At 47.2% G+C, this 58,119-nt stretch overlaps 2 protein-coding genes and 1 non-coding gene across 3 annotated transcripts; all 3 read left to right on the top strand.

The window, feature by feature from the left end:
• Positions 1-3,301: 3,301 nt before the first annotated feature.
• LOC120705315 lies at positions 3,302-3,440 on the top strand. The gene has a single exon (XR_005687902.1). It is a non-coding gene; the product is annotated as a small nucleolar RNA Z247 (small nucleolar RNA).
• Positions 3,441-7,287: 3,847 nt separating this feature from the next.
• Positions 7,288-9,204, top strand: LOC120701978 (L-type lectin-domain containing receptor kinase SIT2-like). The gene is made up of 2 exons (XM_039985763.1): positions 7,288-7,300; positions 7,383-9,204. Exons 1-2 carry the CDS (start codon positions 7,288-7,290, stop codon positions 9,122-9,124), a joined length of 1,755 nt encoding a protein of 584 aa, XP_039841697.1. The 3' UTR covers positions 9,125-9,204.
• Positions 9,205-31,620: 22,416 nt separating this feature from the next.
• LOC120701979 lies at positions 31,621-32,313 on the top strand. Its single transcript, XM_039985764.1, has one exon. It carries the CDS (start codon positions 31,621-31,623, stop codon positions 32,311-32,313), a length of 693 nt encoding a protein of 230 aa, XP_039841698.1.
• Positions 32,314-58,119: the final 25,806 nt, after the last annotated feature.

Below are 58,119 nucleotides of genomic sequence, written 5' to 3' on the forward strand. Positions count from 1 at the left end.
GAAGAAAGAATGATGAGCGGGAGCACTTGCGAAGGCTAGAGGAACGGCTCATGTCACATGATCAAAGACTGGAGGAAGAGGTTCAACGCCAAGTGGCGATAGCAATGAGCCAGCAACAGCAAGCGCAAACAGTGCCTCCAGAGCCTAATGTCGCAGCCGATCATCTGTCTCAGCGGAAAAGCAGTTGCGCTTCCACAGACATCGCCGTCGTCAAGCCAACGGGGCTCCAGGCCGCAGTTGAAGCGACGGCCCCGCAGCGATTTCCAGTGGATGAGATCACTCAGCGGACACCTTGTGACCTGCAGACTATCATTAAGAACTTAATATTCTCTATTGCGTACGGTACCGCCATGCCAACCCAACCAGGCGACGTGTATCACGGGCAGCAAATTCCGCCAGGATACACAAGAGTTGGCATGGAGCAGGTGTGCTAGGGTTGGGAGATGCTCAATCTTGATATTCCTGGAGGCAATGGGGAGAGGACACTAGCAGAAACCATTCATGGCTACATCCTATGGGATAAGCGCTACATTGTCCTAAAGTCGGATGATCAAACACCAAGACCGGCATCTCAGCATGCCTCTCCAAGGCCGGCATCTCCGCAAAACTCCCCAAGGGCAGCACTGTCTTGGCAAGGTTCACCGGCACATTCTCCATCACCATAATCTCATGCACCGATGAACACTCAAACGTCACCATCGCCACCGTCGCCACCCCCTCCGCCGCCGGCAAAGAAGGTAGCTGCACTGGCTAAGGAGCCTCCAAAGAAGAAAGAAAAGGAGAAGAAAACCAAGGATGCTCCTATTAAACCCTGGGACATGAGCCTTGAAGAATGCAATCGGATAACTCAAGAAAGAGTTAAAGAGCACTTCAAGCCGAAGCCGAAGCTGGAGCCTGAGAAAGTGATAAATCCAATAGATTTGAAATTTTTTAAGGGAATGTGGGAAGCAAATAAGAGAAAATTCATTCCGAGAGATCCCCCTTCAGACTACGAATGCACAATTATCAAAACTACTGAGAAAAAGAAGAGACAATCAAAGTCGTCGTCGTCCGACGTTCCACAGCTTGGAGCCCAAAAGAAACAATCAATAGAGCCTCTCGTAGTAGGACAGACGATGCAACAACAAGACTTTGTTACATTTTTGAAAGAATCAAACCTGACAGCGGCTCAGATTGCAGGGGGGAGAAGATATTCCAAAGGCCGATGTGGTCATCAAATGGACGTATGAGCTGGGCAAATCTCTTGTACCCCCCGAAGTAGTGTCCGTGCTTCCAACGCAAATGTATAAGCTGCACCAGCACTACATGCGTGCGATGACCTATTGCATCTTCATGCAGGGCGCAAAGATTAAAGATGACGATTTCTTACGGGGGGAGGCCATTATATGGATAAACTGGGAAGAAATTTACCAACTATTCCATCAGGAGGACCTCGACATCTCTATAGTCGGCTTGTGGGTTCTGTAAGTATTTTACTCTCCTTAAGTATTTTTTTTGCATGATCTCAACATACTGATCCCTTGATTTATTCGGTATCATGTAGAATGGAGATACAAACTTGCAGGAGAAAGGGATACTCTCACCTCGGCTTCATCGACCCAATTACTTGTAATTGGAGGATTCTACGCAACACTTCCAATGAGCTATTCCAAAACTTGTTCAAGTACATAAGCGTTCATCACAACAAGCAAATGATATTGTTTCCTTAAAACTTTGCGTGAGTGATTCCTTCCGTCTAACTCTTTCTATTCTGTAATCGAATTGTTTAAACCTTAACTACCAAGAACTGCCTCCGTATAATCTTGCAGTGAACACTGGGTCCTAATTGTCATAATTCCCGAGAAGAGCCTACTCGTGGTTATGGACTCATTGAGGAGAAATCCAGAACAATACGAAAATCTTCTTAACATGATGAAAAAGTAATTCTACCACTACTCCATCGATGACCGATAATTTGAATCACTTTGTTACTTGACTATAATTGTACTAATCATGCACAGGATTTGGAAACAATTCGCTAAAAATCATAACAAGGGTGCGCCAGCCATGTGGCGTTGGCAGCACCTTTTATCCTGGTTGGTGTTATCAACCGGGACAAAAGGTAGCCTTTTGTCCTAGTTGCCAGACCCGGGACAAAAGGACCCCCCCACTTTTGTCCCGGCCTGGCGTTCCCGGTTGGGAAACCGGGACAAGAAGGGTTTCCCAACCGGGACAAATTAGCGCTTCTGTAGTAGTGGAACAAACATCCATACCTCTGATGAAGATCACCATCAGCTTCCTCCTCCTTGGAGTCGTCCAAACCCTTGCTGCGCTCGTCGCCGGAGCCGGCGATGACTAGTTCATCTACTCTAGCTTCACCAGCGCCAACCTCACCATGGACGACACGGCCACTGTCGGGCCGGCCGGGCTCCTGGAGCTGACCAACGGCACACTCCAGCTCAAAGGCCACGCCTTCCACCTGACGCCGCTCCGCTTCAGGGAGAGCGGTGGCACTGGCGCGGTGAGGTCGTTCTCCACCTCATTCGTATTTGGCATCCTCTATGCTTACCCAGACATGAGTGCCCATGGTGTTGAGATATATCCCACCGATATCTCCTAGTTGTTAGGATAGTTGTCGTACATCTTCCCTTGTAAGTTAAGTCATGTACTTATCTTGTAAGTTAAGTCATGTATCTTCTTCTTGTACAAGTTGTATGCGCCACGCTAGGGGCTTTTCCTAGCCTATATTAACACGAAACCGAGAGTCTGAGAGGGCATCTCGTTTCTCCCAATTCCACATGGTAATCAGAGCGAGGTTCTTTTTCAACCTGATCCATGGCGAGTTATTCCTCCTCCGTGCTTGCTGCTTCTCCCTCTCTCAGTTATCCCGTGACCGAGAAGCTTACCCGCAACAATCACACGCTGTGGAAGGCTCATGTTCAATCTGCACTCAAGGGCGCACAAGTCGCGCACTTCCTCAACTCGGTGACACCCATTCCTCTGAAGACTGTCGCCAAGACTGCTGAGAAGCCCGAAGAATAGGTGCCCAACCCCGACTACGATGTCTGGGTTGCGAAGGACCAGCAGATTATCAACTATCTGCTCTCCTCGCTGTCGCGGGACATCCTCGCGCAAAGTGGCGGCGCTTACCGCGGCCGCCGCCGTTTGGGAGACCATTGAAGGGATGTTTGCATCTCAATCTCGCGCCCGGGTCATCAACACCCGGTTGGCCTTGGCCAATGCGCAGAAGGGCTCCTCCTCCATTGCTGAGTACTTCACCAAGATTAAGACCCTGGCAGATGACATGGCATCTGCTGGGAAGCTCCTTGATGATGAAGAGATCGCTTTGTACATCCTCGCTGGACTCGACGTCGAGTACAACCCCGTGGTGTCGGCGGTTGAGGCGTGGACGGAGCCAATAACTCTTGGTGAGTTGTTCACACAACTTTCATCCTTTGAACAACGTTGTGCGCTCCTCTCCGATCATGGCTCAGGCTCCTCCACCAATCTGGCGTCTCGTGGTGGTCGTGGCGCCGGCAACAACAATCGTGGCCACGGCCGTGGTGGCCATGGCCGCGGTCGCGGTTCTGGTGGACGCGGCTCAGATGGATCTGAGTGCCCTACATGCCAACTGTGTGGCAAGGAGGGCCACACGGTGTTGCGCTGCTACAAGCGCTTTGATGCTTCGTTCCAGGGGCCGTTCGACGCCAAATCTGCATCTGCAGCGACTACTTCTTCCTACGGGATTGACACGAACTGGTACTCCGACTCCGGTTCTACCGACCACATCACGGGCGACTTGGAGAAGTTGTCCATGAGGGACAAACATCATGGTGGTGATCAAATTCACACCGCCAATGGTTCAGGTATGGAGATAGATCAAATGGGTCGCAGCTTTGTTCGCACCCCAAACACAGATCTTGTTCTCAAGAATGTTCTTTATGTTCCTCAAGCAAGCAAGAATCTTGTTTCTGTTCACAAGCTTGCTCATGACAATGATGCCTTCTTTGAATTTCATCCATCTTATTTTCTTATTAAGGATCGAACAACGAAGAAGGTTCTGCTTAGAGGACGGTGCGAGGGGGGCCTTTATCCTTTGAAGTCGTTTCCAAATAAACAAGCTCATGGTGTCACCAAGCTTCCTGCATCTCGGTGGCATTCACATTTAGGTCATCCCTCTGCGATCATTGTTCACCAAGTGCTGAACAAAAATAAACTTCCATTTATTCCTGAGTCAAATAAAGAGTATGTCTGTGATGCATGCCAAAAAAGGCAAAAGTCATCAGCTCCCCTACCCGAAATCCACTAGTGTGTCTAAGGCTCCTCTAGAACTAGTCTTTTCGGATGTATGGGGACCGGCTCCCACCTCTGTTGGCAAGAATATTTTTTATGTCAGTTTCATTGATGATTATAGCAAATTTACTTGGATTTATTTGCTTCGCCACAAATCTGAAGTGTTTCAGTGATTTCATGATTTCCAAAAACTTGTTGAGCGAATGTTTGATCGCAAAATTGTGGCCATGCAAACTGATTGGGGAGGGGAGTATCAAAAACTCAATTCTTTTTTCAAACGCATTGGCATTTCACACCATGTCTCTTGCCCATATGCACATCAACAAAATTGCTCAGCTGAGCGAAAGCATCGACATATTGTCGAGGTTGGTCTCTCCCTCCTTTCTCATGCCTCCATGCCTCTCAAATTTTGGGATGAGGCATTCATCACGGCCACCTATCTCATAAACCGGCTCCCTTCCAAAGTAATGAACAATGAAACTCCTCTTGAGCGCCTACATCATCATCCACCTGACTACTCTGTCTTGCGCACGTTTGGCTATGCATGTTGGCCAAACTTATGACCATACAACTCTCGGAAATTTCAATTCCGATCCAAACAGTGTGTGTTTCTTGGTTATAGTAACTTGCACAAAGGTTTCAAATGTTTGGATGTCAAGGAAGGTCGTGTTTATATTTCTCGAGATGTAGTTTTTGATGAGACAGTTTTTCCGTTCGCCTCTATGTATCCTAATGCCGGTGCTCGCCTTCGCTCGGAGATTCTCCTTCTTCCTAAAGATCTTACTAATCCAGGGTGCAACAACTGTGATTCCGATTTGATCTTATCTTCTGTTCCTAATGATGGCTGTGAGTCTACAGGTTCAATGGAAAATTCTGCAGGGCCAGCTGATACTTTTTCTGGTGCCAATCTGAGTCTGGATCACCGTTATTTTATGCTCCCAGGAAACGACAATGGCGCTAAACCCGGAACGGATCCACCTGCCACCCCTGCACGTGCGTTATCTCCGGGATCGGCGCCTAATCCTGTCGGTGCTGCGGCGGATTCGGTGGCGCCCGCGATGAACACTCCGGCTGCGCCGTCTGGTGGGCTGTCAGACACTCCTGCACCGGCTTCACCCACCTCCTCTCTGGGTGCGCCATCTGGCCCACCTCTGCATGGTGATGGGCCGTCTTAGTCCGCAGACACCGCATCAGCTGATTCACCAGCCCGATCCTCCTCGGATCAGGCGCCTGGTGATTCTGTGCCCGGATCTTCTGCGGCTATGGCTCCTGCATCACCCCCTGCATCCCCTCCTGCGCCACAGCGACCTACTATGCGTCTTTCGCAAGGTATACGCAAGCCCAAGACTTATACTGATGGCACTATTCCATATGCACATCTTGCTGCTGTTTCTGAGGAACCATCTAGTCTTAAAGATGCTTTGGCTAATCCGAATTGGGAATTAGCTATGGATGCTGAGTTTGATGCCCTTCTTAAGAATAAAACTTGGCATCTTGTTCCACATGCCAAAGGGAGAAATATTATCGATTGCAAGTGGGTTTACAAAGTTAAAAAGAAGGCTGATGGTTCCATTGATCGTTACAAGGCTCGCCTTGTTGCGAAAGGCTTCAAGCAGCGCTATGGCATTGATTATGAGGACACCTTTAGTCCTGTTGTCAAGGCAGCCACCATTCATTTGGTGCTTTCTATTGCTGTGTCCAGGGGGTGGTATCTTCGGCATCTGGACGTTCAAAATGCATTCTTACATGGTTTTCTTGAAGAAGATGTTTATATGCGTCAGCCACCTGGGTATAAAGATAAGAATCTCCAACATTATGTTTGCAAACTTGACAAGTCTCTTTATGGACTTAAACAAGCTCCACATGCATGGTATTCTCGGTTAAGTTCTAAGTTGTAGTCTATGGGATTCGTACCTTCTACTGCTGATACATCATTATTTTATTTCAGTAAAGGCCAGCACACCATTTTTATGTTGGTTTATGTGGATGATATTATTGTGGCTAGTTCCTCTAGTGACATTGCAGCTGCACTCCTTCGTCAGCTGGAACAGGAGTTTGACATTAAAGATTTAGGCGATCTCCATTATTTTCTTGGCATTGAGGTAAAGCGGTCACATGGTGAATTGTTGTTAACTCAGGAACGTTATGCCACTGGTATTCTTGAAAAAGTGGGCATGGAATTGTGCAAACCTATCAACTCACCTCTCTCTACAACAGAGAAGTTGTCGGTTCGCGAAGGGGATTTACTTGGGCCAGAAGATTCTACACGGTATAGGAGTGTTGTTGGAGCACTCCAATATCTTACATTAACGCGGCCTGATCTCTCTTTTTCTATCAATAAGGTTTGCCAATTTCTCCATTCGCCAACAACCTTGCACTGGGCAGCGGTCAAACGGATTATCAGATATGTTAAGGAACCATTGGTCTTGGTTTGAAAATTGGCCGATCCAAGTCTATGTTAGTTAGCGCCTTCTCGGACGCTGATTGGGCAGGATGCCCTGATGATAGTCGCTCCACGGGAGGGTTTGCAATTTTTCTTGGTAGCAATCTCATATCATGGAGTGCACGAAAACAAGCAACTGTGTCCCGGTCAAGTACAGAAGCTGAATATAAGGCCATGGCAAATGCAACAGCAGAAATAATGTGGGTTCATAAATTACTTGATGAATTGGGATTTCACATCCTAAAGCTGCCTGTCTCTGGTGTGATAATATTGGAGCCAAATATTTGTCAGAGAATCCTGTGTTTCATGCTCGGACAAAGCATATTGAAATTGACTATCACTTTGTCAAGGAGCAAGTTAATTTGAAGCAATTAGATGTTCGATTCATTAGTACTGCTGATCAAGTAGCTGATGGTTTCACCAAAGCTCTTTCTGTTCGGCAGCTAAACTTGTTTAGGAACAATCTCAACCTTCAGGAACGGCTGTGATTGAGGGGGGTGTTGAGATATATCCCGCCGGTATCTCCTAGTTGTTAGGATAGTTGTCGTACATCTTCCCTTGTAAGTTAAGTCATGTACTTGTCTTGTAAGTTAAGTCATGTATCTTCTTCTTGTACAAGTTGTATGTGCCACACTAGGGGCTTTTCCTAGCCTATATTAACACGAAGCCGAGAGCCTGAGAGGGCATCTCGTTTCACCCAATTCCACACATGGCATCATCTTCGTCGTGTCCCCAACCACGGATTTCTCCACTACGCTGGCGAGCCAGTACCTGGGCCTCGTCAATGTCACCAGCAATGGCAACAAGCGCAACCGGATATTCGCCGTCGAGCTGGACACCTTGCAGCAGGACGAGTTCCGTGACATCAACGACAACCACGTCGGCGTGGACATCAACAGCCTCATTTCTCTGGACTCCAGCGATGCCAGCTACTACGATGATGAAGGAAGCTTTAAGAATCTCTCATTAATAAGCCACGAGGAGATGCGAGTGTGGGTCGACTACGACGCAGCTAGCATCCGGATCAACGTGACCTTAGCTCCTCTCAGCTTGGCCAAACCTGCCAAGCTGCTGATCTCGGCCGTCTACAACCTGTCTTCGGTGCTGACCGACATGGCGTATGTCGGTTTCTCATCAGCCACAGGCTCATTCAACTCGAGGCACTACGTGCTGGGCTGGAGCTTCGCCATGGACGTTCCTGCTCCGGCTATCGACATTACCAAGCTGCCGAAGTTGCCCCGTGAGGGCCCAAAGGCTCGGTCCAAGGTTTTGGAGATCGTCTTCCCAATAGCATCTGCAGCGGTCGTCTTTTGCCTCGGCACTGCCATCATTTTATTGATGCGTAGAAGAACGAAGTACTCTGAGCTACGGGAAGATTGGGAGGTTGAGTTTGGGCCACACCGGTTCCCCTACAAGGATCTGCATCGTACCACTGAAGGATTCAGAAACAAGAACTTGCTTGGCGTTGGAGGGTTTGGGAGAGTCTACGAAGGTGTGCTTCCTATTTCTGATCTTGACATTGCTGTGAAGAAGGTGTCACATAACTTGAGCCAGGGCATGAAGGAATTCATCGCTGAGGTTGCGAGTCTAGGTCGTCTCCAGCATCGCAATCTGGTGCGTTTACTTGGCTATTGCCGAAGAAAAGGTGAACTCCTTCTGGTGTATGAGTACATGTCTAATGGAAGTCTTGACAAGTACCTGTATGATCAAGACAAAAGACCAACTCTGAGTTGGCCTCAAAGGTTTAAGATCATCAAGGACATCGCATCTGGCCTACTCTACCTCCATGAGGAATGGGAGAAAGTAGTCATCCATCGAGATATCAAATCAAGTAACGTGCTCCTCGACAGTGGGATGAATGGACGGCTAGGCGATTTCGGCCTAGCAAGGTTGTACAACCATGGCACAGACCCTCAAAGCACTCATGTGGTTGGTACAATAGGTTACCTGGCCCCAGAGCTTGCACGCACAAGCATGGCAACCCCTCTGACAGACGTCTTCGCCTTTGGTACATTCATCCTTGAGGTCACTTGTGGGAGAAGGCCTATTTTCCAAGATGCAATTGGCAGCCAGATTATGCTGGTTGATTGGGTGCTGGAGCATTGGCGTGGAGGAACGCTTGCTTACACAGTTGATGCAAACCTCCATGGTGATTTCATTGTCAGTGAGGCGTGTCTGGTGCTCGAGTTGGGGCTCATGTGCTCGCATCCTTTTGTGAATGCAAGGCCCAGCATGCGGCAAGTGGAACAGTTCCTGAGTAAGGAGGTACCACTGCCAGAGCTGAGGCCTACCAACATGAGCTTCCACATGCTGGCACTAACGACGCAGAACCAAGGATTTGACTCATATGTACAATCATATCCATCGTCTTCTATGGCAAGCATCAGTACAACTTCTCTAGCCCCTTAGTAGGAAGATGGCTTGCGTGTTACCTTTTGTGCTTGTCCCACAAAATAGTTATGTATAAAACAATTTTGTTTCCCGGTTAATATATCGCTCTGTTTGGAAGAGATTGCTCACCAAGCAGCTTAGCTTGCGCAGCTACAGAAACAGAATGATTGGCTGCAGCTGCAGCAAGCTGAACTGAACAACTGTATATAGTTACTGCCCATGCAACAAGCAGCAAGTGGTAATTAACGGCACACCATAAAACATTTGGTCACAAAATTAGCAATGTATTTGAGTTTTCTCATATGGTGAGAAAAGATTGTTGACAAATTGATTCCAGCATATAAGTAGTTTAATATCAGGACTACACAATTAACATTCAAAGGATAAGGAATAAATAAGTAGTATTTGTTCATGTAGGCTTACACCACGCCTAATCCAGAGGAACACTAAAATCCACGAAAGTAATTAACAATGAGAAAAGATCATGTTACATACCAGTGTGAACATGAAAATAAAACACTTTACTACCTCTTACAAAACATCTAGGTGTAGAGAGTGAAAACTTTAAGACAACTGTATTCTTGATTTATTTGGTGAGCCAAAACATCAAGGCAGATACTTGTAACAGCAATGTGAAATCAAGGAAGTATGACGACTATCGTCAAAGTTGTGCACCCTCCATCTTCAATTCTGAGTGTGACCTGACATCGACTGTACTGGGGACTAATCAACCCTCCATAGTCAATGAAGTTTTATGTTGGTTGATGGCTCACATCAAATATCCTGTTCACAAGGCAACCATGAATTATTGACAAGTACGTATCTCTGAAGTGAATGGGACTTCAACCTTCCTTAATTTGACTTATTTGATAGGCTATAATTATCAAAAATAATAATAATCATAGATGTGCACAAAATAATGCTCCATTTGGTGAGTCTATACGTTTTTTCCCCTATAATCATCATTCTACTAAAATAATCTAGATCAATCATGATCCATTATGTGTAACAACTTTTGTAATTTTAAAAAATGAAAGTTAGAAAATAGAAATACTACTAGCGTCAGGTCAGCGGTTGCTGCGCGGTGAGGTGAGGTCGGGCCGGCGGCAGCGCTGCACGGCGAGGGGAGGTTGACCGGCGGCAGCGCTGCGCGGCAAGGCAAGGTCGGGCTGGCACGCAGTGGCGGAGCCACCAGTACGGCGAACCGTACCTGCTACCTTTGCCACACTTATTACTTGTAAAATATATCTATCCAATCTTCACTTACAAATGCTTGATATTTTCATACAATTGCGACTCACAAGCTGATTAGTAGTAGATTTGATTAGTAGTATATTTATGCATAATTGATGCCAATGTCTGTGTTTTATTGCATTGTATAACATCTTGTCACATATATGTGTTTCTTGAAACAAATTAGTAGTAGTAGATTTGCCATAGATAGATTTTGATTCTGGCTCCGCCACTGGGCTGGCGGCGGCGCTGCGCGGCGAGTTAGGTCGGGCTAGCAGCGGCGCTGCACAGCGAGGCGAGGTCGACCGCTAGCGGTGCTGTGCGGTGAGGTAAGGTCGGGCTGGCGGCGTCGCTAGGCAAGGTCGGGTCGATAGCGGCACGGCAGGACAGGTCGCGGCGGGGTGGGGCCCGTCGCGGCACAGCGCAGGTTGGGCCGGTGGCGGCACAGCAAGGTCAGGGCCGTGGAGGGAACCACCAGAATGAAGATTGGGGAGTAGAGGGCGGCGAGGCCGTCGTGCTGGGGGAGGGCCATGCGCCGTCGTCCGGAGGGAGGAGAAGCGGCGTGGCTGGAGCGCGCCATTGCATGGAAGGAGAAGACGCGAGCGCGGAGCGGAGGAAAAGGGAAGACACAAGTAGGGGCCCTCTATACCCACCCGTGGGAGAAGGGGCCGGGAGGGTGTATTTAGGGGATCTCCCTATTTCGTAAGTAGAGGTTGGAGTAGGGGCTTGGCCTAAGTTGCTCTTAGGCCACCATGAATGTGCCCCTGGCGTGTTGCCACATGCCTACGAGCCTGTCTTGAATGGCCATCATGTCGCCGGCATCCCATCCGCCGTATGGCACTTGAATGCCCTAGCCTGCTCTGCACTCGAGTCCACCCCGGCTCCAGCGTTTGATGGATGGGACGCAACCAAGCTTTTGCGGCGGAGCAAGGAGAGCGTAGGGGAGGCGTGCGCACAGGCGTCCACCGCCCTGTCAGCGCAGCTCTGCGTTGGAGTAATGGTGGCTGGGCGGGTGTACCAGGGATGGTGGACACGGCCGGGTGACATGAATGTCAAAGTGCGCCTGAGTCCTGACGACATTCGCGTACGAAGGCGTCGGGGCATTGGTCGGGCTGGGTGGGCGTAGCTGGCACGAAGTCCACCTCATCAGGGAGAGGCCGGCCGAATTAGGGGGGAGGTGGCGGCGAATCTAGGCACAGATCCGCCCATCGAGAGCCTTGCTGGTCGTAGGGACGGGGGGGCACAAACGTGGCGCAGGAGCTTGGGCGGGATCGGCGATGGGGGCCGCATCACCACCCGCTGCGCGGGGCTCGTCCTTTCCTTCCTACCAGAGATAGGGTGAAGGTATGCGTGCAAAGTTCTATTTACCGATGCCGATGTCATTTGAACTATATATCTGTTAGCAATCGATAGCTAGGAAGGAGAATGGGGATAGGCTAGAAGAATTTGGGGATCGGGAAGAACAGAGGTCGGATTACGAGTTCAAGTGTTTACAGATTGTTCATCGATAATTCCTCTCTCAGGTCCTCACGTTACATATAACTCACGCCGGCGGTGGAACCACACACGCTAGCTACTCCAATCTGGGCCATAGACACGCTGGTTGGGCTTGGTGGGCCGAGACGACCTGCGAGGCCCATTTGCTGGTGGTGATCGCCTGCTAACACCCCCCCTTTCTTGAGCTGCTGGTTGTCCTCAAACAGCTGCCGCAGGATACTGCTGACGTAAAGCCTCCATGTCCTCCCGTGTAGCTAGAGAAACAGGCATGTGAGACCACTTAATCAACACTTGCTGGATCTGGGCATTACCTTTAGTGACACAGCGATGCTGGATGATCTTCTCAGGCACACTCCACCGAAATGTATGATCAGGAATGTCTGTAGTAACTTCATGGTGCTGACCGACCAGTTTCTTCAGCTGGGAAACGTGGAAAACCGGATGCACCATAGAAGAGGATGGCAGCTTCAATTCATATGCTACTGCTCCCATCTTAGACAGAATCTGGTAGGGACCAAAAAATTTGAAAGCCAATTTCTGGTTTGAACGTGGTGCTAAGGATGATTGAGGATACGGCTGTGCTTTCAAGAACACCCACTCCCCAACTTAAAATGAGCGTTCAGAGCGCTTCTTATCAGCCTGACGCTTCATTTTATCCTTGGCTCGCAACAGGTGTTGCCGAACCAGATCTAACATCACTTGCCGCTCTTGCATCCACTCAGAAAGGACCACAGGAACATAAACATCCTCCACTGAAATGCCAAAGTGATGTGGCTCATGACCATATAGTACTGAGAACGTAGTCTTTGCAGTAGCAGAATGAACACTGGTATTATACCAAAATTCGGCCAGTGCCAGCCAGTTTCTCCATGTTGCTGGACATGCATGAACAAAGCAATGCAAGAAGGTCTCCAAACATTGATTGACGCGCTCTGTTTGCTCATCCGTCTGTGGGTGATAAGCTGTGCTCAAATTCAAAGTCACATCAGCTAATTGAAAGAGAGCTTTCCAGAACTTACTGGTGAACACTTTGTCTCTGTCAGAGACAATGGTTGCAGGGAGACCATGTAAACGATATATTTGGTTGTGGAACAACTTAGCAACAATGACAGCAGTAAATGGGTGTTTGAGAGCTAAAAAATGAGCGTACTTGGAGAACAGATCCACCACAACCAGAATACAGTTAACCCCAGCTGATATGGGTAACCCTTCGATAAAGTTCATAGAGATAATCTGCCAAGACTGTTGTGGAATAGGCAAGGGTTTCAATAAGCCTGGTAATTTAGACCTGTCAGGTTTAGACAGCTGATGCACCAGACATGATTGCACAAACACAAGGACTGCTTTCTTCATTCCATGCCATGCAAACAATTGCTTAAGCCGAGCATAAGTGACTGGAAATCCAGAATGACCCCCCACAGCTGTGTTATGAAATGCAGACATGAGCCTTTGTTGCAAATCATGATCTGAGCCAACCCAGATTCTCCCCTGATACCTCAAGAGACCATCCTTAAGAGTAAAAGAGGGTACAACATCTTTCTGAATAGCCAATTTGGATAGAAGCCCTTTTGCAAACTCATCAGAAGCATAAGACGATACTACCTGTTCCAGCCATTGAGGTGTAACTGAAGAAATGAGAGCACATTCAATGTCTTCTACAGCTCTTCTGGACAAGGCATCAGCTGCACGATTATCAACTCCTTGCTTGTATATAATCTTATATTGAAGGCCCAGCAATTTAGTAAAGACTTTCTGCTGCCATGGTGTGTGTAATCGCTGCTCAGAAAGCTGAACTAGGCTCTTCTGGTCTGTGAAGATGTGAAACTCCCCAAACTGCAAATAATGCTTCCACTGATCTATAGCAGTAAGTATAGCCATGTATTCTTTCTCATATGTTGAAAGGCCTTGAGACCGTGGCCCCAATGGTTTCCTGAGATAGGCTAATGGATGCCCATTTTGCATTAAAACAGCTCCAATACCAGAGCCACTTGCATCAGTTTCAATGGCAAAAGGGGTTGAAAAATCTGGTAAGGCAAGAACAGGAGCTGAGCTTAGAGCCTGTTGCAAGGCTTGGAATGCCACTTGGTTTGGCAATTACTCCAAAATGCTTAACAAACCCCTCAATTCCTTGACATTAGCTGGTATGGGCCACCGTAAGATAGCTTGCACTTTACTGGGATCAGTGGACACCCCTTCTTGACTGATTACATGCCCTAAGTATGACACCTACCGCTTTGCAAATATGCATTTTGATAGCTTGACTTGCCAATGGTCTCTAGCCAGCAATTGCAGCACCAGCTTAACATGTTCTAGGTGCTCTTCATAGGACTTGCTATACATCAGTATATCATCAAAAAACACTAACACACACTTCCTGAGTAAAGGAGACAGTGTGGTATTCATCGCTTTCTGAAAAGTTGCAGGTGCCCCAGATAGTCCAAAAAGCATCACTCAAAATTCATAATGCCCAGTGTGTGTTTGAAAGGCAGTCTTATGAGCATCCTCAGGCTTTAATCTAACTTGGTGATAGCCAGCTGTCAGGTCCAGACTTGTAAACCAACTAGCCTTGCCCAATTCATCCAAGAAATCATCAATGAGAGGCACTGGATATTTGCATTTCAGAGTTATAGCATTCAAATGTCTAAAGTCAACACAAAATCTCCATGATTTGTCCTTTTTCTTGACCAGCAAAACAGAAGAAGAAAATGGACTTGTTCTATATTGTATAATCCCTTCCTGTAACATGGTAATAATCTGTCTGTCAATCTCATCCTTGACAGCTGGTGGGTATCGATAGGGTCTCACTACCACAGGAGAAGCCCCTTCTACCAAGGGTATGCTCTGATCACAAGCTCTCTCAGGAGGCAGACCAGAGGGTGGATCAAAAACAGCACCAAATTCATCCAACAACTGGGCTAACTCAGGTGGAACATTTAGCTTAAGAGCTGCTGCATCAGAAACTAACAGGGCAAACAACTCCACCATAGACCCAACAGGAAGTTCAGGAAGAATACCTTGAAGTAAGGAAGAAGACCCTTGATAAGGTATGGAGATCCATTTCTGCATCCAATGAATGTGCATAGGACTATACTTCTCAAGCCAATTCATGCCCACAATCATATCATAATGGCTGAGGCAAGATTCTAATATCTGACTGAAATGAACAGCCCTGTATGGTCCAGTCAGCATTGAGCGGTCTGTAACACCCTAGTTTAAATTCCAGCATTTAATAATAAATTTAATTGGCTTTATTTAATTTTCTAAGGTTTATTGTGTTAGACTTGCATTTAATCTAAAATTTTGTTCCTTAAGTAATTAAAATTTTATCATAGGTTTAAATTTTGGTGTTGCATTCATGCTGGTGCATAGTTTTAATTATTTGAGTGTGGTTTGAATTCAAATTTGTATTTGAATTCAAACTTTGTTTGAATTAGAAATAGAAAAGAGAAAAACCCAGATAAATAGAAAACCAACCCGGCCCAAGCTGCCAAACCCCAGCCCAACCCGCTTCCTTCTCGGCCCAGCTCGCCACCTCCGCTCTACCGCGCGCTCACTCACCCGCACACCGGCCCAGCCTACCACCTCGCCCCCTGCGCGCCTGACCCCACCCGCCAGCGCCTCTCCGCGCGGAGCGCACGCCGCACGCACGCGCTCACCGCACCCGCTGCCACGCCAGGCCCGCGCATCAGCGCCCTCCTCTCCCCTTCCTTCCCGGCTCCGCGCAACGGCCGCCCGAGATCACCGGCGAGGTCGCCGGGATCCTTATCCCGCTGCGCCCCGCCGCAATCCCCGCCCGGCCCCTTTAAACTCACCCGGTGGACCCCCCCTGCAACCCTACCCTCGACATACCACTGCCCCAATCCCTAGCCGCCACGCCGCACAGCTCCGCCGAGCAGAGCAGAGCGCTGCGCCGCCGCGGCCACGCCCCTCCGCTGCACTGGAGCCCCATCCACGCAGCGCTTCGACTCCGCCGTGACCGCCAGGAGCTTCCCCGAGCCGCTGCCCTCGGCTACGACCTCTGCAACACCCCCGCATCGACCCGTCACCGAACGCCGTCGCGACTCGCTGCCGGTCTTCGCCGCCGGATCCCCTGCACGACCCCCACGCTCGATTCAAGCCCCGGTGAGCATCGCCCGGACCTCATCTTCCTTTTAGCGCACGTTCCTGTAGTCTGTAGGTTCCCTAGAAGGCCGGTCACCGGCCGCCGTCGCTGCGCCGCCACCACGCCATGGCCAGGCTTCGCCCTGCTGTGCCGTAGCCCCGAGCTGAACCTTGTGTAGCTTGGCCTTACCGTGTAGAAGCCTCAGCAGTTGAATCGGATCCGAATCGGGTCCCTTACTGCGCGAACGCAGATCGCCGGCGAACCTTCGCCGCCCCTCGCCGTGGCGAGCCCCTGCGAAACCCCAATCCCCCACCCTATGTACCCAGTGGAGTTCGCCATGTCGCGGGCTACCTCCCTAACCCAAACCCGTGTGGAATCGAGCCCCACAGCACCTTTTCGGCCATCTCCGGCGAGTTTTCCCCACGCGCCGCCGCGGAGATTCGCTCCGGCGACCAACGCCGCCGCTCCCTCTCCAACCCGCATCCAGGGCCGTTTGATGGAGATCCGACGGCCATCCGCGATTCCGAGCCGAGTCAAATCCCCAGCGTACCGGTCAGCGCATGGACTTTTGCAGAAGAGCCCCTCGGGTTATTGAGTATCAACCCGCGGTCCAGACTTAGTCAAAAATAATCCCACTTAGGTCCTGTTTTTAACGTTTTAACCCCCGAGCTTTCTGGAATTAGCGCCCGCAGTCCAGCCCTTGAGTTTTTATGCGCTAGCCCCTGAGTCTAACCTTTATTTACGTTTAGACCCTTGGTTTTTGCAGAAAACCCCCTGGAACCTTAGTTTTCTTGCAGTTTAGTCCCTGAACCTTGTTTTTAGCCTAGGATATGCGTTTTAGCTCCGTTTTAGGCGTACTTTATGTCCACGCGATCGTTGTAACGCGTAGAATAATTTTAGCTTAGTTTTTCTTGCTGTTTTTATGTATTGATGTATTGTTTCTTAGTTTTTGTTAGTGTTTGCTTGTATGCTTATTGTTGAGTTACCGGAGGAGCCCCAGTACCAGTACCCGGAGCAGTCGTCTTCCGAGCACTTTGAGCAGCAGCAGGAGCAGTATGAGGAAGGCAAGTATAACATGAACAACCTATCACTTTTAAATACATTTACATACTGCATTTTAATACTGTATGCCTATAAGGACTTTCCTAGCCACTTTATATCCTTTATATATATCCTTGGGTTGCATTTTGGTTAGTTGTGCTGGGTGCCGCGCTATAACACATAAAGGTCCTTTTTTAATTAATTTGATTAATGGTTTATGCAACTTAATTCTGGGAGTGGCCCTCTGTGCTTCGTGCTTGGGTGGCTCACGTCTCGTTAAAATATGTTTTGTTAGAAACATGGTTTAGGGGGCCAGCACGGTGCTTAGTGCTTGGTTGGCCACTCTCCATAAGGACCGGTTCATAGAGCGACAACCTGGGACAACAGCGCTACCACAAGACTGGAATGGGACGGTCTTGGCATAATATTTAGGTCTTTTTGGTTTGGAGTAACTTACCTGCGGGGCAGGGGCGGTAAGCTTCTATGGCTCTCGTGCTGAGTGGCCTCGTCTGTGCTTCGTGTCTTGACGCCCACTAGACCTGCTCCATAGTCGCCGATCCACCCTCGCGGTTACTCCCTACCAACGAGATTCTTTGTAAAGGCCTCGTAGTGTGCTTGCTAGCCATCTCACCTAAGGAAGTGTGATGAACAACTAGCGTAGCTCACGACTTGTGAGTAAAGATGTGCAACCTCTGCAGAGTATAAAACTGGTATACTAGCCGTACTCACGGTTATGAGCGGCCCAAATTCTCCTTTTGATTAGTGGGGTTATCTCCTTCCGACGAGGGAGGTGCCTCTCGGGGTTACCTTGGCTTGGTTTGGTATGGTTCTCAGTATCATCATGATTAAATTTGACTAATTACTATGTAACTGGGTTAATGGTAATTCATCAACTTGTAGTAATTAATCTTAATAAAACTTTGTCAACACTTAAAAGCTTATGCAGTTGAGTCAGCCAACCTTAGAGTCTCATAGTTTGTGTTATACTTGTTGAGTACAAGTTGTGTACTCACTCTTGCCTCTTCTCTACTTTTTCCTCTTGGCTACGCTACTACTGCTCAGTTCCTGCTGACACGAGGGAGTTCGCTCAGCGCTACCGGGACTACGAGGACTTCTAGGCGTTTCGTCTCCCAGTCGACGTCCCTGTGGCGCCCTGCTCAGCTTCGGAGAGTTTTATTCGTATTTGTACTTCGCTTCCGCTGTATCAGACATTTTGTCTTTAATGTAATAAATAACATTCGTATTCGCTTTATTATATCTTTTTACGTGATATGTGCTGTGATATACTGTTCATTCTATTGTATATACGTGTGACTTGATCCTGGCACGTATATGATTGCTCGGTTTATGTCCTTTTATAAACCGGGTGTTATAGAGTGGTATCAGAGCCGTATCGACTGTAGGACGAAGCCTAGATAGAACTGGTCGAGTTGTAGGACTTCTTCTCTCCAATTCTTGCCTGCTGAAACTATTTTACTATTATACCCCTTGAATTCTATGACTTTTACCCGTCTTGCCTTGATTTCTATCTCTAAAGAATAGTTTTCGTGGATCTTGGCCTAAATCAGTTATCTGACCACCATGAGCATTAGCTAGGTGACCCTTTTATAATAATACGATAGCACGTTCTGCGACGCGTTGTGTTAGTCGAGTCGTATGTTAAACTCGGCTAAGTTGTGAAAATTGACTGCTTGTTATTATGCTACATGTTTGATTTGGATTTTTGAATGATTGTATAGCTTAGTAGTTTAATTTCGTTTAGAGAAACTCACTCTTATGTTAAAGTTAATTAATTAATAAAACAAGATTAGATCGTTGGGGGTAAACAGTCCACTCTATCCTGTCTACTTTATCATGTCTAAGTCTTTTTCCGCAAAGAGTTATCATATCCATCTGAATTTATTCCTGCAATATCCTTACTCGTGAAATCTTTTGTCCAAAATCAGATTATGAACACCAGGCGTGGTTCTGACCAGCAGGGGCAGAACAACCAGGGTCAGAACACCCAGGGGACCGGGATCCCGATGCCTCCGCCTCTGACTCCGGAGCAGTACTTCCAGCTCCAGATGCAGATGATGGCCACCCTGAACAACACGGTTCAGGCTCTTCAGCAGGCTCACACTCAGCCTCCGCCTCCTCCACCGCCGTAGCCTCGCGACAGGCGTGCTGAGTTCCTGAGGGGTCACCCGCCGACGTTTTCTCACACGTCCGACCCTCTTCAGGCTGACGACTGGCTCCGTGCAGTGGAGCGCCAGCTGGACATCGCCCAGTGCGATGATCGTGAGCGCGTCTTGTACGCAGCAGGACAGCTGCGAGGGGCAGCTTTGGAATGGTGGGAGTCCCACCCAGTTCAGGACCGCGAGGCTCTCACTTGGCTCCAGTTCCGGGAGCGGTTCCGCAGCCACAACGTCCCCGCGGGCGTTATGAAGATGAAGCAGAAGGAGTTCCTTGCACTGAAGCAGGTAATCCAGATATAATCATTCAGTGTTTCCTTTTGAGCTAATACCCCCTTGCTCCATCTTTCTGAGTTATGAATTAATCTTTCGATATCTATCTATCTTTGTCACTTCAGGGAACTATGTCGGTCACGGAGTATCGTGATCGTTTTCTGCAGCTTGCTCGCTACGCCCCTGCCGATGTTGCGGATGACCGCAAGAAGCAGGAGCACTTCATGGAGGGCCTTGAGGACTACCTCCAGTACGCACTACTCAACCTCCGCTTCGACGACTTCAATCATCTGGTTGACAGCGCGCTCAACACTGAGCGCAAGCACTTGGAGATGGAGGACAAGAAGAGGAAGATTGTCCCTGTTGCTTCTGGCAGCAACACTCATCCTCGCCTCCAACCGCCCCAGCAGTACCAGCAGCAGCAGTACCGGCCTCCCCAGCCGTACCAGCAGAGGCCGCAGCAGTACCCGCCTCGACAGCAGCAGCAAGCAGGTCAGGGCCCGAGGTTACCGGCACCTCCGGCTCGTGCTCCACCAGCTCCGCCAGCACCGCAGGCTCCACGTCCGGCAGCTCCTACCGGACAGCAGGCTTCGACACTTGCACGCGTCTGCTATCACTGCGGCCAGCCGGGGCACTACGCCAACACTTGCCCCCGGAAGGCGCAGGCGGGACAGCAGGGGCGCCCAGCTCAGCCCAGGGCGCCAGCACAGGGTCAGGTGAACCACGTGACGGCCGAGTCAGCGGCCGAGGCTCCTAACGTGGTTATTGGTACGTTCATGGTCAACTCTCACCCCGCTACAGTGCTTTTCGATACCGGTGCTACTCATTCTTTCATTTCCAAGTCATTTGACGAGAAGCATGGTATACCAGTTTCTTGTACGAGGACAGCTATGGTAGTTACCTCACCTGGGGGCCAGATACATACATGTTCTATATGCTCTAGAGTTAGTATGGTCATAAAGGGGGTAGAATTCTGCACTGGTTTGATCGTCATTGATTCCTCGGGGATAGATGTGATTTTGGGCATGGAGTCCCTTACCAGATGGGGAGTCCGTATTGATTGTGCTCAGCGGACAGTTCACTTGTCAGCATCTGATGGCCAAGAGGTGACAGTCAGTGCTTCAGAGCCTTCTGGATTTCTTCATCAGATGGAGGCTAGACCCACGGACGGTATTCGCGTGGTGTCTGAATTCCCGGATGTCTTTCCGAATGATCTGCCAGGTATGCCGCCTTAACGCGCCATTGAGTTTTGTATTGATCTCTTGCCTGGCACAGCTCCTATTGCAAAGCGGCCCTACCGTATGGCACCTATAGAGCATGAAGAAGTCAAGAAAACTATTGATGAGTTGCTAGCCAAGGGTTATATCCGTCGCAGCTTCTCTCCTTGGGCTTTTCCATTATTGCTGGTAGATAAGAAGGATGGCTCGAAGAGGATGTGTGTCGATTATCGGGAGCTGAATGCAGTTACTATCAAGAACAAGCACCCACTACCCCGTACTGAGGATCTCTTTGATTTGCTTCGAGGTGCTCGTATATTCTCGAAGATTGATCTTCGTTCGGGTTATTTTCAGCTGAGGATCCGTCCTGGGGATATTCCGAAGACGGCATTCACCTGCAAGTACGGGCTATATGAGTACACGGTCATGTCCTTCGGCTTGACTAATGCCCCGGCTTTCTTCATGCATCTGATGAACATGGTCTTCATGGATTATCTGGATGTCTTTGTGGTGATTTTCATTGATGATATTCTGATCTTCTCCAAGACAAAAGAAGAGCATGAGGAGCATCTGAGACTCGTATTGCAGAGACTGAGGGAGCATCAGCTGTATGCTAAGTTCAGCAAGTGCGAGTTCTGGATTGACGAGGTTCCATTCCTCGGTCATGTTATCTCTCAGGGAGGCATTGCTGTTGATCCGAGCAAGGTGAAGGATGTGCTAGAGTGGGAGACACCGCAAACAGTAAAGGAAGTCAGGTCATTCTTGGGCTTAGCTAGATATTATCGGAGGTTCATTGAGAATTTCTCCAAGATCGCGAAGCCTTTGACTTCTTTGCTGGAGAAAAATGTGGCTTTCGTTTGGACTGATGAGCGTCAGAGGGCCTTTGATGAGCTGAAGAAAAGGTTGACTACGGCGCCAGTCCTGACTCTGCCTGACCAGACGCAGAGGTTCACGGTATATTGTGATGCTTCGAAGGATGGTCTAGGGTGTGTTCTGATGCAGGAAGGCAGAGTGATAGCTTATGCTTCACGGCAGCTACGCCGGCATGAGCTGAATTATCCCACTCATGATCTTGAGTTAGCTGCAGTTGTGCATGCTCTGAAGATTTGGAGGCATTACTTGTATGGACAGCGGTGTGATATCTACACTGATCACAAGAGCCTCAAGTACATTTTCACGCAGAATGAGCTGAACATGCGGCAGAGAAGATGGCTAGAGTTGGTCAAGGACTATGACCTGGAGATTCACTATCATCCGGGCAAGGCCAATGTTGTAGCAGATGCTCTGAGTAGAAGAAGCTATGTCAACATGGCTGTGGCTTTCCAGATGCCTCCAGAGTTATGCGAGGAGTTTGAACAGTTGAGTCTGGGTTTCTTGCATCATACCTCCAGTGCAGCGTTTGAGGCAGTACCGACTCTAGAGTCAGAGATCAGGCAGCATCAGAAGGAAGATGAGAAGCTGCAGGAGATCCGTGAGTTGCTCAAGAAGGGCAAGGCTCCTCATTTCAGAGAGGATGATCAGGGTACTTTGTGGTACAAGAACCGGATCTGTGTGCCAGATGTGAAGGATCTCCGGAAGTTGATTCTGAGTGAGGCCCATGATACAGCGTACTCTATTCATCCGGGCAGCACGAAGATGTATTATGATCTGAAGGAACGTTTCTGGTGGTATGGTATGAAGCGTTCAGTGGCAGAGTACGTGGCTATTTGTGACACTTGTCAGTGTGTCAAGGCTGAGCATCAGAGGCCAGCAGGTCTGTTACAGCCTTTGAAGATTCCAGAGTGGAAATGGGAGGAGATCACTATGGACTTCATTGTTGGATTACCTCGTACTCAGAAAGGGTACAACTCCATTTGGGTAGTAGTGGATCGTCTAACGAAGGTTGCACACTTCATTCCAGTGAACACTACTTACTCCGGTGCTAGACTTGCAGAGTTGTACATCTCTCGGATTGTCTGCTTACATGGTGTGCCCAAGAAGATCATATCTGACAGAGGGTCTCAGTTCACTTCTCGGTTCTGGGAGCAGCTCCATGATTCATTGGATACGAAGCTGTGCTTCAGTACGGCTTATCACCCTCAGACAGATGGGCAGACAGATAGAACCAACCAAGTGTTGGAGGATATACTGAGAGCTTGTGCCATTCAGTACGGTACTAGCTGGTATAAGTGCCTGTCTTATGCGGAGTTCTCATATAACAACAGCTATCAGGCTAGTCTGGAGAAGTCCCCCTTCGAGGCATTATATGGCAGAAAGTGCAGGACTCCTCTCTATTGGGATCAGATTGGTGAGAAGCAGCTCTTTGGCCCTGAGATCATAGATGATGCAGAGCAGATGTTCAGGCTGTGCGAGAAAATCTGAGGATTGCACAGAGCAGGCAAAAGAGCTATGCAGATGGCAAATGGAGAGACCTGACTTTCAGTGTTGGTGATCATGTATACCTGAAGGTGTCTACGATGAGAGGAATCCGCAGGTTTAATGTCAAGGGGAAGTTAGCACCTCGGTATGTTGGTCCGTCCAAGGTGCTAGAGCGGAAAGGCGAAGTTGCTTATCGCCTGGAGTTACCTCTCAGCCTCTCAGGGGTTCATGATGTCTTCCATATATCTCAGCTGAAGAGGTGTTTGTGAGTACCCGAGGAGCAGGCACCACTGGATGGAGTAGATGTGCAGGAAGATCTGACTTATACTGAGCATCCGGTGAAAATTCTGGAGACATCAGAAAGGGTTACTCGGAACAAGCGCATCAAGATGTGCAGAGTTCAGTGGAGTCACCACAGTGAAGCTGAGACTACATGGGAACGAGAAGATGAGCTAAAGAAGACATATCCAGATCTCTTTGCTAGCCAGCCCAGCTAAATCTCGGGGACGAGATTTCTTTAAGGGGGTAGGGTCTGTAACACCCTAGTTTAAATTCCAGCATTTAATAATAAATTTAATTGGCTTTATTTAATTTTCTAAGGTTTATTGTGTTAGACTTGCATTTAATCTAAAATTTTGTTCCTTAAGTAATTAAAATTTTATCATAGGTTTAAATTTTGGTGTTGCATTCATGCTGGTGCATAGTTTTAATTATTTGAGTGTGCTTTGAATTCAAATTTGTATTTGAATTCAAACTTTGTTTGAATTAGAAATAGAAAAGAGAAAAACCCAGATAAATAGAAAACCAACCCGGCCCAAGCTGCCAAACCCCAGCCCAACCCGCTTCCTTCTCGGCCCAGCTCGCAACCTCTGCTCTACCGCGCTCTCACTCACCCGCACATCGGCCCAGCCTACCGCCTCCCCTCCTGCGCGCCTGACCCCACCCACCAGCGCCTCTCCACGTGGAGCGCACGCCGCACGCACGCGCTCACCGCACCCGCTACCACGCCGGGCCCGCGCGTCAGCGCCCTCCTCCGCCCGAGATCACCAGCGAGGTCGCCGGGATCCTTATCCCGCTGCGCCCCGCCGCAATCCCCGCCCGGCCCCTTTAAGCTCACCCGGCGGACCCCCCTGCAACCCTACCCTCGCCATACCTCCGCCCCAATCCCTAGCCGCCACGCCGCGCAGCACCGCCGAGCAGAGCAGAGCGCTGCGCCGCCGCGGCCACGCCCCTCCGCCGCACCGGAGCCCCGTCCACGCAGCGCTTCGACTCCGCCGTGACCGCCAGGAGCTTCCCCGAGCCGCTGCCCTCGGCTACGACCTTTGCAACACCCCCGCATCGAACCGTCACCGAACGCCGCCGCGACTCGCCACCGGTCTTCGCAGCCGGACCCCCTGCACGACCCCCACGCTCGATTCGAGCCCCGGTGAGCATCACCCGGACCTCATCTTCCTTTTAGCGCACGCTCCTGTAGTCTGTAGGTTCCCTAGAAGGCCGGTCACCGGCCGCCGGCGCTGCGCCGCCACCACTCCATGGCCAGGCTTCGCCCTGCTGTGCCGTAGCCCCGAGCTGAACCTTGTGTAGCTTGGCCTTACCGTGTAGAAGCCTCAGCAGTTGAATCGGATCCGAATCGGGTCCCTTACTGCCTGAACGCAGATCGCCGGCGAACCTTCGCCGCCCCTCGCCGTGGCGAGCCCCTGCGAAACCCCAATCCCCCACCCTATGTACCCAGTGGAGTTCGCCATGTCGCGGGCTACCTCCCTAACCCAAACCCGTGTGGAATCGAGCCCCACAGCACCTTTTCGGCCATCTCCGGCGAGTTTTCCCCACGCGCCGCCGCGGAGCTTCGCTCCGGCGACCAACGCCGCCGCCCCCTCTCCAACCCGCATCCAGGGCCGTTTGATGGAGATCCGACGGCCATCCGCAATTCCGAGCCGAGTCAAATCCCCAGCGTACCGGTCAAGGCATGGACTTTTGCAGAAGAGCCCCTCGGGTTATTGAGTATCAACCCGCGGTCCAGACTTAGTCAAAAATAATCCCACTTAAGTCCTGTTTTTAACGTTTTAACCCCCGAGCTTTCTGGAATTAGCGCCCGCAGTCCAGCCCTTGAGTTTTTATGCGCTAGCCCCAGAATCTAACCTTTATTTACATTTAGACCCTTTGTTTTTGCAGAAAACCCCCTGGAACCTTAGTTTTCTTGCAGTTTAGTCCATGAACCTTGTTTTTAGCCTAGGATATGCGTTTTAGCTCCGTTTTAGGCATACTTTATGTCCACGCGATCGTTGTAATGTGTAGAATAATTTTAGCTTAGTTTTTCTTGCTGTTTTTATGTATTGATGTACTGTTTCTTAGTTTTTGTTAGTGTTTACTTGTATGCTTATTGTTGTGTATTGTTTTTGGCCATGTGTTCGTGAGTAGACGTTGAGTTACCGGAGGAGCCCCAATACCATTACCCGGAGCAGCCGTCTTCCGAGCACTTTGAGCAGCAGCAGGAGCGGTACGAGGAAGGCAAGTATAACATGAACAACCTATCACTTTTAAATACATTTACATACTGCATTTTAATATTGTATGCCTATAAAGACTTTCCTAGCCACTTTATATCCTTTATATATATCCTTGGGTTCCATTTGGGTTGCATTTTGGTTAGTTGTGCTAGGTGCCGCGCTATAACACATAAAGGTCCTTTTTAATTAATTTGATTAATGGTTTATACAACTTAATTCTGGGAGTGGCCCTCTGTGCTTCGTGCTTGGGTGGCTCACGTCTCGTTAAAATATGTTTTGTTAGAAACATGGTTTAGGGGGCCAGCACGGTGCTTAGTGCTTGGTTGGCCACTCTCCATAAGGACCGGTTCATAGAGCGACAACCTGGGACAACAACGCTACCACAAGACTAGAATGGGACGGTCTTGGCATAATATTTAGGTTTTTTTGGTTTGGAGTAACTTACCTGCGGGGCAGGGGTGGTAAGCTTCTATGGCCCTCGTGCTGAGTGGCCTCGTCTGTGCTTCGTGTCTTGACGCCCACTAGACCTGCTCCATAGTCGCCGATCCACCCTCGCGGTTACTCCCTACCAACGAGATTCTTTGTAAAGGCCTCGTAGTGTGCTTCTAGCCATCTCACCTAAGGAAGTGTGATGAACAACTAGCGTAGCTCACGACTTGTGGGTAAAGATGTGCAACCTCTGCAGAGTGTAAAACTGGTATACTAGTCATGCTCACGGTTATGAGCGGCCCAGATCCTCCTTTTGATTAGTGGGGTTATCTCCTTCCGACGAGGGAGGTGCCTCTCGGGGTTACCTTGGCTTGGTTTGGTATGGTTCTCAGTAGCATCATGATTAAATTTGACTAATTACTATGTAACTGGGTTAATGGTAATTCATCAACTTGTAGTAATTAGTCTTAATAAAACTTTGTCAACACTTAAAAGCTTATGCAGTTGAGTCAGCCAACCTTAGAGCCTCATAGTTTGTGTTATACTTGTTGAGTACAAGTTGTGTACTCACTCTTGCCTCTTCTCTACTTTTTCCTCTTGGCTACGCTACTACTGCTCAGTTCCTGCCGACACGAGGGAGTTCGCTCAGCGCTACCAGGACTACGAGGACATCTAGGCATTTCGTCTCCCAGTCAACGTCCCTGTGGCGCCCTGCTCAGCTTCGGAGAGTTTTATTCGTATTTGTACTTCGCTTCCGCTGTATCAGACAATTTGTCTTTAATGTAATAAATAACATTTGTATTCGCTTTATTATATCTTTTTACGTGATATGTGTTGTGATATACTGTTCATTCTATTGTATATACGTGTGACTTGATCCTGTCACGTATATGATTGCTCGGTTTATGTCCTTTTATAAACCGGGTGTTACAACCTGCGAAGAGCACAACATGTGACCTCCATCAACAACTTGCACCCCAACTGGTTTGGCCATCTCCTCAATACCCTGCAACCCCACCACCACAGTGGTACTCACAAATGTGTGGGAACTGCCTGAATCGAGCAATATGAGCACTTCCTGGCCCTGGAGAATTCCTCTGAATTTCATTGTCTTGGGAGCCTCCTTACCAGACACAGCTGCTATAGATAAAGCTAGAAACAACTGCTCAGAATGCAAAGATGCATTGTCAATTTGTTGATCAGTGTCCTCTTCCACCTGAAATAGATCCCATACCTCCTGAAGGACATGCAACTGAATGGATTCAGGACATTGATGCCCCCTGCTCCATTTTTCTGCACACTTGACACAGAGGCCCTTAGCACACCTGTAAGCATGTAGAGCGGCCAATTTGTCATCAAACGGCCGGTTACCCGCTGCGGATACATGGCCTCTGGCTTCATTGAAAGTCGCTTGTAACTTGTGATCATTCTTAGGTGGTACTGGCAATGGTAATGGGCCTGGTAGAGTAGCTTTAGACATGTTGGAGTAATCAGCCTTGCGAAACTCCCTTCTCTTATCCACATCAGACACTTCTTCCTGCAAAAGGGCAAGCACACAAGCAGTATCGAGGTCGGGAGGACGCTGAATTAACACTGCTGAACGAACATCACCCCTTAACCCATCCACAAATCACATGGTGTAATACAGTTGATCAGTGTGAGTTTCATAGGCTGTCAGTTGGTCGACAAGCTCTGAAAACCTCTCAATGTAATCGGCTACTGTGGTCAGATGTTTGTTATGAAACAAATGCCTAATTAACAACTCATGATGATTTTTGCCAAAACGATCTAAAATCATTTGACAAAATTCAAGCCACTCAACCGACTTCAATTTCCTTTCTACCGACTGCAACCAACGGCCAGTGGAAGGTGAAAAGTGCATAGAGGCAAGTTTAATCCACCTATACGGCTCTACACAATATAACTCAAAGTAGTCTTGACAACGACTGATCCACAGCTTTGGATTATCGCCATCAAACATGGGAAAATTCAACTTAGGAAGCCTACTAGGGGAAGTTCTACTAGACTCGGTGTGAGCGAATCAACCAGAATCATAAGTTGGACCAGAATTTTCCAATCTAGGGTGCGATGGGGAACGAGGAATATGAGGAGGTGGTGGTGGATTCGACGTACCCTTGACCGGGGAATGCGTGTGGGTATACACGGACCCAAACACATTCTCCAGGTGACTGGTTTCAACGCGGTGCCCAGCGGGGCCGTCAGTGTGGATCCCGGCAGATGGAGGCGCCGTAGCTGACACCGGAGTAGGGAAGATGCCCCCACCCGGAAAAGGAGAGTCGAGGACGACGCGATTCACCGTCTTGCGCAGTGCCCCGATCTCCACCTTCAGATCCTCCATAGAGGACTCGATCTTGGGCTTCCAGTTGTCGAAGATCCGAGCCGCGGACTCCAGATTATGGAATCGGTCGCCCAAGGTCTTCTCCACCCCGTCGATCCGCTGAGACAGCGACTCCTTGAGGTCACTGATGGAAGTGGTCACGGTCTTCATGTAACACCTCAGGTGTTAATCACTTATAATTAAGACTAAGCACAGCCATTAGTTACAAACCTATACGACAAAACTTCACAAAACCAAAGTTTGGGTCTCAGCTCAGCCAGACCGGTCTGACCGGTCGGGGCAACCGGTCTGACCGGTTGAACCTGGGTCAGACATTTTTGGGCCCCACATCATTTAAATCACTCCCTCTCTCTCTCTTCTCGCCACCAACTCATTCATCCCTGTGCACATCTCGCCTGCTGAGCTCTCTCCCTCTCATTTTTCTTCCCCAAGCCCTAAGCCCCAAATCCTTCCTCTCCATTTGATCCAAGGCCGAGGAAAGCTCCAAACCGGCGTGGGTGATCTCTTCTCCACGTGCTCCTCCCTGGGATTCGAGTTCTTCATGGGGAAAGCCCATTCAAGGTAAGCAAGCATGGGTGGAGTCGATCTCGCACTCCAGGTAATTTTAGTCGATTTCCTCTAGTCAAACACATCCCAGTACATCCAGGAACTAGTGCCTAGAAGGGTTTTAGAATTGGTGGGCGATTTTCGCCGCATCATGGATTCTAGCTTCTGGTCTGGGCAGGACCGGTCTGACCAGTCGGAGGGACCGGTCTGACTGGTAGCATGTTTGGGTTATGGGGGGACCGGTCTGACTGGTCGGGTGGACTGGTCTGACCGGTGTGGCCAGGGCTGAGGAAGGTTAATGAGTGATAGTTAGTGCCTATAGTTGAAAATTATTTTGGATATTGGTTACTTGTAATTTTTATAAATCATGCATGCATTCTCATGTCATATGCATATGCACACGTGTAGCAGCCGCCGCGGAGGAAGTGGTATACGAGGTAGTTGCGGAGCCATAGGAGTCACAGGGGCAAGCCCCGCAGTAGGAGGTTCGTGAGGAGGCGGCCCAAGGCCTAGCTGACCCTAGTGCCGAGCAGCAGACTCAAGGCAAGCCCTTGTGCACAACCTAATAATTTAAATTATGACATTATATATGTATCTATTACTTGTTCATTACGTTTAGAAATTGTTTGAAACCCTAGTTGCATGATCCCTAGGTTTCCCTGGGCCTTATACTAGTATGTGTAGGTCGGTAGCACTGCAATGCTCAATAGGGTTCGATAGAAGTCGAGTGATATCCTGTCACTCGCGAGATATAGGAAGTATTTATATTTGAGTACATGAGTATTAAATTCAAGATGGAAGGTAGTGGATGGGAGACCGGGAGGGGGATGCGTAGCCCCATCTGTGTTGATTAAGGACTGTTCCATTGTCGGCAGTGCTGATCGGGGATTGAATTGTACTAACCGCATACTAGGAGTAGGAGGTAGTCGAAACCGGTAAGCCGAGTACTGCTTTGCTTTGAAAGTACAGGAACCCGCACCCAACTCCTAGGGTAGTTGAGTGGCCATGGAGAAAGGGGTTGCATATGTTTACTTTTGGTGGTCTCACGAAGGGCTCGGCTGACTATATGTCGTTGGGCTAGTTCCTGTAGTTCGAGGCGGGGAGGGGAAAGGTTGGTGCGTGGGGTCCGACGGGGCTTTTGCGTGCCGTGTTGGTTAGGTCCACCTTGCAAGGTTAAATCGAATCGATTCGCCGTGTCTCGCGGTTATGAGAGCCTTGATCTCTTGGTCACATCGTAGAAAGGAAATGGAATAAAAATGAGATGAGAAGCATTGAGGGATGATATTATTTAATTGATGGTTTGCTCACTCTCTCGTAGATTTGCAAATCATAGATGATTAGTAAATCTATTGATATAAATGGGAGCTAAAACTTGGAAGATAAGGACTCACTTCTAGCGCTTTTCTGCAAAACCAACCACCAGCCAAAAAGTCTTGCATGTCTAGATATGTGGGCTAAGTATACCCACTGGTCGGGTTAGTCTTGCGAGTATTAGTTGCTCAGGGTTTGTTGCCACCCAAAAATTTTGTTTCAGGACACCCCGACGTTGACTTCTGCCCCTGCTTTATCAAGTTCATCCGCCGGGATGCAGAGGGGTGGGAAGTGGTGGACCGAGACTAGTAGGCTAGGAGGCCGAGGGGTTGCGCATGCGTGGGCTAGATGCGCAGCCTGTCTGTTTTGTTGGACCGGTCTGACCGGTGGCTACGTGGGGAGCTTCATGCAGACCGGTCTGACCGATTGGTCGAACAAGTCTGACCGGTTGTCTAAAGGCTGAACACTAGAGGTGTTGTGGGATCTTTTTCGTTTAAACTTGGCTACCCTATTGTAAAGTTGTAAATTATTCTATTTATGTAAACTTTGTAAAACTATTGTATTTGGAGTTCAGCTTGTAAAAGTTATGTAGTATTTATGTCGTGTTGTTGTATTTTCAAGTATTTGTCGTGCTTATACCATTTGCGCCCGCATTCGCGTGGGACTACCGGTGTTGTTTCGATCGGGCCGTGGGTTGAGAAAAGATCGTCAAATTAAAGTATTAAGCTAATGTGCCCGATGTGTTCAAATGACGGCCATTATGCTTAATTTAGAGTTTTAATTTGGCAGTTCCATCACAGCTGGTATCAGAGCCGAAACGCACTGGGGATGGAGCGAGCATGACTAATTTTCAGATATTACAAATTAAAAATGAATTTCTAATTTAGGATAAAAAGTTGTTTAGCGATGCGGGTGGAAGTATTCGTAGTAAGCCCTATATAGTTTATGTGTGAGTCGTAGTTAGATGTTCAGATTGGGTTGAGAGGTTGGCGCAGGACGTGCATGCATCATGTCATTTATATTTTTCGTTCGTATTCGGAATTTTTCATTGGAATTAGTGCATCATGGCATACTTCATGGCATTCATTATTTTTAATTACATATATGAAGTTAAGTTAAGGGTTGCTCCCCCAAGTCATAGCATTGAAATTTTTAGTTTCTGGGTTGAGACCGGTTTGACCGGTCATGGCTACCGGTCTGACCGGTTGAACTACGTCGAGGGGTCGCAGTACCATGCAGACCGATCTGACCGGTCGGTTGCAGCAGTCTGACCGGTTGAGCGCAGACAGAAGACTCTAAGTTGTGTTCAAATAATTTGTTTTCTATGATTTCTTTCATGATTCGGATGTTAGTTGCTGTCATGATTATTTTTTCTGTAATCAGGATAATGTAACTAATCCAATCATGGTTTAATGCAGAATGGCAGACCCACCGAACCCTCCTGATTTGGCCCAAGCCATTGCGGCCATGCTTACCGGGCACAACGAGCAGACGGCACTCCTCCGGGAGATTATGCAACAGGGCAGAGCGCCGCGGCTTGAACATCACCACCAGCCAACTATTCCTGGATATGAGCAGTTTCTGGGTACTCAGCCACCACTTTTTCACAAAGCGGATGAGCCATTGGAAGCGGACAGTTGGCTCCGGACCATTGAGTCCAAATTCACCCTACACCCGCACAATGATGGGGACAAGGGAGGATTTGTAGCTCAGCAGCTCAGGGATCCTGCACGCACATGGTGGGACAATCACGTGGCCATGTTCCCTGCGGGCACTCAATTCACCAAGGCGGAGTTCAAAGAAGCATTCAGAGCACATCATATCCCTGCAGGGGTCATTCGCAGGAAGCTCACTGAGTTCTTAGCCCTGAAGCAGAGTGATAACAGTGTGATGCAGTATGCCCAGGCCTTCAACACACTGTCACAGTACACCGGTTATCACGTGGATACTGATGAGAAGAAACAGGCGTGTTTCCGGCAGGGACTTAGCAGCAAGCTCCAGGATCGCCTGGCGATGATCAAGTTTGACACCTTCAGTGAGCTGGTCAACGGGGCTATTATTCAGGAGGATGCCCATCTAGCTCACAAGACAGAAAAGAAGGGAAAGGCGCCGGCAACGGGATCTGCTAGCAGCGCCCCACAGAGGTTTCGCCTTGTGTAGTCTAGCCCACAACGTGCCCCATATCAGCCACAATGGGGGTATAGGCCACAGCAGCACTGGGGGTATAGACCACCTCAGTACACACCGCTGCAGGGGATGGTCAGATCTCTTGTACCTCAGCAGAATGAGCAGAAGACATGGGTGCAGCAGCCGGGGATGCGTCCCAATTTATATCCGTGCTATAACTATGGGCAAGTTGGTCACTTTGCGCGTGACTGCCAGATGCCACCCAAGCAAGGCCAACAATCTGGTTCACAGAATCAGAAAAGCAAGGTGGTTCACTTCAAGCCGGGGCAAGTGCACTACACCACCCTCGAGGGTATCCCAGAGGGAGCTCCAGTGATGGCGGGTACGTTCTCAGTAAACGAACAACCCGTTACAGTATTGTTTGATTCAGGGGCGTCTTATACCTTTATTAGCAAGGAGTGTGTTGTTAGACTGGGGTTAAAAATAGAGAGCATGCCCAAGCCGTACCATATTCACTCACCTGGGGGAAAATTAATCACCAATCAGTTTGTTAAGCAAGTACCCCTACAGTTGCAAGGGAAAACTTTTCCTACAGCCCTTATAATTTTACCAACTCAGAGGGTAGATATTATATTGGGCATGAACTGGATGGATGGTCAGGAAGTTCTTCTGGACATGACCTCACAATTGGTGCACATCAAATCTTCTATTCATGGTTGTATGACCTTGACTTTGAAGGATCCTATGTCTTTGACACATACGGTGAATCAGGTTGAGGGCAAAAATTTGGCAGACATACCAGTAGTATGTGACTATCCGGATGTATTTCTGGAGGATCTGCCAGGCATGCCACCTGACCATAATGTGGAATTTGCCATTGAACTGCAACCGGGCACGGCACCAATTTCTAGGAGGCCTTACCGGATGCCACCCAATGAGTTAGCCGAGCTAAAGAAGCAATTGCAGGAACTGCTTGATAAAGGGTACATCCGCCCTAGCACTTCACCCTAGGGTTGTCCTGCACTCTTTGTTAAGAAGAAAAATCAAAGCCTCAGGATGTGTGTGGACTATCGGCCTTTGAATGCCGTCACCATCAAGAACAAATATCCCCTGCCCCGGATTGATATATTATTTGATCAGCTAGTTGGGGCTAAGGTATTTTCAAAGATTGACCTCCGCTCTGGTTATCATCAGATAAAAATCAGAGCTGAGGATATTCCCAAGACGGCCTTCTCTACCAGATACGGGCTCTATGAGTATCTGGTCATATCTTTTGGGCTAACAAATGCCCCTGCTCACTTCATGTACCTCATGAACTCGATATTCATGCCTGGGCTGGTTAAGTTTGTCGTGGTTTTCATTGACGACATTCTTATCTATTTCAAAAATAAAGTAGAACATGTTGAGCATCTTCGCATTGTTCTCCAGCGTCTCAGGGAACACAAGTTATATGCCAAATTTAGCAAATGTGATTTTTGGCTTAAAAGGTGCAATTATTGGGCCATGTCATCTCTGAGGATGGTATATCTGTTGATCCTGGCAAGATTCAGGATGCCCTGAATTGGCAGGCACCTACCTCTATTTCTGAGATTCACAGTTTCCTTGGGCTAGCAGAGTATTATCACCGGTTTGTACCTGAGTTCTCTAAAATTGCAAGGCCCATGACCGAGCTGCTCAAGAAAGGGGTGAGATTTAATTGGGACGACCGGTGTGAGCAGGCTTTTCAAACTTTGAAAATGCTCTTAACGTCGGCCCCTGTTTTGGCTCAGCCGGATATTACTCGGTCTTTTGATGTGTATTGTGATGCATCAGGTATGAGTTTCTGCTGCATTCTTATCTCTGTTTTGACCCGGCCGGCTATTATTTGGCCTTTGATGCTTATTGTAATGCATTAGGTACGGGTCTCGGCTGTGTACTCATGCAAGATCAGAGGGTGATTACTTATGCTTCCAGAGCCCTCAGACGACATGAAGAAAATTATGCCACTCATGATCTGGAATTAGCAGCAGTGGTGCATGCATTAAAAATCTGGCGTCACTACCTTCTAGGCAATCATGTACATATCTACTCAAACCACAAGAGTCTTAAGTATATCTTCACCAAGAGTGTGTTGAACCTACGCCAAAGACGGTGGTTAGAATTGATCAAAGATTATGACATAGAGATTCATTATCACCCGGGCAAGGCAAATGTTATTGCCGACGCACTGAGTCTCAAGGCAAGTTGAAGTTGCATCTCAGCCACAGCGGTGCATGAAACCTTGTGCCAAGAAATGGAGAAGATGAACTTGGCTATTGTGTCTGAAGGTCCTCTTGCTAACCTTACCCTCACTCCCACACTTCGAGATCATATTATTGCGGCTCAGAAAAACAATGTTGGCATGGAAAAGATTAGGCAAAGACTTGGAGAAAATGACCCTCGAGTGGCATGTTTCCATCTAGATGGCGAGGGAGTTTTATGGTTTAAGAACCGACAAGTGGTACCTAAAGATTTGGAGCTTCGAAAACATATTCTCGATGAGGCTCACCTCTCTAGGTATTCTATCCATCCTGGCAGTAATAAAATGTATGAAGATTTGAAACAGAGGTTTTGGTGGACAAGGATGAAGCGGGAGATTGCTAAATATGTGTCTGAGTGTGACACCTGCAGAAGGGTTAAAGCAAGCCATTTGAAGCCCGCCGGTATGCTTCAACCTCTGAATATTCCATCAGAAAAATGGGAGGATGTCAGCATGGATTTTATTGTCGGACTACCCAACACCTCTAAAGGGTATGATTCTATTTGGGTAATAGTTGATCGATTTACAAAGGTGGCTCATTTTCTTTTGGTAAAGACCTCCTATACGGCAAGGCAATATACTCAGCTATACTTGGACCGTATTGTGAGTCTTCATGGAATTCCTAAAACTATTATTTTAGATCGTGGTGCACAATTCATTGCACGGTTTTGGGAACAGTTCCATGCCGCCTTGGGTATACAGTTGATCCGCAGTTCAGCTTATCATCCTCAGATCGATGGTTAAACCGAGAGAATTAATCAAATTCTGGAAGATATGCTGCAGGCCTGTGTACTCTCTTATAGTAAGAAATGGGATGAGTGTCTGTCACTCGCAGAATTTTCTTACAATAATAGCTATCAAGAAAGTATCAAAATGTCACCTTTTGAAGCCTTGTATGGACGGAGATGCAGGACTCCACTGAATTGGTCAGAAGCCGGTGAGCGGAATTTCTTTGGGCCCGATTTGGTTGGCGAAGCAGAAGATCAGGTTCGCCTTATTCAGGCAAATCTGAAAACCGCCCAATCCCGCCAAAAGAGCTATGCAGATAAGAGGCGCCGGCCTCTGATATTTGAAATTGGTGATCATGTTTACCTCCGAGTATCTCCGATGAAAGATGTGCAGCGGTTTGGCATGAAAGGCAAGCTAGCACCCCGCTATGTTGGGCCTTTTCCTATCATTGAGCGTTGTGGGCCGGTGGCATATCGTGTGGAGCTTCCCCCACATTTATCAGCGGTCCACAATATTTTTCATGTGTCACAGCTTAAGAAGTGTCTCCGAGTTCCGAATGAGGTTGTTGCTACGAACAATTTACAGTTGGAACCCGATCTTGTCTATCTAGAGTATCCTATCAAAATTGTGGATCACAAGACTCGGGTTACTCGAAATCAAATCAGCCATTTCTACAAGGTTCAATGGAGCAATCACTCCGAGTGGGAAGCAACCTGGGAAACGGAGGAGTTTGTTCAGTCAAAATGTCCGGAATTGCTCCAAACCCACCAAGGTACATGATTTTTCCCCAGTACCTTCAAATTGGTGCTTTCACCCTAAATCTCGGGACGAGATTTCTCTTAGGGGGAGGGATTGTAACACCTCAGGTGTTAATCACTTATAATTAAGACTAAGCACAGCCATTAGTTACGAACCTATACGACAAAACTTCACAAAACCAAAGTTTGGGTCTCAGTTCAGCCGGACCGGTCTGACCGGTCGGGACAACTGGTCTGACCGGTTGAACCTGGGTCAACCGTTTTTTGGGCCCCACATCATTTAAATCACTCCCTCTCTCTCTTCTCCCCACCAACTCGTTCATCCCCATGCTCAGCTCGCCTGCTGAGCTCTCTCCCTCTCATTTTTCTTCCCCAAGCCCTAATCCCCAAATCCTTCCTCTCCATTTGATCCAAGGCCGAGCAAAGCTCCAAACCAGTGTGGGTGATCTCTTCTCCACGTGCTCCTCCCTGGGATTCGAGTTCTTCGTGGGGGAAAGCCCATTCAAGGTAAGCAAGCGTGGGTGGAGTCGATCTCACACTCTAGGTAATTTTAGTCGATTTCCTCTGGTCAACCACATCCCAGTACATCCAGGAACTAGTGCCTAGAAGGGTTTTAGAATTGGTGGAAGATTTTCGCCGCGTCATGGATTCTAGCTTCTGGTCTGGGCAGGACCGGTCTGACCGATCTGGCTAGTAGCATGTTTGGGCTATGGGGGGACCGGTCTGACCGGTCGGGTAGACCGGTCTGATTGGTGTGGCCAGGGATGTGGAGGGTTAATGAGTGATAGTTAGTGCCTATAGTTGAAATTTATTTTGGATATTGGTTACTTGTAATTTTTATAAATCATGCATGCATTCTCATGTCATATGCATATGCACACGTGTAGCAGCCGCCGCGGAGGAAGTGGTATACGAGGTGGTTGCGGAGCCATAGGAGTCACAGGGGCAAGCCCCGCAGTAGGAGGTTCGTGAGGAGGCGGCCCAAGGCCCAGCTGGCCCTAGTGCCGAGCAGCAGACTCAAGGCAAGCCCCGGTGCACAACCTAATAATTTAAATTATGACATTATATATGTATCTATTACTTGTTCATTACGTTTAGAAATTGTTTGAAACCCTAGTTGCATGATCCCTAGGTTTCCCTGGGCCTTATACTAGTATGTGTAGGTCGGTAGCACTGCAATGCTTAATAGGGTTCGATAGAAGTCGAGTGATATCCTGTCACTCGCGAGATATAGGAAGTATTTATATTTGAGTACATGAGTATTAAATTCAAGATGGAAGGTAGTGGATGGGAGACCGGGAGGGGGATGCGTAGCCCCATCTGTGTTGATTAAGGACCGTTCCATTGTCGGCTGTGCTGATCGGGGATTGAATTGTACTAACCGCATACTAGGAGTAGGAGGTAGTCGAAACCGGTATGCCGAGTACTGCTTTGCTTTGAAAGTACAGGAACCCGCACCCAACTCCTAGGGTAGTCGAGTGGCCATGGAGAAAGGGGTTGCATATGTTTACTTTTGGTGGTCTCACGAAGGGCTCGGCTGACTATATGTCGTTGGGCTGGTTCCTGTAGTTCGAGGCGGGGAGGGGAAAGGTTGGTGCGTGGGGTCCGACGGGGCTTTTGTGTGCCGTGTTGGTTAGGTCCACCTTGCAAGGTTAAATCGAATCGATTCGCCGTGTCTCGCGGTTATGAGAGCCTTGATCTCTTGGTCACATCGTAGAAAGGAAATGGAATAAAAATGAGATGAGAAGCATTGAGGGATGATATTATTTAATTGATGGTTTGCTCACTCTGATTGTTGTAGATTTGCAAATCATAGATGACTAGTAGATCTAGTGATATAAATGGGAGCTAAAACTTAGAAGATAAGGACTCACTTCTAGTGATTTTCTACAAAACCAACCACCAGCCAAAAAGTCTTGTATGTCTAGATATGTGGGCTAAGTATACCCACTGGTCGGGTAAATCTTGCTGAGTATTAGTTGCTCAGGGTTTGTTGCCACCCCAAAATTTTGTTTCAGGACACCCTGACGTCGACTTCTGCCCCTGCTGTATCAAGTTCATCCGCTTGGATGCAGAGGGGTGGGAAGTGGTGGACCGAGACTAATAGGCTAGGAGGCCGAGGGGTTGCGCATGCGTGAGCTGGATGCGCACCCTGTCTGTTTTGTTGGACCGGTCTGACCGGTGGCTACGTGAGGAGCTTCATGCAGACCGGTCTGACCGGTTGGTCGAACCGGTCTGACCGGTTGTGTAAAGGCTGAACACTAGAGGTGTTGTGGGATCTTTTTCGTTTAAACTTGGCTACCCTATTGTAAAGTTGTAAATTATTCTATTTATGTAAACTTTATAAAACTATTGTATTTGGAGTTTGGTTTGTAAAAGTTATATAGTATTTATGTCGCGTTATTGTATTTTCAAGTATTTGTCGTGCTTGTACTATATGCGCCTGCCTTCGCGTGGGACTACCCGTGTTGTTTCGATCGGGCCGTGGGTTGAGAAAGGATCGCCAAATTAAACCATTAAGATAATGTGCCTGATCTATTCAAATGACGGCCATTATGCTTAATTTAGAGTTTTAATTTGGCGGTTTCGTCATACTTCAGCTCGTCGAAGATCTGTTTCATCTACGGATCCATGGCGGCGCCGATGTGCTTGCGGAAACGGGTGTAGTGTTCGTGATTGATTTCGTGGGGTTCCAGGATTGGTGTCTCTGGTACCACTATGTTAGCAATCAATAGCTAGGAAGGAGAATGGGGATAGGCTAGAAGAATTTGGAGATGGGGAAGAACAGATGTCAGACTACGAGTTCAAGTGTCTATTGTTCATCGATAATTCCTCTCTCAGGTCCTCTCGTTACATATAATTCACGCCGGCGGCGTAACCACACACGCTAGTTACTCCAATCTGGGCCGTAGACACGCTGGTTGGGCTTGGTGGGCCGAGACGACCTGCGAGGCCCATTTGCTGGTGGTGATCGCCTGCCAACAATATCAACCAACCACTGGCTCTACGCAAGCTCGCCCAACCATCACGTACACAAAGATCAATCTCGCTCCTACCACTATTGGGAACCGGGGATCACCTGTCGGAACACAAAGATCTCGCGCTGGATGGTCGCGGCGGCGCGCGCAACGACAGCCTCGCCATGCAGGTCGCCCGCCTTGGCGCAGGCCCCGAAGAAGTGTCGCTGAGCAGCGCGCGGGTGCAGCCGGCTGCAGCAGTCCGTGCTGACCATGAGGTGGGCGTCGGTGGCGTCGAGCATGGCGGGCGTCGCCCGGGCGAGGGATGCCCACGCCAGGGACAAGACAGCGATATAGGTGCTCGACGGTTAGGACGGCTCGCCACGGCTGACTGCTCCACGCTGTTCAAGAGTGTACTGCTTCAGGGACCAGATCTCGTCGGTGCCGAGCAGGAAGGATCTCTTGCCTGTTTCATGAACTCCGGCAGGAAGGCGCCGACGAGTCTCATTTGCTGCGCTGCTCTCCCTGCCCAGTTGGCCGCTGCCCCTACCAGACCAACGATGCATGCCTCTTAGCAGTGCAGTGGCTGGCCCCGGCGGGTCTTATGATGAGCGGGAAAGCAGGATCATGGGCTGAGACATACTGCATGCATCTCCTTGGGAAGCTCTTCGGCATGCACCTAGACATAGACAGATGACTTCATCTTCCTCATGGCACATGCCTTTCTCCTTATTTCTTTTGTGTGCAGTAATGATTTGAGGGCATATTTGTCCAAGTTAACAGAGCTGCCAGTAAAAACTCACAGAGTGGAATTTTCGGTTAATGTTTGGAACTTGCAGTGGTATTTCATAGGAGCGCGGTCTTTTGGTGGTATTTTCCGGAAATCATGATCTTTAGATGGTACAGGACCAATTTTTCAATTGGGCAGGGATATTCCCTCAACAAAGGGGAACGAACATGAGAAGTCTTTTTTTTTACCACACATGAGAAGTTAATCGGAGACACCACATGTCAACAAACACCAGTGTCCATGACAAGAGGTTTGTCTAAAATAACCTCGCAACTTATTGTTAGCTGATTCTAGGAAATTAAAAGTAGTTATTTTTGTGACAAATAGGGCCCCAAAGGCCTGTGGAGCAACTCCAACAGAATAGGCAAAAGAAGCTGGATAGGTAAAAATAAAGAGTAATGGGCAAAAACGCGATCCAAGGGACTCAGCATCCGGGCGGCCTCGCGATCTCGCTCGTCATCCCGGCGGTCTCGCTAGTGAACATTGCCGAGCGCCGCGCCCTCGCTATCCCCCTCCGGCGCTCTCTCGCACTCTCCCGCGCCCTCCCCCTCTGATTTCCCGCGCCCTCCCGTCCTATTTCCGTCGCTCCAGGCACTCACGGCCGCGCCGCTCATCTGCTCCATCGCTGGTGCGCCGCCGCTCCTCTGCTCCATTGCTCGTGCGCCGCTGCTCTGGTTCCTCGCCGCTCCTCTCATCCCTCTGCCCGTGCCGCTCCTCTCTTCCCTCGCCCTCGCACCCTGCCGCCGTCGCGCCATGAACAGGCTGCCGCCTTCCCGGTCAACGGCAGCTCGGGGAACCGGTGTGTGGAATGGATCCGCCATCAGGAGCGTTCCCTTTCATCAGTTTGCGCAAGGAATGATGGATCCGGAGGCACATCAGCTGGAGGGAGAGATGGAGCTCACCGGTGTTGGATCGATTCACCGTCGGGTGGTTCCTCCCACAAGGATGGCAGAGGATGTGCTAATCGATGATGAATTCGATGACGAGGAGGCCGGCACTCAGTTTAGTATCAGTTTCAGTATCTTTTTCCTCTGGTACTGACTGCTGCTTGCATCTGTACAATTTCAGTTTGAGTTTCAGTAAATTGAACATTGATTCAGTAACTTTTGCTGGACTCGGTGCTGTATATGCTTGAATTTGATGTATATGCTCGTCTCAGATTGCATATGCTTGAATTCGATTCAGTAACTATTGCTGGACTCGGTGCTGGACTCAGCACTTGGAGTATAGCTTGTGTGAGCACAGAATCTGTTCAGCAGGTTCTGAAGTATCGAAACAGGGGGCAACAGACAGCAGGAAGGAGGAACATTGCAGGAAGGAGGCACTGGATGGAGCACAGACAGCAGGAGGGGGGTACTGAATGTTTTGGTGTTGTAATGGGTTGTGGTATTTGGCCAATCTCTGAATGTAATGCTACTGCAAATATGAACAGGGGGCATCAAAATGGTGTTTCTGTTTCAGTTTCAGTTTGAGTTTTAGTTTCAGTTCCTACCTGAGCAACTATATTTCTCGGTCTCAGTTTGAGTTTTAGTTTGAGTTTCAGTTCCTACCTAAGATCATCAGTTTACTGAACATTGATTTAGTAACTATTTTTGGCAGAGCATGGTCATTTACCTACTACTGTTCATGGTCATTTCCAGTTTACTGAACATTGATTCCCAGTTCGGTCAGGCTACAGGTAACAAGCATCTCATGAACAGTAAATGTCCACAAATGAGTTGCCGGCGGCAACGCTCGTCCGCGACGTCCACAAATGAGTTGCCGGTGGCGACGCGATGCAACGACGAGGCCACGTCCGGAGCCGGCGGCAAAGCGATTCAGAGACCCGTACAATCGTCAGCACGAAAGAAACGAAGAGTCCGCTGCGAGCAGAAACGAGGAGATGCCCTCCTTCGTGGAAAAAAGTGGGCTAGCCTCCATTTGAATTTTAACTACTCAAGATATACCTAGTTTGTTGGATTCCCTAGCCTTTGGGAAGCTCTTTTTCTTTTTAGCTAGCCTTTTAGCTACTCATTTAGCTGGGGAATTATACCTAACCTCTTGGAGATGCTCGAGCCTAGCCCGATGCTTCGTCTTCCACGTTTGTGCTTGCAAAAAAGATGTCAGGAGATGACTGATGAGCTTCTTGATTTCTTTAATTCCGAAAGTACGTACGCGCGGTTTCACTTATCCACGCGCGCGGCGCATAACCTTTGGCGTTCCGAGTGAATTGCACGCACGCGCAGGGCGGAAGCCAAACCAACCGCCGCGCCGTCGGCCATCACGCCCACTCCCCGCTCCACTTCCCGTCCATTTATCACCGGCGCCTCCTCGATCGTCGTCGCCGTCTCTTGCCCTACCGCGCAGCGCGCGCCCGGGCCGGTTGCAGTTCGATCGCTTTCGCGTTGGCAGTTGCCAGTTGCCACCACGAACAGCATACAAAGCTATCATCACGACGGCGACAATGGAGGTGGCGGCGGCGCCCTCCCCGCACGGCGGTGCGAAGGGGTGGTCGTCGCTCGCCGGGCTCCTGACGGGTGCGGGGGCGGGTGTCGAGGACCTCGAGCGCTGGCGCGAGGAGGTTCTCGAGACGCTGGCGCGGATCGACGCTAAGCGCGACCGGCTGCAGGGCCAGATCGCCGCGGCGTCCCGCGGCAGCAGACGCCGCGCTCCGCGGAGGGCGGCGCCGGGCACTGCCGCTGCCCGTGTCGGAGGGCATGCCCCGCCGCCGCTTCCTCCTCCGGCCGATGACGACGACGACAGTGCGAGCTACGCCCGGAATGGCGCCGTCCGTAGGAGGCTGCGGGCCGTCGCCGGCGACGTCAAGAAGGAGAGGCAGCGGCTGGAGGCCCTGTGGGGCGACCTCGAGGAGGCCATCATCGACGCCCGGGAGAGGCTCGTCCTCCCGCCAGCGGTGCGAACCGCCTAGGCCTCCTTCTCGTTGTTCAACTGTTCCCTGTACATACTCGTCATCTATCTTCACGTTTCCACTGGACTTTTCGTTGCTGCTGCTTCTTCGTGGGCGGTTTTGCATAGGATCGGAGCATGTTTTGGGGAGATTCTTCTTCCTTTTTACCACTGATTTGAAACCTGTATTATATATGTTTGCTTTCGCCCCTACGAAACTTCTTGTCACTGCCACTACTAGTTTCTTGTTAGTGCCACAACGAAAGAAATGATCTATAGTGACGTGCACAAAGGTGACACGTTGTTGTTGCACGTCACTTTTGTTATATGGGTGACGCGCGAAGATGATGCAGGCCTCTGTAAAATATTGCCCGTCACCTTTGTCTATGTTATAGGTGACGGGCACCTACAAATTTGATATAGGTGACGGACAACATTAAAGCACGTCACCTATAAGGTTAGTATAGGTGACGGACTTTGATAAGTAAAAGGTGATGGGCAACATCAAAACGCGTCACCTTTGTGATAACATAGGTGACGTGCAACATCAAGGTGCGTCACCTTTGTGACTTTTATTAATATTTGAATATGCGATTTTTGAAAAATTCAAATTGTCTCAGATTAAAAAATGGTCTATATAAAAGTTGCAGATCTCAACCAGATCTACAACTTTGTAGTTAAAAATTTTTCAGTTGAGGTTGTTTTGGCACCCAAATACATGGTTTAAATTTCAAATTTTAAATTTTTAAAATTTTCAAATGACCTCATATGGAAAGAAATATATATATGAAAGTTGTAGGTCGCGACCAGATCTACAACTTTGTAGTTGAAAAGATTTTCATTTGAGATCGTTATAGTAGGTTATATAAGACATTTGAAAGTGATGATAAAAAGAAAATATCTCATTGTGGGTCACATGTGATGGTGTAGCCTAGTGGTAGAGAAGGGTACGCGCGAGGCTGAGGTTGTGGGTTCGAATCCTGGTAACGCTGAAAAAAAATCGCACGCACACATATTCGCGCAAAAAATCGCGCGCGAGCGCTGTGGGAAAAAGAAAATATTTTTTTTATTTTTATTCATGCTATAAACATTTATTTTAACACGCAAAATAATGATACCCGTCACCTAATATCATAAGTGACGAGCTAATACTGATGCCCGCCACCTTTGTGGTGCATAGGTGACGGGCTTTTGTCCGTCACTTTTGAGTAGTCGTCAGTGACGGACATTATGTCCGTCACCTTAGGGAGATGATGCTCGTTACTATAGGCCTTTTTTATATATAGTGTGCATGCCTCTCGAACTGATGAGAAAACATATGAGGTTACAATTCAGTGGTAAAATGGAATGCGTTCATATGACATTTCGACTTGAAATGGAATTTCTACTGCGGTTTGTGATTTTATAAATCTGATGAAATGATGATAGTGCGGTCTCTGTATATATCACTACTCGATTATGTAATTTTGCAGTCTTTGCAACAGCCTCAACAACCTCTCTTAGTCCTCATCATCCACGAAACTTTTGGCTGCGTATGTAGTACTTCGCGCAATTGCGATAAACTAGTTTTTCTCCTAAAAGAATAGGGGAAATGGAAAAGAATTAGGGTGAGGATTTGGAGTTGAGTAGCGGCGGGAGGTGGCCAGCAAGGCTTTTCGCCGAGGTGATTGTGGAGGAGTCCTTTCATCTTCTCATGCCGTGGTTAGTATGGAGAAAGGAAATCACAAGAATGTATATGTCCTTTCAACTAGTGGAACTAAGTGACTGTTGGTTCCATTTCCCTCAACTTGTGCAACCGAGTCCTTACAATGTTCTCACCAAGCTAAGCAGTCAGTGTTGGCAGCCACAAGAACAACACAATGGTGACACAAATACAGTCTTTGTAGTGTCGTAGATGATTTGTGTAGCTATAGGTGGAATTATGGAACAGCTAGAACCATGTTAGTTAAAGCAAGTTGAATGAATATTCAAAGATTGTACTTGCTGGTCCTAGGCTAACCCAGGTTAGAGAGGCGAGCCTACGCACAAGCGTTGTCACCTAGAAAAGCAACAAAGATGCACCAAGGGAGCAGCTATGGAAAACAATTCCTCTTCTACCCCTTTTTCTTTGTTTGCTCCTTTTTCTGATATTTTTTTCTCTTTTTGCTTTTTACAACTAGAACAAATCTGAAAACATCTCACAAAGATTTCAGAGAGACAAATTGTACACACACTTTTTTAGCAGGGGTAAAAGGGTAAAAAGAACTGAGAGTTCTTTCTGGTGAACGCAACAACCCCTCCTTTAGGGATTGGGCAGCAACAAGAATTGAGAGTTCATTTGATGAATTGGCAGCGGATGGGGAAGAATGAAATGGTGGTGTGATGATGGTGTCGAATCTGGTGGTGGTTGTGGCGATGGCGGCGGCAGCGGAACTGCTGGTGGTCATGATGAACAGCGTGGTGCTGGTTGTAAAGATGGTGACCAAAATGTGAGCAAAACTCGAAACTCTAAAGGATTAAGCACCAAGAACCAGCAACTTGACCAACAATGTAACCGAAAATTCAACAAGCAATAACTAAGAAGAACAGCAAGGCTCAACTTGTTGATGGGATTTCTGGACCATTGGTAATGTAAAGTATGGGTAGAAACTCTTACCAAAAACCATGCTCTGCTTACCACATGATGGAACACGCTAGGGTTTGTTCCTGACCAATTCGATGAGAGTTGGGGATAACTCGATTTGGTGGTGGGTTCGACACCCTCTCCAACTACAGATCCCACAAGCGTTGTGAATTAGCAACAGGTACACCGTCTCCGATTGTGATGTTCTTGTTGTGCCAAGAACACCCACCCTGCTAGCAATCGAGAACAAAGCAACAACAAGATGAACAGGTGAATAACTCATGAAATCAAGCGAAAGGCTGAATCTAAATCACGAGTTAGGGTCTTGAATCAAGCAAACAGGTAGTCTAATCGACACCCACACTCACCAGGAAGTAGCAGAAGCTAAACTTACAAGAAAACAAAACCTAAGTGTTTCCTAATGGCTGCTACTAGTTTATATAGGTGGGAAGGCGGCAAAGAGGGTGCTGAGGTCGAAACCCTAACCTAAAATGGCCCCCTAGTGGGATGGATGAGATACAAATGACTCAACCCATGTCTAGAAGTTTGAACGTTATTTTGGTCATTCCACTTAGCACTAGAGGAATTTCATCATGAGGTTGGATCCATACGAAAGTAAACTTCAAGGTCTTACCAACAAGTGCTCATGGGCCTCAAAAAACCTCCGGAGTGATGAGTTATGTCCTTCTGAAGTTGTCCTTGCCTGGAGATCCAAACTGGCACGGTCCGAACTGACATTCCAAAGTTGTTGCATGGAGGTCCGAATTAGCAAGGTCTGAACTCGCTATTCAAACTGGTTGTCCATGTCGTGGTTGATTTTCCTTCAATCTGATGCATGCCCGAAGTTCCTAATCATAAGAAAATCATCAAAAGGATTTAGTAGCACCCCATTCAGAGAAGGAATAATGTGTTTGGTTAGCAAGGAATGACTTCACCTGAAAATTGAATTGTCGTGCTCGAGCTCGAGTCAACGGTCCTTGCTTAGCACTAGGGCATGTTTGTTTCAATGGTAGGGATGTCCTCATCACTAATGAACCTAAGAGTTAATGCTTTTATAGACCTTGGACTAACCCATGTAGAAAAATCTTCAAATCCTAACGGGTAAGTCATTGAGCTTAGTTCAAATGGGAAGGTAAACCAAGGCATTAGATTAATGTTGAGCAACATACAAAGGAGGTACATATCACCCTTCAAGGGTCCACTGTAAGTATGTCCTCTTTCACTTATGATGATGCAATCTTAATTCAGCCTTGTTTGAGTTAAGTGTCATGGTAAAAATAAATAATAATAGTAATTGTATTATAATAAAAGAAAAAAGATTTCCCTGATCACTTAATAAAAATAGATGAGCAGAATATGTCTTTAGGATAAGCTGCCCTAGGATATTTGCAGTTGCTAACCAATCTAGATTGGAACTAAAAAGAACGATGGTATAGTGATGCCTAAGAATAATGAAGACTACATTAGCTAAATGTCCTTGGTGCCTTTTGGAGGAACAAGTTCGAAGGAGGCTCCAACACCACACACTTAATTTTTGGTGTCCAGCAATACAAAAATCTAAGTGCGAGGGAGGTTTGTAAGTATCCCGTACTTTCTTCCCTCCATAAGTCCATTTCGAGCTAGAGCTAAAGTACTCTCGAGTCTTGCTTTGCTACAAAAAATATTTTAGTTCCAATAAAGTTTAGGGCTTCCTGGTTCTTAAAACCTGCAGAGTCATTGTTTGTTTACAACATGTTATAAATAAAATCAGGTACAAGAACAAGTGCGAGGGAGATCTCTTAGAGTTTAACGCACATACGCTCCAGATAACTGACAACACTAAACGAACTAGCAAACAAAAGGCCAAGATGAATAGGTGCTAGCGTAAGTTGGCGGAACCCTAGGTTTGGCCAAACCAGCATTGGCCCTGCTCATTCTCCATCATGACGGTTTGTGCACCCTACCCATTTATCTCCCCGATCTATGAGTTTAAATAAAAACATTTGTTATCAATAACTAAAATTATACTCAAGACCATCCTATGGCAATGATCTTGATACAATTGTCTTGCATATATTTTATTATGCTAAGACTGAGCTTGTGAAAATCATATCTTAGGGAACCCATAATGTTTAAGTTGTTGAAAAGTGTGATGAAAAGAATCCTCTCTGTATCTGCTTATATGTTTGGAAAAATTTTATATTAAAGAGCGCCCTCCATAGCTTTACATCACCTCATGTTTGTCCTACAAAAGCCATATGTTGATCTTCATTAAAGAAACCTTATACATATATGCCTTGTGATTGCATTGAGCTTCATCAAATTTTGTGATCCTAGTGGGATGCCTTTCATATTTGCTTCCGTACACACCACAAGCTAAACTTCTACACTAAAAATTAGCTATTCCGCTCCATCTATCCACAGAATAAAACTCCATGTTTGATGATCTCTCTCAAGTAGTTCTCAAAAGAGACATGGACTATCTGAAAAAAAGAGATACTTATGACAAAAAAATTACATGTTAAAATGGCATGATAAAAAAATTAAAAAAGAAAAGAGATAGCCACGTCCTCAAGTCTTCCAAATAAAGGATGAAAAGGATGAAAATTAAGAAAAGAGTTTCATAAAAGGAGTCTCTCATTTTCATCATCCACTCTCCAAACACGTGCACAGTACTGATCAGATTGTGTGCTATGTCATCTCCATGGATCCAATTTTTTTTTTTTTTGCAATATATGTGAAACAAGTGCATGCTTCCAATTCTCTTACTATGAGCTCCACATAAACTATCTTTAGAAGTAGGATGAAAAGAGGCAATGCTTTGGTGAGGATACATACACACTGGGTCTTATGAGAAATCCTATGGAGGAGTAAAGCTATGGTTGGTCTTTTCAAAAATTATCAACCACCCAGTCACACAGCAAAGAAGTGGAGGAGACAAAACTCAACACTGTTCCACTCTTCAACTTCTCAAACCATTATGGTAGACACATCATGATTCACAGGTAAAGGTAAAGTTTGAAATAATCTATATGCAGGTGTCATATCAAAAAGGAGAAATCAGGTCCCGCTCATTACAGACCCATTTTGGCTATCAAATCCTGCATAAAAATGAGATAAAAGAATGGACTAACTTTAGATTAGGGCCATTATCTAACAGATCCAATAGATTGGCCTAAAAATGTGCATGTGAATTTGGGTTATAATGCATGAAAATTGAAAGCAAGATCCAAGCTGCAACATCGACCAATCAAACCGCATCGTTCAGCCTCACATTGATTAATGGGTCGATGGGAGCATGCAACTAACTTAGTACAGCGTCAAGTCTCTGACCATGGACCATAGGGCCCACCTACCAGTGACCCTGCCAAAGGCAATGGCCAATGGCGGTTATACTGGTTAAGCCGAACTGCTCACTTGTTCCTTGCACATGGCATCTCCTCATCATCTCCCAATGTTGGTTCTCCATGAGTCCAATGAGATTACCGGGCCAGCACCACCTTGCACACCCCTAAAATTTTAGAGGGGGCCTCACTCTAACGACACACTTAAACACTTCGCACTCTCCATTCTTGTGATTTCACTCTTACAATTGAGTTCAAGGCTCCTCAGAGGCTTAGTGATGTCTAGGTAGTGCTTAGATAAACTCAAGAAAAAAGGAATTCTAATTTTCGACGATACACATATGCATGGAATTCTAATTTCATAAACTAACCAATGCCATTGGCTTGAGGTCCAAATTCTATCGGATTCAATGGGATTCATCGAAACAAATCAGCATCTAGAATATGTCAGGGTGTTGCCTCACCATCTTCTGGGCTGTTTGGATCTTTTAATTTGTTGGGACTCCTTAGGGACACGAACAGGGGCACTTGCAAGCCTGTTAGACTATAGTATCAGTAGCTACTACCTATGTAAGCATTTGGGTTTTGTTTAGATTAATCTATCAAGAATAGTTTTGCCATCATAGTTTCGTTAGACCCCCAACTTTGTGCGCATAATCATTCATTTGCAATCTTTTGCTGCGTTCTTTCTCGTTCTTGCTTGTGTTCTTCATTTCGCAGGTAAGGATTGAGTATTTTACATATTAGCATTATTACGAATGGCACTCAGTAGATTGTCATCCTTAGAATAGCACCTACAACTATACCAGTAGAGAGAAGTTTAACTTACAATTTTACTACATATGTGGCAGCCACAATAGCAGGCCACGCTGGAGCCCAGTCAGTAGGGCCCCTACACCGTGCCCCTCCAGTTATGGCGCGCCGGACCCGACCTCCTGGGCCGGTGGCAATTCCAACCGCCGGGCCGCGCTCCGGGAGGCCTTCGGTGAGTCATCGGACAGTGACTCCGATGCTCCATCCGGGGTCAGCTCCGGGCAGGCCGCAAGCGGTGGAGGTGGGAGGCAGTGGCAGGGATTAGGGGGTTGTGGCTCTGCGCCACCTTCTTCGCCTCGCCTGCTTTGTCTAATCCTCAAATGCAGATGTAGGATGCCGACGTTGACGCACTCGCCTCTAGGCGCCTCCGCAAGCACCAGCACTGCACCATAAGGAGGAGGAGCCGCAGTTGTGCTGCTATGGCCACCTACTTCTGGTCTCAACAAGCTCAAGGATCCGGCGGTGGCGCTAGCCTCTACCTCTCCTCTTCTTAGTCTCTGCTCTGCTCCACAGCTACGACCAGGTGCGTATCCTCGCTGCATGAGTCCTGGATCACTGTGTCCTCCTTCTTGTGGAAGCTTTTGCTATGTGTTTGGGTTTTAGCTTGATTACAGTCAACAAATCTAGAGGGGCATTATTTGTTAGTGCTCGATCTACCCGTTCCTCCTCTGTTTCAGGGGCCCTGTCTGGACCCCGCTCCCCACTCCCCGTCGACTCCACGGTGGCAAGCAAGAACTCCAGCTCCTCCCTAACATCGCACCCACGGCTGTGGCAACGCGTCTGTTGGCGTTTCTTATGCCCAATCGAATAGATATTCCGCAAATGCACAGAATCACCGTTGTAGCACTTCACCTTAGAGTATTCCAGGATATCGTAAAAATCCCTAGGAAAGCACTATAGATAAAGAATATCAAAAAATCATATGACAAACTTTACTAGAGATATCAATTGACTAATTTAGTGGGGATAAGCCAAATAAGATAATGGCCAAGCATTGACCATCTGACACAGGAGACTCTAATCCTTAGAGAGGTAAGCTGCTCAAAGGACAACGAGCAAGAAAGACTCCTAAAACACTTCTAAACTATCGAGCTGGCTTCTCTAGACTAAACATTATTTCTAACTAGTTACTGGGAACCTAGAGCTTACTTCGGTGGCCTCAAGGAAGGATTCAGATTGGAATGAGAAGTGAATCCAACGGCAGTCGACAACTACTGCTATGAAAGCTCCCGAACAAGGTGGACTACAAAGGACGGACAGGGCTGTCACCACCTGCCACCTACCATAGCGGTACCATGGGGTGGAACACACTTTCTAGCTAATACTGAGCTCAGACACCACGTCCGTACTGGGTGTTAGGATTTCTCTTGCCGCAGATAAGAGAAATCCCACACAACCTAGGGAACTGACTTGAGCCACTAGACCGGGCGAGAAAACCCGCAAGGTAAGATCCCGATAAACAAGATAGATAACAAAGCCTAGCTAGAGGAAAGAACTTCTACACACAAGCAAGGTAACTCGGAAAGATAAATAAAATCGGGAAGTAAAGCTGACACGAAAAGATAAAGAAGATAACTTATATTGATAAATGTCAAAGGAAAAGATACATGAGCTTATACCCGACTTCCGATGACGACTCCGGAATCCCGAGACAAGCTCGACTCGACTCTAACTCCCAGACTACTAAACCTACTCTAGAAAATAAAAATGAGAAGAGAAAACTGCTTGGTGTGTCTCACAAGTGAGAGATGGGAGGCTATTTATAGATGCTAGAGGTCGGTATTTGGCCGGGGCGTCATTTGTAAGCAAGAGGGTCGTTTGATGTAGCTTCCACGCGAAGTTGAACTTGAGAGGCTACAGAGTGGGTTCAGCCGGCCTGGGGATCTGACTTTTTATGGACGGCTTGGATTAGCTCCTGGAGGTCGGTGAAAAAATACTAGGTCCAAAACACATGATTGATAGGTCGGCCGGTCGGCCTGGCTTCACTGCCATTTTGCCGTCCGTTTCACCCATGTTGTTGATCAATGGTTCACCCAGGGTAATGGGTCACTGATGCTTGGTTGAACCTTTGCCGACTTGTGGTCCTTTGATCCATGGATAATGCCTTTCGGTCCATTTGATTAAACCGACCTTCAGTCCACGGTTTAGAGGCATTGTAAATGTGTCACTTAGCTCCTGTACTGAAGACGTGGCATGGTATGTTGAAGTGTCAGGCCGGCCGGCCTAAGGGAGGCCGGGCGGCCTGGGTATTTTGCCCATTTTTGGTATGTTTGTTCCTAAAATCAAAACTCATCCAAAACTTGTGGAACTCATTAGAAATAAGCAAAAATATATATGGAACATGGTGCAAAACTCTTGTTTATTCCTGAGAAGTTGATGCTCAAAAGGTGAAATAATGGCCATCGACACCGTCCCCAGGGGCTCGGCCTCGGCGACCGCTCGGCGGAGCGGCTCTGGCACAGTGGGAGCGGCAGTGTCGGCTGGCCGTGCGGCACCTCGGCCGGCATCATGTCCAGGCCCATGAGCCTAGCCACAATGTAGGGACTCATCAGCTCCATTTCCGGCGTGGGAAGGTGGTAGGGTGCGACGGAGGCACGATCATTGGCGTTGCCGGTGCTGTGCACACAGAGGAATCGGCGTAACGGAAGGGGCATGGTGTAGGGGCCCTGTTGACTAGGCGCCAGCATGGCCTGCTGCTATGGCTGCCACATGCGCAAATATGGTAAAATGGTAAGTTAAACTTCTCTCTGCTGGTATATTTCTAGGTGTCATTCCAAGGATGACAATCTGATGAGTGACATTTGTAATAATGGTAAATATGTAAAAGACCCGCAAGGACTAGACTTCGTGGGGAGGTCAATCGGGCAGAGCACGGTTGATAACCAGGAGACGATGTGGTGCTTCGATTGCGGGCTCGGGTCTTGTTGATTAGAAGCTTTGTTGGTATCCTCAATGGACGGATAGCCAGTGTGGTCCTAGCAGCACTAGAGGATGCTAGCGCATGATTGGGTGCAACCCCACTTATGATTGGAGATGGGTCCGCTACCTCCAAGGGTGTAGATTTCCCCATGGTGGCATCCTCCCCAACTACCTCAGTTGCTCCCCTAGAACTTGGGGGCTGGGGATCCTGAGTGGCAGAACTGAACAAAAAGAAAGAACATCTCAAGAAGTCGGCAAAGAGATGCCTCAACCGCAGCTAAGCAGATGAACAGGAGTGTACCTGGTCCCCGGAGTAGTGCAGCGCACCCATGTAGTTGATCTCTCCCTTCGGGGTAGAGCATCCACCTGGCTCGACGATTTACTAGGAGAATCCTCGACGCCTCCGCCAACAGTTTGTTCCTGGGATCTCGCCTCGAACGTCATGCGAGTGTCACGTCATCTTCACTTGACAAATATCCTTCCTCCTCTTCAAGGTTGAAGGGCATTCTTGTGTCCAAAGGCTCGGCGAAGGAAGGCCGATCAATATTTGGTAGGGGAGGTGTACTCCTGGAAATATTTAAATTATCCTACAAGTGACAAGACCATATCAAAGTCAGTAAACAAAGAGTGAATAGAAGACATTCAATTCAGCAACTCTAGAAATTAGTTTACCTAGCATGGTGTTGATGCAAATCTCGGTCAACACACGAGAGCACTCGAACGTGCGAGTCGCAAACGGACCGAAGAGCGGCAAGGCCACACGGACCAGTTAGACTGGTTGAGCAAACCGGTCAGACCGGTTTCTAGGGTTTCGCTGGAATCGGTCGTCACGAGGGATAAGTATCACACTTACGTGGTGAAGAGCAGCAAGGTTTACGAGCAAACCAGCAAAGGATAACCAATGCGCTTACGTGATGAAGCATGACTAGTTTACGAGCAAACTAGCAAAGGCCGTCGAAGCTCTCGCCCGGGAGGGACTCCGTCAGGGCGTGAACATCGCCGGACGTGCCCTAGGTCGACCAGCGAGCTTAGGATGCCATCAATGGCTGTGGAGATCACGATGGACAGCAAGAGAGATTGAAAAAGACTAGAGTTTAGAGGTAAAAAGTAGATACATAATGTTTTGTTCGATTGGGTGTGTTTCAATCGGCCATAGCCCTTTATATTTATAGGGTAGGAAGGTCTGTACCCGTGGGAGGTCAAAAATATGTTACAAACCGACCTAGAATCAAATTACAACTCTAATTCGGACTAATCTGCTAAAAATCGGTCAGACCGGTCACCAAATCCGGTCAAACCAGACTCCTTGTGCTGCACAGCAGCCAAAACCGGTCAGACTGGTCCCCAAATCCGGTCAGACCAGTTTTGCCCAGATAGGCGAACTTCCTGGCGCCATAACTCCTACACCCGGACTCCGAATTAGGCGATCCATATGTCCATTTTGATCATCTCGACGAGGGCTTCGTCTTGGTGCATTAAAACCCATGATTTGACCTCATATTGATGCCTTTTTGTTCCCATCTTTATCTCATTGATGAAATCATATCCAGAATATCCCAAAACGATCTCCATATCCTACACAATGGTCATATATGCCAAACTTGCAAAATAATAAGAGTTAATTTTGAATTGGCTATTTTGACATTTATCTTGCCTACTTCAGGTCATGCCAATTTTGAGTGTCAACATATGCCCCCCTGTTTCTTGGTAAAGTTTGCGTACCAAGAAACATCTCTTTTGGCCAAAATCATAGAAGACCGATGACTAATACTAGTACATCATCTATGTTTTTATTCTAAAACCAATAAAACTTCATCGGCCATGTTACTTGGTACTAACCAGGATAACAATATCATCTTTGCTATTTTCATTTGCACATGATGAGTGAGATACAAGCCCAAGTACACACCACCTCGGCTATGAATACTTGATGCAATGGCTAGAACTATCTTCACCACATATGCCTAAATCGACCAAATCATTATGAAAACAATCGGTCTTTGCAATGCTCCTCAACTTAGCATAAAGTAACCCAACATAACACCTTCAGCATCTTGATGGCATAACTCATCATCAAAATATAATTGAATGTAAAATGCCAAACTTTTATACAGCTAGAACTCTGTAGATAATCAATAAAAGATTTTCTCCAAACACTAACCTCGGCTGCATTATGATTTTGGGCCACCATAGCCGACTTAGTGTTTTCCACAGGAAAAATTGGTTAAACCGGTTCCACAAGCGGTTAGACCGGTCACGGAATCTGGTCAGACCGGTCTCAAAAATCGGTTGGGCCGGTTTGTCCAGAGAGTGCACCTTGGTATCAACAAACATCGGCCTTTCAATATGAAATTGATCTTTTCTAATCATATAGCCAGATGTTTGATGTGTCAAAATATTAGCTCCGTTATCAACATGTCTAGGTATATGGTAAATGACAATTTCATCAAAGCAAGATATCACATCTAGACATTCTCATGATAATAATTTTGTGATCCAAATAAGCATCAGTTCAGCTTAAGTACTTGCTGCACCTATCAATATTGAATCACCAAACGCTTTTGCCTATTTCACACCTCTGGATCACAAGACTTCTAGCTCGAATACAAAACTTCATATTCGGCCTAAATATTGGTGTAAAATGTTTAAACCGGCTATACGTCTCAAAATAGCATCATTTGATGAAACAAAAACAGCACCAGTGCCTTGAGAACTCTTTCAAGCCGATCCAAAAAAAAGTACCAAATCCATAGGGGAAAAATGCTTATTTTACTAATACCTTACCCCCGAACATTAAAACAATTAAGTGATATCTTATCGGGAAGCTTAACACTTTAGGACGATGATCAAAGACATTCATCGGCCGTATGTGTTGCCAAGGATGATACAAATTATCGTCCACAGTAAATTCATCCATAAGAATATGTATAGCCGAAATAGTGTAGAGAGACATATAAAATATTTCGGCTTTTGAAATTAATCAATAGTCATAACAATTTGGTGATAACCCTCCTTGATATAAAGACCCACATGGCGTCCAAGGATCAAAATAAGAGCATGAGGGATAACCAAACATATTCATGGATGAATTCCAATACACAGACGTATATGGCATTTGTGAATCAAATGGATGATGTACTGACCAATAATTTTGATGATTTGGTGCAAACCTTATATTTGAAGATCGTCTCTTGGACCTTCTATTCTTCTTTAATTGCATTGCACCTTCTGTGCAAACATCATCTTCGTCTTGAGTTTGAATGCTTCCTTTAGAAACCCACGCCATGCCTTTTTCTTTCAGCTCCTGGGCACTAAGTCTCTGGAGCTTCTTCTTTTGCCAACCTGATGAGCCGAGTAAATACCTCGGCTGGGCTTGAGCTTTGAACAGCGGCACCTTCTTCTTGACTTTCGGCTCCTTTAACCTCTTTTGCCCAGATTTGGTATTTGGAATATCAACAGCTGAATTTTCCTTTTCATTGCCATTAATAGCCGAAGTCTTTAACACATTAATCAGCTTTTCAGCAGTTGTATTCAGATCTAAACTTGTAGCTTTGCGACCATCCTTTTTCACTACATAAATCTGCTTGACAACCTTTTTCTTCTCTTGAACTCTAAACCGATACTTTGGCTTAAATCGGTCATTCTCAATGCACGGCTGCCCTGCACATGATGGTTCTCTTGGTGCTGCATACTCTACATGATATGGTCTAAAATTTGAAGGAGTATGTGCCCATGGATCATCCCATCCCCATGATGAATGGTGATGAAAACTAGCGGGATGCAGAGCGTTTGGAATTGGCATCGATGGCCCCGAAGGAGAATATGGTGCTGCTGAATGAAAGTTTTTCCTTTGCCAATTCCAACTCCCAGAATTATGCTTAGGAGGTAATCTTGATGATTTAACATCATTTGACCGATTAGCATGTTTGGCATCATTCTCTTTTAGGTATTTAGCCAGAAGTTCATCAAAACTGAGCTTTAACTTCTTGCCCTTGTGCTTATTATGGTCTTTAGCTCCATTTATCCTAAGACGCTCTGATTTCAATATTTCTGGGCGTCCCTGATCAGAACCGGTCTGACCGGTTTAAGCAACCGGTCTGACCTGTTTGGTACCGGTCTGACCGGTTGAGCAAACCGGTCTGACCTGTCTTGTCAGCACAGCAGGAGTAATCGATTCTTGTTCCGATTGTGAAGAACCTGTTTGCCCCCCAGTATTTTCCAGATTTTTATTAACATCATCGTCCTTCGAAACATCTTCAATTTGGACAATGTCTTCTATATCACTTGAGGGCTTAGAAACTTCCTCCTCACCAATATTTTTCTTGTTACATGGACTGGCCGATGTTGGCCAATTTTGTAACTTCTTATCATCAAGACCAATTGATTTCAATTGGTCATTCTCTTGTTCATGAGCAAATTTCAATCGTCCGGAGTTAATGGCCGATTGTATAATTTGGCGAAACATATTGCAATTTTGAATACTGTGATCAAATGAATTATGAAACTTGCAATAATCTCGCTCCTTTGCATCAAGAGATGACAGCAAGACTTTGTGACCAAAAGATTTAATAAAATTCTTCTCCAGCAATATATCAAATAAATCATCACACAAAGTCAAATCGAAGGTATATCACCGACCAAAGACAACTCTGAATGTTGGCCCGTCAATATCTTGTCATTGCTCCTGAGATAATGGTCTCTAGTATCTTGATGTATATCACCGACCGAACTCCGTTTAGTCATAAATTGTTGCTCACTATTGCACTTCACAAGGCTACTTACAGATGTGGGTCTTTTAGCTTCCGAAAAGTCAAGCATAGCTGTTTTATTGAATTTGGCAGGTTTTTGTACAGCTAGACTTTTCTCTTTCAATACAATAGATTCGGGACGATCTTTATTCAATTCGGTTCTCACCATAACCGAATTGCTACCCATATCGGAATTATTCTTTCTTCCACTATCAACCGATGATGTAACCGGCTTTGTAGCTGCAAATCTCATTTCCTTGAATATATCGTCAATGGATGGTAATTCCATTACTTGAACAAATCCTTGCTCTGTTTCTTGGAAACAAGATTTATACAATCTTATTTGTGTTTCTGCAAATTTGCTAAGCTTATCCTCAAATTTTTTATCCTTGTTAAATCTTTTAATCACATCATTCTTAAGCTCAGCATGTTCTGCATCCCACAAAGTATTTGGCTTTTGCAATATAGTAGAAATACTGTTCGGTGCAGCCTTTTGTGCAAAATCACAACCATGAACTTTCGGTAACGAAGAATGAGTGTACCGAAACTATGTGATGATGCATGAGATGAAACACATGAAAAATTATTATGTGGAGATGAATGTGATCTTGCTAAATTCTCATTAATTTGGCTATAAGTATTGGAAACATCTGGAACCGAAGTATGAGTATTAGCATTTGTATATGGTGCTGAATTTATACATGCATCTTCCACTCTAGCATATAATGGTTGAGAATAATTGGCCGGATATCTAAAATCAGCATGGCCAATTTTCTCATTCATCTGTTGTCGATGAATAAGCATATGAAACACCTTGCTGAAAAGTATTAAAATCATTAGCACATGATGTCTCATAAAGATTGGTCGAACTCACTATGTTAGTTTGGCCTTGATAATTGTTCATCGGCATGTGAACTTGTTCTGCTGCCGATATATGAAAATATGTATGTTGTATGTTGCTAGTAGCATCAAAATTCAGATTATGCATATTATTTGGCATGGGCTGTTGCAAGCAATTTTCAGAATTATAAGCAGC

The sequence above is a fragment of the Panicum virgatum genome, chromosome 4K (genome assembly GCF_016808335.1).
Source record: "Panicum virgatum strain AP13 chromosome 4K, P.virgatum_v5, whole genome shotgun sequence".
In the NCBI taxonomy this organism is placed as follows: Eukaryota; Viridiplantae; Streptophyta; class Magnoliopsida; order Poales; family Poaceae; genus Panicum; species Panicum virgatum.

What these genes read in the sequence shown, in the direction of transcription:
- LOC120701979 (XM_039985764.1), top strand. Translation starts at nt 31,621, where the DNA reads ATGCTTACCGGGCACAACGAGCAGACGGCACTCCTCCGGGAGATTATG.